The sequence below is a fragment of the Rattus norvegicus genome, chromosome 2 (genome assembly GCF_021556685.1).
Source record: "Rattus norvegicus strain SHRSP/BbbUtx chromosome 2, alternate assembly SHRSP_T2T, whole genome shotgun sequence".
NCBI classification, from domain to species: domain Eukaryota; kingdom Metazoa; phylum Chordata; class Mammalia; order Rodentia; family Muridae; genus Rattus; species Rattus norvegicus.
The window spans coordinates 88,396,907-88,468,995 of NC_141535.1; the positions used below are offsets into that span (position 1 = coordinate 88,396,907).

General features: G+C 39.7%; 2 protein-coding genes and 1 pseudogene across 17 annotated transcripts; 1 reads left to right on the forward strand and 2 right to left on the reverse strand.

Moving 5' to 3' along the window:
- Positions 1-913: 913 nt before the first annotated feature.
- On the reverse strand, positions 914-3,102 carry Slc7a13-ps2 (solute carrier family 7 member 13, pseudogene 2; annotated as a pseudogene).
- A 7,589-nt stretch (positions 3,103-10,691) lies between these two features.
- Positions 10,692-15,832, forward strand: LOC147996152 (uncharacterized). Of its 15 annotated transcripts, none has more exons than XR_015671241.1 (4): positions 10,880-11,089; positions 11,474-12,073; positions 13,065-13,242; positions 14,196-15,832. XR_015671241.1 is itself a non-coding variant. In XM_087636478.1 (3 exons), the coding sequence occupies exons 1-3, from the start codon at positions 10,983-10,985 to the stop codon at positions 14,529-14,531; spliced, it is 555 nt and encodes a 184-aa protein (XP_087492604.1). In that variant the 5' UTR covers positions 10,880-10,982; the 3' UTR covers positions 14,532-15,832. The 15 variants fall into 15 exon arrangements, 1 of the variants encoding a protein (XP_087492604.1); XR_015671245.1 differs by having other exon boundaries at positions 13,116-13,242; XR_015671247.1 differs by having other exon boundaries at positions 11,950-12,073; positions 13,116-13,242.
- A 4,278-nt stretch (positions 15,833-20,110) lies between these two features.
- On the reverse strand, positions 20,111-39,439 carry Slc7a12l1 (solute carrier family 7 (cationic amino acid transporter, y+ system), member 12 like 1). Of its 2 annotated transcripts, XM_087636469.1 has the most exons (4): positions 38,637-39,439; positions 24,289-24,420; positions 21,688-22,049; positions 20,111-20,410 (listed from the first exon to the last, which is right to left on the reverse strand). In XM_087636469.1, the coding sequence occupies exons 1-4, from the start codon at positions 39,301-39,303 to the stop codon at positions 20,162-20,164; spliced, it is 1,410 nt and encodes a 469-aa protein (XP_087492595.1). In that variant the 5' UTR covers positions 39,304-39,439; the 3' UTR covers positions 20,111-20,161. The 2 variants fall into 2 exon arrangements, with proteins under 2 accessions (XP_087492595.1, XP_087492596.1); XM_087636470.1 differs by lacking the exon at positions 24,289-24,420 and having other exon boundaries at positions 38,637-39,415.
- Positions 39,440-72,089: the final 32,650 nt, after the last annotated feature.

A 72,089-nucleotide genomic window follows, 5' to 3' on the forward strand; every position in this document is an offset into this window, starting at 1 on the left:
AGTTGGAGGATCTCCATCCCGAGGGAAAGTTCTCCCTGAGAGCTTTTCAAACTATCTCAGGAACACAGATTCTTTGTGCTCTCAGAAAACACTTTCCAGAAGATTTCACCTCAGTGATGCTGATTTCTTTCTTAGCTCCAGCTAATCAGGATCAATTGTACCAGTAGCCTCCTTCTCCTCTTGAATAAAAAGCCAGAGACACATGGCTGAAGCTGCTGAGTTCTGCTGCTTGCAGGAGTAGGAGAATGGTCCCCTCGTTCTATTACATTATCACTTGCTTCCTCCTTTCTAATTCCTTCACTACCTAAGCTTGGCTGTCCTGGATCTTTCTCTGTAGATTGACCTTTAATTTAGAGATCTGTATTCCTGTCTCTTGGGATTAAAGGTGTGTACCAACACAGCTGGATTTAAATTTTTCTTCATGTAGAACTTGCTCTGTTCTAGGCTGGCCTTGAACTCAGGGATCTGTTTGTCTTTGCCTCCTAGGATTAAAGGTTTGTACTACATTGTCTGGAGCTAACTTAGCTGGGTGGGATCTTGTCCCAAGGAAAGTATGTCCTTAATGTAATTTAATATCCTTGAACACAGGATTCAGCTCCATTTCACTTCCTGGTGTCCCTTTAGTACACGACCTATATATTTGTTTTGTTTTTTGGTTTTTTTTCCATTTTTCAACTTCCCCTTTTTCATTAAAATCTCTTCATAATAGTGAATTTTAGTAACTACACAACAGAAGTTACACCAGGCTGTTTTGAGAATTCCTTTTTCAAAGCAATTAATCTAAATCTCTTCACCTTGACCTCAGGCACACTCTTTGGACAATGGCAAAAAGCAGTCACATCCTTCACTCCCCCCCCCAAATACCACAAAAAGTTTTTCTTCACTGAACCATTTTGGGCCAGGTCCAAACAGTTCAAATTACCTGAATGGCATAATGACAGGTATTTTTATGAATGTATTTAGCTGCTACTTTGATCACGATTGATGATCCTACATATGAATAGTACACTTGGAGAAAGGCATCTGTAATCTTTGAGACATCAGAAAATTTAACATCCAGAACATTCTCAAACATGGTCACATTCTCCTTTTTCCCAATGATTAACAGCACAACCCCAGTTAGAGAAATAAAACAAAGAACACCCAACTTCATCAAACTGGTAACCGTTTGAAATCTAGCCACTGTGAGCATTGAGAATTCCAAATAGCCATAAAAGAGCTAAAGCCAGGCATTTCTTTGGTAGCTCCAGAGCTGGGCATCAGAAGAGAAAGGTTGAATTAGGTAACTAGCTACTAGTAGGCACTGAGCACGAATGCCTAGAAAATGAGCAAAACGTTTAATCCAGAGACTGAGGAAAGCAAGAGATCTTTTGAGTAAATGGTAAGATTCTGCACTCACAGGAAAGGTAGTTGCCAGCTCTGCAAGACAGAAAACCGACATTCTGTTTATCAGGCCCCAGTCTGCTCAAATACTGAGAGAAACAGGATGTTCAGTGAGGAAAATTTCAAAACAGAGACACAAATCCCTGTCTCTGTCGTGGTGAAAGACCACTGGGGTGGGGAAGACCCCCACTCAAATCTCAAGATGATGTAACCCCCCAAAAACTCACGAGAAACCAGTCTTGTTGTAATAAACAAGAGGTGTATTTGAGGAACCAGAGCTCTGGGGACGACACGTATCTCAAACAAAAGACAGAGGAGTCGACCCCAATCCCAATTAGGGGAAGGTATTTATAGGGAAAATTACATAGGTAGTTGGCAACAGTTACACAAAGCAATTTCATTGGTTTGTAACTTGGGCTCAGTCCAACTCTAGGCCACCCTGCTTCTGGGGCAAGCTGACCCTAATTCTCGTTTTTCTCAGGACTGTTGAGTCAGGTCTTATCGAGGCCAGATGGTTTGTGGTGGCTATAGCCAGGCTACATCCCCAAAACATGTTATGTTATTCTTTGCTGTGAGGTGCACTTGTCCTCACAGCAGGGCCAGTGGGGGATAGTTTAAAATCTTTATTCTCTCAGTGGCACTAAGTAAGAGGATATTTCCAAGGAAGAATCCTACTGCTCTCAAGAGTTGAATGTTTCTTAGCCTTTACCTCTTTCAAATCTTAAAAAATTGAGGTTTTTCTTTACTATGGTTCTCTATCAATTCCTGCAAAATCCTGCCAAATAGGGTATTGCCTTGTTTAAGCCATCTATTCCGTATAAGAGAATTTTAAGTCTGGACTTAATTTTGATTTGAAAACAAATTAACTTTTGAATTATTGCAGTTTTATTTCTTCTTTAAAAGACTGCAGCTAACATATTTCCTATTAATAATACTTAAACCATCAAATATACCAATGACCAAGTTACTAGATGCCAATCAGGAGAAGTATTTTCAGTAGTTCTGAAAGACGCCTTTGGAGGCAAAATAGTCTTATTTGTTTGCTGGACTAACAGCAATATATAAAAGGTAATTGGTGGGAAAGAAACAGGAGTTTTCAAGTATGAGAAATGGGAAGGATCAGGTGATGTCTTATCTCAATTACTTCACCTAAACAAGAAAAAAACTTGTGTAAGGAAAACCATAACTTTTTGTATAAGGCAGTACAAAGGGCAGCAAGATATGCTGTAAAAGGTTCATGATGCAGCTGTGTTTCTACATTTCTTTCACTTGTCCCTGTTAGGAACAATGCAATTCATCTTAACTCCCTGAATTTATTTCCTGAAATTCTGAGTGCATTTTTCTACAAACTAAATATTATGACAGCTTCCCTACTTTCCCTCATTTGATATACATGACTGAGTGAAGAACCTTCACCATTCTAATGTGACTTGGTTAGCAGAAGAGTTTCTGCCAAGCAAAACAGAATTGTTCAGCAGTGAAACTCTTGGTCATTTAAGATTGTTTTTCTCTAGAATTTAGAATGCAGTATTGAAGGGGTGAATTAAAATGTGAAAGAAGAACTCTGAGGAGAACAGTTACTGCTATAATATCATTATGTAACCATGAACTATTACTTCATGCATTTATACCTAGACAATGTCTTATAACTGAATTAGATATTGTTTACTTTAAATTCAAATGGCTAAATATTTGAACTTTATCTTGTCCTTTAGCCATCGTTATTAATATGCTGTTATATCATTTCCCAAAAATCAATCCTCATTTCTTATAGTTATTAGTGCACATTACTTATACTCATCAATGGAATTCTGTAGTTGATGTCTATATGCAGGTGAGGGCTGGGACAACATTAAGGCAGGGACAGAGTTTTTGTAAGATGGGAGATAGGAAAAGAGAGAAGAACCAAAATGGAGGCAGAGAGGGATGACCCAGATCTGTGTGGCCTTAAGTGGCCATAGATAGTTATGAATATTTCTTAAGGGATGGATTTTTATAGGAAAATTTTTCTTACCTAGGGAGAAAGTTTATATCATTATTAATTGGTTGTGAGTTTATTATGTGGATGTTTTGTGGATTGAGAATTTAAGATATAAGTCTGGTTGCTAAATTACAAGCTTACTGAGTTTAGATTTTAATGGTTTACAGGGAGTTGTGACTATAACCACAGGGGGCGGATGCTGGGAATATGAGCAGAGTCCACAGCAAGAGAGTTGCAGGAGGGTGGCTGCAGCCTGGCTCAGAGAGTAGTCAGTGGCAGCATGCGCTGGCTAGTTGACATGGGTTGAAATGCTCTGCTCTTTAAGATGAAAATACCCTGCAGATGCCATGTAGCCCAACGGAGCCAGTACTTACATGAGACGGTAGATTCAATTTTTAATATTACTGTAACAGAGTTCAATTGTGATAGTTTGACACATGAATGTACCATGCTGAAAAGCTCTCAGGGAGAACTTTCCCTCGGGATGGAGACCCTCCAACTCCAAAGACCAGACCGAGACACCACAGGATGCAATCAGCAAGAGGATTTGGTTTATTGTCGGGATACACAGGCACAGGCACCTGCGGGCGCTTCAGTCACTCGGGGGACTGGCGTGCCCCACGGAACCAAGGATGGGCTTTTATAGGATTTTGGGGAGCAGAAGCAAGCATACAGAAGCAGATGCATGGTTACAGGGATATAATTGGTGGATTCTAATATGGCAAGGGTTTAGCCCGGGGGCAAGTTTCCTAGCTACCTTCCTGAAACATAATGGCTGACTCGGCCCCCCAAGGGTTCAGCCCGGGGGCAAGTTTCTTAGCTACCTTCTTGGAACATAACAACTGACTCGGCCCCCCACCAGGGTGTGGGACCTCTCCCGGGGCTTTTTTTTCATTGTCAGGTGCTCAACCGAAGTCGTCCTGTTGCCAGGCCTTCAACCAAACACATCCTGCTTGGCAGCCGCTGTGTACTCAGTGTTCTAACCTTTCCCTGAACCAGTCATCTTAAGTACAGCCTTGCAAAATGGCGTTACTGCTGTTAAGCTGGGGTCTTTCATTCCCCCATTTTTTTTTGTTAACTTTGAGTGAAATCTTTCACTCGACTTGGTCAAGAAATTTCTGTCTGGTGGGGGCTTATTTCCCCACTGACTCTAGGCCACAAAAGGGCTAGGAGGAGCCACGTAGGAGTTATAACTTTAAGGTGTTTGGAGTGCGCTGAATTCTCCATGTCTGGGGTGTAGTGTTGTGATTAGTCAATTCCTCAGACCGGACTGCCTTGACGTGTGGTGCGTGGATCTAAGGAGGACGGTGTAGGGTCCTTTCCACCGTGGCTCGAGATTCTTGGTCTGGTATCTGCGCACCCACACGGTGTCTCCAATCTGGAACGGGTGTGGCACCACCGGATGCTCAAGCTTGTCCTGGTAAGCAGCGGCCAAAGGTCTCCAGACGTCTCTCTGCACAATCTGTAGGGCCTGTAAATGGGCCCTCAGAGAAGGGCTGTCAGCAAAATCAGCAATGTTTGAATCAAAGAAATGGACAAATGGGGGTGGTGTTCTATATATTATTTCAAAAGGAGTTAGACCATGGGGGCCCGGGGTATTCCAGGCCCGATATAGAACTAGGGGAAGGAGGGCCACCCAATCCTTTGAGCCAGTTGCAAGCGTAAGTTTGGATAAAGTCTCCTTAATTGTTCTATTTATGTGTTCTACCTGACCTGAACTCTGGGGTCTATAGGCACAATGTAATTTCTAATCAATCCCCAGCAATTTGGCCACCAACTGACTTACTTGGGAGACGAAAGCGGGCCCGTTGTCTGACCCCAACGCTTGAGGCATGTCATACCTGGGAAAGATTTCCTCGAGGAGCTTCTTGGTGACTATTTTTGTAGTCTCGTGTTTTGTGGGGAAGGCTTCGACCCATCCTGAGAAGGTGTCTACAAACACTAGGAGATACTTGTATCCATATATATCTGGTTTAATTTTAGTAAAATCAATTTCTCAATGGATGTCGGGATGGTGTCCCCTAGGACGAACTCCTTGTCCAATCATGGTCCTTCCTGGGTTAACCTGAGCGCATGCTTTGTAACTCTCAGTCACCTTTTGTATCGCTTTGTCCCAATTCAAAAAAAAAAAAACACAGATTTATCTCTTCCCGATCTAGTAAGGTTTTCATCTTCTTAAACCCCAAATGGGTTAATTTATGTAAAAAGGAGATCAATTCAAAAGTCCTTTGTAGACCCACTGTTTTAGTTGAGGGTGGTAGATGGCCCCCATTTTTTTAGGAGCTCTATGTCCTCATGGGCATAAACCCAACTGGTTTGTCCCACTGGTGGGGGCGTGGGTTGGTCTGGGCTATTTAAGGGCAAGATTTGTTTGCTCATGGCCGCTTCTCGCGCCGTGGCATCGGCCAGCCGGTTTCTTCGTGCCTCTGGGTTGTGCCCTTTCTGGTGTCCTGGACAATGTATAATACTCAGTCTTTTGGGCAAGAATAGGGCTTCTAAGAGGGCCAGAATTTTAGCCATATCTTTACCCTCAGATGTGAGCAGCCCCCGCCTCTGGTAGATCTCCCCGTGGATGTGTGCCGTGGCAAAGGCATAACGGCTGTCTGTATATATATATTTAGCCTCTTACCTTTTGTCATCTTGAGCGCCTGAGTCAAGGCGATGAGTTCAGCCCGTTGTGCGGAGGTACCAGCAGGCAGGGCTTTCGCCCAAATCACTTTGTCCTCCGTAGTGACCGCAGCTCTAGCCTTTCGCTCTCCCTCTGCCAAGAAGCTGTTGTCATCCGTGTACCATGTGTGGTCAGCATTCTGAAGAGGCTGGTCCGATAGGTCCGGCCTGGTTCCATGTACTTCTGCGAGGATTTGTAGGCAGTCATGCTGTTCTGTCTCCTCTGGTAGAGGAAGCAAGGTGGCAGGATTGAGGGCGACTATGGGCCCAAACTGAACCCGTTCTGCATCCAGTAACAAGGCTTGGTGTGAGAATTAGAGAGCCAGCGGTCTGGGGGCTGCTTTACCAAGGCCTCCACTGCGTGGGGTGCTAGGATGGTGAGTGGCTGTCCCAAAGTCAATTTTCCAGCATCCTTGATCAGGACAGCAATAGCAGCCACCATCCTTAGGCACGGTGGCCAGCCGGAGGCCACAGGGTCCAATTTCTTAGACAGGTAGGCCACAGGGCGTTTCCAGGGTCCCAACCTTTGTGTTAGGACCCCTTTAGCATACCCCTGTTTCTCATCGATGAACAGTTACTGAGCAAATTGTAAGGGTTTGGAACAGTCGGATGAATATCTTCTATCCTCTTGTTGACCTTTCTCAAGTCTTGTATTGGCCTATAAGCTCCAGTGCCTGGTTTCTTAACAGGCAGAAGAGGCGTATTCCAAGGCGACCGGCAGGGGACTAGGATGCCTTGATCTAGAAGCCTCGTAATGTGAAGCCTTATACCTTGATAAGCTTTATGTGACAGGGGGTATTGTTTTATGGAGACTGGAGTTGTAGTGGCCTTTAACTGTATAATTAAGGGGGGCTGTTGGAACGCCAACCCCATCCCACCAGTCTCTGCCCAAGCCAGTGGAAAATTCGTGACCCAAGTGTCTATTTCTAGGGATTGTGGCTTGTCCTGTCCCGGTTCATATAGTCTATATTCATCCTCTAGTTGTAGGGTTAGAACTTGAAGGGGATTTCCATGGGGGCCAGTTATTTGGGCCCCTCCTTCCTCAAAATGAATTTAGTTTGGTGAGCAGGTCACGGCCCAGCAGAGCGTACGGGCAGTCCGGAACATGTAAGAAGGAATGGGTCACCTTACCGGTAGCCAGCTGAACCCGGTGGTCCGTAGTCCATCGGTATTGTTTCTCACCAGTAGCTCTTTGTACCCAGGCCGTCCGGTCGCTGAGTTGTCCTGAAGCTTGGGTGAGGACTGAATGCTGGGCTCCTGTGTCTACCAGGAAAGTAACCGGCTGCCCCCCAACTTAAGCGTTACCCTGGGCTCAGGGGGGGGCTCCTGGCCCTGACCTCCCTAATCTTTATCTAGAGCCAAGAGGGAGGTTCGTGGTCGAGGCTTTCGGGGTCCGCCAGGCTTCTTGGAGCACTCTCTGGCCAAGTGTCCTTTTTCTTTGTAATAGGCACATTGATCTTTATCCAGCTTTAGCCCCTTTCGAGCTCCCCCCCTATCTCCCTTCCTTTTTTGGCCCTGAACTACGGCGGCCAAGATTCGACTCAATTTTTTGTTTTTTTGTTTTTTTTATCTCTCTCTTATTAAAAATCTTTTCAGCTTCTTTAAGTAAATCCTGTAATGTATAGCCCTGCAAATTTTCTAACCTCTGTAACTTAGTCCTGATATCTGGAGCAGCCTGCCAGATGAAGGACATAGAGACACTCGTCATTTGTCCTGGGTCATCTGGGTCATAGGGAGTGTACATACGGTAGGCCTCCTTAAGTCTCTCTAGAAAGGCAGAGGGAGTTTCCCCTGCTTCCTGTAATACCTGTTTTACCTGAGCCAAATTAGTAGGGCGTCGTATAGCCCCTCGGAGACCCGCTAGAAGCAACTGGCGATAAAGGCGTAGGTGTCCCTTACCTTCAGCTGTATTAAAATCCCAGTTTGGTCCTCAGGCAGCTGGGTGGGATGCCCATCATCTCCCAGAACACGCTTTCTGGCCTCTAGGAACACTCTTTGTTTGTTTTTTTTTTTTTTTTCTGAGGTTAAGAGGGCCTGTAAGAGCTGTTGGCAGTCATCCCAACCAAGTAGGCTGGTGGGTAAGTAAAACAGATTCTATTAGGTCGGTGAGTGCCACCGGATCTTTGGAGAAAGAAGGGTTGTGTTGTTTCCAATTGTAAATGTCAGCTGCTGAAAACGGCCAGTATTGGGTCTGGCCACCGGTTCCCTGTCTAAGTGGGAAAGCCTTGGAGGTTGAATCTGGCATCACCTCCCGCTTATTGCGCAATCTCCCTGCGACAGGGGAGAAACCCTTATCAGACTGTGGCCCGGCAACTGATCTGGCCGGCGGCTCTGCCTCCTCCATTTCAGCCGGGCCTGTCAGAGAGAAGATCTATGAGAGGGGAGTTTGGGTCTGCCGGGAGGACAGGTTTCTTAGAAGGCTCTGATTTCACAAAGGTAGAGAGAGGAAGATGTGGCCGGCGGACCGGGTGGGGCTGAGCGGACAGGCTGGGGGTTGAGGGGAGGCCAATTCGGGTCCACGAAGGGTTCCGCCCGGGGGGGGGTTTAAGGCGAGACTCTCTCAAGTGATAATATAAGAAACCTGGTCAGGATGTCCGTGGACGACCCGATCTTTAACCTGTAAAATAATGATCTTATTAAATGTGCCATTCACTGGCCATCCCGCTCCGAAAGTGGGCCACTCGGATGTGCAGAGAGTCTGCCATTTTCCTTTTTTTTAACCTCGACGGACTGGTTGTGTGTCCGGTCGTGGACGTCTTTCTAATGATCAAGAGTGAGACTTAGGGGCATTGTTAGGGACTGTCCCATGTTAGTTCTAAGGAAGATTAGAACACAGAGAAAACAAACAACACCAACAGTCAAACAAACAACAGACAGGCGTGCTGCACGGCTTTGGTACCAAACTGAAAGCAAAAAGTCAGATGGAGGTGGCAAAGGTCCGGGGCCCTCTGAAAGCCAAAAATACAGACAGAGGTGCCGTTAGTCCGGATCCTTCTCCTCTAACCAGAGTCCCAGATTGGGCCCCGAAAAGTCGGGCCCTTAACACCCTTGGAACGTCTTCCAGGGCTGCGGGGCGAGAAGTCCGAGCTCGTCAGCTCCTTCTTCGTCCCGCCCAAATTCCAAACAACCTGGCTGAGCGCTCACAGAACAGACCTGGCTGAGCGCTCACAGAACAGACCTGGCTGAGTGCTCACAGAACCTGGCTGAGCGCTCACAGAACAGACCTGGCTGAGCGCTCACAGAACAGACCCGGCTGAGCGCTCACAGAACAGACCCGGCTGAGCGCTCACAGAACAGACCCGGCTGAGCGCTCACAGAACAGACCCGGCTGAGCACTCACAGAACAGACAGAATAAGGCAGAACGAGACAAAATCAGACAGACAGACAGACGCCGGCCGGCTTACCTCCCAGTGGGTGGTCGGTGGTCCCTGGGTGGAGGATCTCCTTTCCCGGCCAATACACCAAATGAAAAGCTCTCAGGGAGAACTTTCCCTCGGGATGGAGACCCTCCAAATCCAAAGACCAGACCGAGACACCACAGGATGCAATCAGCAAGAGGATTTGGTTTATTGTCGGGATACACAGGCACAGGCACCTGCGGGCGCTTCAGTCACTCGGGGGACTGGCGTGCCCCACGGAACCAAGGATGGGCTTTTATAGGATTTTGGGGAGCAGAAGCAAGCATACAGAAGCAGATGCATGGTTACAGGGATATAATTGGTGGATTCTAATATGGCAAGGGTTTAGCCCGGGGGCAAGTTTCCTAGCTACCTTCCTGAAACATAACGGCTGACTCGGCCCCCCAAGGGTTCAGCCCGGGGGCAAGTTTCTTAGCTACCTTCTTGGAACATAACGACTGACTCGGCCCCCCACCAGGGTGTGGGACCTCTCCCGGGGCTTTTTTTTCATTGTCAGGTGCTCAACCGAAGTCGTCCTGTTGCCAGGCCTTCAACCAAACACATCCTGCTTGGCAGCCGCTGTGTACTCAGTGTTCTAACCTTTCCCTGAACCAGTCATCTTAAGTACAGCCTTGCAAAATGGCGTTACTGCTGCTAAGCTGGGGTCTTTCAATGCCTTTGTCAACAGAGAGGGCCTCTGTGGTATGCCTTTGAGGTGATTTCTGAGCTCTTTGTAACTTGAGCACAGTGAGAAAGATATGAAATACTAACAGTGAAAATATAATTTTTTGAGAGGTAGGACTAAAAGCATAAAATAACTCCACAGGATGGGGTCAGGTTGAGTGAGCATGATACTCCAAAGTCCCACCTCTTCTGTTCTAGGGACTTTTTATTCATCAAAATATATGGATATGGAGTACTTTTAGAAGGGGTTATCATTTTAGGCTGTGGCAGATGATTCACTGGTTTTGGAGCAGGTTTGTATAATCCTTGAGATGGTCCAGAACTATTCTCTAATGTGTTTTCTTGAGTGTTGAATTCTCAGATTAATGTCTATGTGGCTTATAGTCTTCTGTGTGTGGCTTTATTTTTCTACTTTTGAGAGACCCCGGCTTAGCAACAGTAACGCCATTTTACAAGGCTGTACTTAGATGACTGGTTCAGGGAAGGGTCAAAACACTGAGAACACTGCGGCTGCCAAACAGGATGTTTGTAGTTGAGTGCCTGACAACAAAAGAAAGAAATGTAAAGCCCTGGGAGAGGTCCCACACCCTAGTGGAGGGCCAAGTCAGCCATTATGTTCCAGGAAGGCGGCCAGGGAACTTGCCCTTTGGCTGAACCCTCGCCTCATTAGAATCCACCAATTATGTCCCTGTAACCATGCATCTGCTTCTGTATGCTTGCTTCTGCTCCCCAGAACCCTATAAAAAAACCCGTCCCTGGTTCCGCGGGGCGCGCCAGTCCCTCGAGTAGACTGAAGCGCCCACAAGAGCCTGTGTATCCTGAAAGTAAACCCTCTTGCTGATTGCATCCGGTGGTCTCGGTCTGGTCAATGGGCTTGAGGGTCTCCTTCCTGAGAAAAAGTTCTACTTTTCATTTGGGGTCTCATCTGGAATCCGGAGATCCTCCACCCAGGAGCCACCGACTACCCACCGGGAGGTAAGCCGGCTGGCATCTGTCTTGTCCTGTCTTGTCCTGTAAACGATCGATCAATAGGCTCAGATCTGAGGACTGGTTAGAGGAGAGGGATCCGGACCAACGGCGCCTTTCGAATGGGACCCTTAGTGCCTCCGTTTGGGCGGGCCAGAGAAGGAGCTGATGAGCTCGGACTTCTCCCCCGCAGCCCTGGAAGAAGTTCCAAGGGTGTGTGGAGCCCGATTTTTCGGAGCTCAGCTCGTATTGGAAGGATATGTGGTTTTGGTTGGAGGAGAGGGAACCGGACCCTCGGCGCCTCCGTCTGACTTTTTGTTTTCGGTTTGACACCGAAGCCGCGCGGCGCATCTGTCTGTTACTTGTTTGACTGTTGGAATTGTTTGTCTACAGGTTAAAGATCAGGTCTTCCACAAGGGACCACATGGACACCCTGACCAGGTGCCCTATATTGTCACTTGGGAGAGTCTTGCATTTGCCCCCCCCCGCCCCCCGTATCGTCTACCTACAGGCTGGGCTGAGGAGGTGGAAGCAGAGCTGCCTGCCAGACCAGTTGCCGGGCCGCAGCCTGAGGCGGTTTCTTCCCCTGAGGCTGGGAGGCTCCGGGGCCCGCGTGAGGTGGCGACGGACTCCACCTCCCAGGCTTTCCCGTTTACACAAGGGGCCGGTGGCCAGACCCAATACTGGCCGTTCTCAGCGGCCGACATTTATAACTGGAAACAGCATGACTCCCCCCCCCCCCTTTTTCCAAGGATCTGATGGCCCTTAACGATTTAATAGAATCTGTTTTAATGCTATTTGCCCTGTTCGGCAGATCCGTATCTTCTGGACTCTTGTTTTCTTGCCATCCAATTTGAGATGCTTGTTAGTAACTGTTACAGGTCTTCTTTACCACTGAGGAAAGATAGAATCCTACTAAAGGCCAGAAAAAAAAAGTTCCAGACACGGATGAAAGGCCCTCACTTCTGCCTGTTGGATTCAATACGCCTAAAGGTAGGGAGTGCTCCAGGTCTGCCCCCAGGCTCCAAGGGTGGGTCTCTGAGGGGTTAGAAAATGCCCCACCAATCTGGCTAAGATAAAGAAAAGATATGAAGAGAAAGTTACAGAAATTTAAGTTAGAGAGCTAAAGAGAGATAAAAGACAAGAGAGGAACATATACTGGCCACAGTAGTTAGGGAACCTAAGAAGACAGTACTTGACAACAGAAGAGAATTCCTGGCTAAAAATCAGTGTGCCTAATACAAAGAAAAAGGACACTGGGTCAGGGATTGCCCCAGAAAGAACAAGAGGGGCCACTGGAGAGCCTCTTGGTCCTAGAGTGCTGGCTATGCGCAGAGATAAAAGGGAAGCCCGCCCAGTTATTTTATGGATACAGAGACCCAACACTCTGTGTTCCTATGCCCCAGTGTCAGTATCCAAAGACCTTGGGTACAGGGGACTACTGGCAACAAGCAATACTTATGGACTACCCGAAGAACAGTGGACCTTGGCGTGGGCCAGGTAACCCACTAGTTCATAGTCATCCCTGACTGCCCCATCCCTTGCTCATGAGAAATTTGCTCTCCAAAATGGCTTGTGTGGGCTGAAATGGCTGGGTGAGGCCATGTGTATACATATCTGCAGACTGTGTATGTGGAGCTTAAGACCTGTCTCAGTGCACCAGTACCTGATGCTGGGAGATGTATGGCTTAGTGCCATTCTGCCTGGAACACACCGTTCCTGCCAGCTGGGCACTAACAATTATCACCCAATCCAGGACTTAAACTGTGATAGAGTGGCTGATGTTTTGCCTCTGAATAGAACGTCCCAAAAGATGGGACCACTGGTCAGCTGCCATGGACTAGATTCTCCACCGGTTGGGGGCAATCTGATCACCTTGCTGCCTAATCCTGACCTGGAGCCACCATAACATGAGTATCAAGTACTGACAGCCAATGGGTGGCAAAAAAGACCTCTGCAACTGGCTGATTTATCCCTGCTAAAGGCCGAGGCTACCTTGTCTACCGATGAGAACAGTTCTCTTCCTAAAATTCAGAGATAAGTGCATGCTACAATGAAGGACAACACAAATGTCATCTGGAATGGACAAACCTATACCCCCCAGCACATCAGCGCCACAGATGTCTTACCATCTCTTGGATGCCCTGATGAAGCCAACAACTGTGAGTATTATTCATTGCCCAGGACATCAGGAAGGAAGAGATTCAGTGACATGGGGCAGTAACAAAGCAGATAAAGTGGCTCGGGAAATGGCTATACAGGAGCCTATCCTGGTTACAGGCCTACAAGAGACAGCCACTGGGAACTGGGATTGGACTAAGGGATGGCCTCACTTAGAATGTACAACAGAAGAAAAGGCCCAAATTGCTTAAAAAAAAGACAATGACACACTTGAGGAAAAACTATATTCCTCAGAGAACAAACAAAAGACTCACTTTGCCAAATACAGAAATGGACTCACTTAGATAAGAAGCTTGTCCAAGTAGTTAAGGTGTATATAAAAGACTTTAAGATTCTAGCCAGAGAGACAATAAAAAATATAAGATATGTCAGTAAGTAAATGCTTAGCAAACAAACAGGGCAAAGAGACCTAGAGAGTTTAATAAAAAGTCGAAGTAAACTATGCTGAGAAAAGTATGATCACAAGTATCTCCTAGTGTTTGTAGATACCTTTCCAGGAATAGATAAAAGCTTTCCTCACTAAGCAAGAGACGGCCTCGATAGTCATCCAGAAGATACTAGAAGAAATCTTCCCCTGATTTGGAATGCCCAAGGTAATCTGGTCAGACAATGGCCCTACTTTCATTGCCAAGGTAAGCCAGAGTGTGGCCAAGTATTTAGAGGTCGATTAAAAATTACATTGTATCTACAGACCTCAAAGTTCAAGACAGAGTAAATAGATAAAGCTCTAAAAGAGACCCTGACCAAATTAACCATGGAGACTGGCACAGACTGGGTGATACTCCTTCCCTCTCGCTCTCTTCAGAGCAAGAAATCTCCCTTCTAGATTCAGCCTAACCCCCTTTGAGATCTTATATGGGGCCTCAGCTCCTCTGACTGTATTAGATGATGTTACTGAACCAACATGTTATAGTAATAAGGATTTGTATTCCAGGCTAAAAGACCTACAGGTGATACAGAAAAAAATCTGCTCACAGCTGACAACAGCCTATACCCCGGGGACCCCCGAGACATCTCATCAGTTCCAGGTCGGAGACTGCAGCTACATACAGCGACATGGAGCCCAGACACTCAAGCCTCGCTAGAAAGGACCGTACCTGGTGCTGCTGACCACCCTGACAGCCATCAAGTCTCAGCCCTCACCAGCTGTATACTAGCTGTTGGGGCTGAGAGCTGGGACCTAGAGGGACACTCAGATCTTCAAAGCTCCCTAGACTTGCACATCAGACATCAGAGACGTGACTGGGAAGTTGCTATAATGCTCACTTGAAGAGTGTGCTTTAGAAACAAGAATTTCATGTTTGCCCTGGGTTCCATCGAGATAGATATAGACATAGGCTTGATTTCTATTACAAATGATATAACATTACATATGTTAGTACTCCTAACACTTCTTGAGACTGTGCCTCAGGGATCACAATCTATATAAGTTTAGAAGTTCTAAAAGACAGTTATGACCTTGGTGTATAGGTTCAGATAGTGTCCAGATTAGAATCTTGATGCTAAAGACTTAATAAGACAAAAAAAAAAAGAGTTGAGAATTACTTAAGGCTATCTAGGTGCTACAAGGACAGCACAAGGACATCTGCTGTTGCCCTACAATACAAGGCTTATGGAGAATTCAGACCTGCCATTGACTCAGATATAAAAAGAGTAAAAAAGACTTTTTAGATGACCTCCAAGAATACCTAACCTCCCTCTCAGAGGTAGTCCTTCAGAATAAGAAAAGATTAGACCTGATATTCCTTAAAGAAAGAGTCTGTGTGCTACACTTAAAGAAGCTATACAGATCAGACAGGAATAATAAGAGATAATATGGCTAAGCTCCGAGAACGCTTAGCCCAGAGATAAAAGTTGTTTGATTCCCAACAAGGGTGGTTTGAGGGGTGGTTTAACTGATCCCCTTGGTTTGCTACCCTCCTGTCTACCCTGATGGGACCCCTACTTATTCTCCTAATTCTCCTATTTGGACCCTGTATCCTTAACAGGCTGGTACAGTTCATGAGGGATAGACTTTCAGTCATTCAGACTCTCGTACTGACACAACAGTACCATAGGCTGAGACAACAAGAAACAAAGATCTCTTAACCAAGTTAAGTGAAAGATTTCACTCAAAGTTAGCAGAAAAAAAATGAGGAAATGAGAGACCCTAGCTTAGCAACAGTAACACCATTTTACAAGGCTGTACTTAGATGACTGGTTCAGGGAAGGGTCAAAACACTGAGAACACTGCGGCTGCCAAACAGGATGTTTGTAGTTGAGTGCCTGACAACAAAAGAAAGAAATGTAAAGCCCTGGGAGAGGTCCCACACCCTAGTGGAGGGCCAAGTCAGCCATTATGTTCCAGGAAGGCGGCCAGGGAACTTGCCCCTGGGCTGAACCCTCACCTCCTTAGAATCCACCAATTATGTCCCTGTAACCACGCATCTGCTTCTGTATGCTTGCTTCTGCTCCCCAGAACCCTATAAAAAAACCCGTCCCTGGTTCCGCGGGGCGCGCCAGTCCCTCGAGTTGACTGAAGCGCCCACAGGTGCCTGTGTATCCTGAAAGTAAACCCTCTTGCTGATTGTATCTCTCTGAGAACTTTTCACTTTGTCTGTTCTTGAGTGACATGTACTTGAAAATCTTTATAAGAAGCTGAGGCACAGGAAATCTCATCCCCAGTAACTGCTAACAATACAAACACATATTATCTCTATTAGGGATCACGATTTCTCACTTTAAATTATCTAGCTGACACTGTACTTGAATCTTGTTCCAGAATTGATCTGAAAACCTGATATGATAGTAGGAGTTTAATATCATCTTGGTAAGAAGAATGCAATTGATTTAGGATTTTGATTGACAAAATTTGAAGAATAGGACTAGAAAAAACATAAAGACGGACCCTGGGAAGATAAGCAACCAAGACATCTGATATCAAACTATATAACATGAGTCCTGTGATTCAGATAGTTGCTCAATTTTCTGGACATTACCAATTAAATTTTATCTAGAATTTCTGAATAATCATGATTTTTAAACATAAAACATCATTCTTCTTCAAGAAAGAGACACAGTCTTAATGCTCAGTAAATTGTGTTGATGTTTTCCTTAGGAATGGTTTTTAGAGAGCAACACTTTGTCTCAGCAACAGTGAGGGTTGTTTAGGGATTTCCATGGATTCCCTTGGCCAACAGCTCAATTGAAAGCAACTGAATGTTGCCACTCGTGGCTTCACCTGGCATCAAGAGACAGTCAAATTCATGTGAAAGATTTTCCTTTCTTTTATTGTTTCTTAACTCTATCGATCTCCATTACATTCTTATACCTTTTTATATTATACATCCTTGATGGTTCATTTATAGTTTTCTTTTTTCAGTTAAAGTTTATAAATAATTTTATTAATAAAATAAGGTTTCAATATAAACAAAGGAATCCTTATCTTAAACACTGGGACGCCATACTAGCAGTATTTTCTATAAATTTAAATTTGTCAGAAAGTCAAGCCCTTTTATAACATATTTAAAGCCTTGTTTAAAAAATTATTTCTGTTTCTTAATTTGGACTCACCAAATGGCAGGACAAAGTTTTGGAATTTGTACCTTTATTTTGTAATTTTCCCCTCCACTTTAGTTGCCTGATTGTCTCCTCAAGCAATCATATTAATTTCTGAGGCAGACATAGTAGCATGGGTATGTTACTATTTCAATTCTCAGACTAGCAAGGCCTCACAGGACTCTCCATTCAAATTAAAGGTAGCAAATTTGGGTCTCACCGACTTGATCTGGGGGCAACTAGCTGAAACAGTAGGCAAACTCTCTGCCACACAAGACAGAATATCTGAGTTAGGTCTTTGAAATACATTTGAAAGCAGAAGGAAAGAACAAACTCTGCAAAGTTGTTCCCAGACCTCCATAGTTATTACATGCATCACAGAACTGTACTATATACATACTCAGGAATGGTATATATATGGATATTGTGGCAGTTCTAGATATTTTTGAGGGCTCTTTATTATGCTATTTGTAATGGATGTACTCATTTACAATCCAAGTAATGATCTATCAGAGTTATTTATTAATATCTTTACCAACACCAAATTTTAATATCAATTCATTTCCGATAAGAAAGAATATTATATAAAATTGATTAATATTTCCCTAATGGCTAAAGGAGTTGACTTTTTCATATATTGGTGATTTTTACTTTTTTGATGTTTCTGTGTAGACCGTGTGACTATTTTTAAGAGATTCCTCTTTCTCTAAAGAAAATCCAACCACTGCTTGTTGTCAACGTTTATGCATGTATAGGACATCTATGGGAGCCTTGCCAGTCTTTCAAATAGTCACACCTCTGAAAATAAATTATCTCTTTCCTCAGCAGCCACCAACAGCCATGGGTCTTCAAATAGGAGTGGAGTCTTATATGGCCTACCATGTGAGAATTCTAGTTTCTTGATCTTATGCAGAGAACCATTTTTTTCTGAAGCAAAGGCCAAAGAGAGAAATGTCCATGTGATGTCCAGAAGAAATTGTTTTGCAGCAATCCTCTCCATCCTCTGCTCTTATTATCGTTTTTCATCCTCTTTTATGATGTTCTCTCAGTGTGATGTGTGTGTATGTGTGTGTATGTGTGTGTGTGTGTGTGTGTGTGTACATATGTGTGTAGGTATGTTATGTTTGTCCTGTCTATGGCTGTATGCTCAATAGTCACTTATTCTCTGCACTGCAACCAACTGTGAATCTTTGTTGGAATTGTGACCTACTGCAATAAGAAACTTCATAGATAACCCTTGATAGAGGTGTAGATTTATGGGTATAAAATGGTTTAATGGTATGTTTAGTAATATATCTACTTTACAAAATAATGGAAGTAGGTTCTTTCCCAAAGTTTATGTGCTCCCCAGTCAAAGACTCTTGGCAAGGTTTACAGCATCAAGTATGAGTTGCTTTCTTAAGACCAGACCTTTAATCTATTCAGAAAGAAGTTCATTACCCCAAAAATAGCCATTTCACCACTGAACCAATGTGCAGTCATTACTGTAAATTGCAGGGCTCATTGTAGCGCAAGAATGTTGAAAACTTCTCCCATAGTCCATATCTTACATTGTATGTTGTAGCACCCTATAAATTAGTTAATTCTCACTCATAATTATTCCTGTCTGAAAGAAATACAGGGATGTAAATGAAGACGTGCATGAGGAAAAGAAAGTCCAGCAACAGCCCCAAAGTGGGTTCCAGCTCAAGGGGAGGCCCAAAGACCTGACACCATTACTGAAGATATGGGGCAGTCACAAAAAGAGACCTACCATGACCGCTCTCCAAAAGACCCAACAAGCAGTTGAAAGAGTCAGATACAGATAAGTACATCCAACCAATGAACCTAAGTTGCTGACCCCTGTCGCTGAATTAGGGAAAAGCTGGAGGAAACTGAGAAGGAGAGCAACCCTGTAGGAGGACCAGCAATCTCAATTAATCTGGACCCCAAGATCTCTCAGACATGAGATCACTAACCAGGCAGCATACAGCAGCTGAGATGAGGCCTCCAACACAAATACAGCAGAGGACTACTGGGTCTAGGTTCAGTCAGAGAAGATGCACCTAACTCTCAAGAGACTGGAGGCCCTAGTAAGTTTAGAGGTCAGCTGGGGTTAGTGGGGTGGGGTGAGTTGTGAAGACTGGGAGGGGGAGGAGGTATGGTGTGTGGAACAGTTAGGGGGTGGACCAAAATGGGAATAAAATCTGCAGTGTAAAAATGAAGAAAGAAAAAAAAAAGAAAAAAGGTTCATTTATTTTATATATGTGAGTACATGTTTCTCTCCTCAGACACACCAGAAGAAGGTATTGGATCCATTACAGTTGGTTGTGAGCTATCATGAGGCTGCTGGGAATTGAACTCAGGACCACTGGAAGAGTTCTTAATCACTGTGAAATTGTATATCATGAATACTTAACATATCAAAGTACAACAGTGAGGCATCACAATAAAAATTATATAAACTAAGAAAAATTAAAGTAGGTGATCAGATTAGTTTGTGTGTTTGTGTTGAAGTTTAGCATCATTTGTATAATTGTTAGTACCAGGAAGTTAACATGATCAGGTGAATAGTGAGAATATAATCAAAACATTTGAAAGTGGACCACAGATGGATACTGAAAATAGTCGGACACTAAATATTTTTAATGTAATAAAAGGGAAAAATCAAAGAACTATGAGGTTCAAAATTAGAATAACAAGAAATTCCGTGTAATAAGGATATATAAGATAAGAGTGGAAGAAGAATGGAAGTTATTTAAGCTAAAGGCATAATTATAATACTATTATAAAAATGTGGTTCATAATAGTTCTTAGTACTTTAGCTACTTAAAAGTATTGATCCTTTTATAATAAATATAAATATTTATGAAATTTTATTATATTAAAAAATAAATTTTAACATGTCCATGCCCTAACTTTTGTTTTGAGAGCTTTTGAGCTCAGAAGTTGCATTGGGACTACATTGTTTTATGCTGTGCATGAGATAGAAATTTTGTGTTTGAGAAAATATGTATTTTTTTTCCTTTTTTCGGAGCTGGGGACCGAACCCAGGGCCTTGCGCTTCCTAGGCAAGCGCTCTACCACTGAGCTAAATCCCCAACCCCTGAGAAAATATGTATTTTTAAAAATAAAAGATTTCAGGAGCTGGAGAGATGTGTCAGCGGTGAAGAGCACTGACTGCTTTTCCAGAGGTCCTGAAGTTCAATTTCCAGCAACCACATGGTGGCTCACAACCATCTATAATGGGGATCCGATGCCCTCTTCTGGTGTGTCTGAAGATAGCAACAGTGTACTCACATAATAATATATAAACAAATCTTTTAAAAAAGATTTCAATTACAATACTTTATTTTATGAAGCAAATATTTAGTAGACTAAATTTTATTCAGAACAAAGGTTTTTGTCTTGTTCGTCAGATGGCAAAACATTAAATAGCAATTGCAAATAACACGTTATTGTTTTAAAATGATCAGCATGTTGATAAAGGTAAACTTGAAGCCAGTATACCACAAATCCACTTAAAAGAAATAAACCTTCATAGATATGCTCGATATTAGGAGACTGAATTATTGGTGCCAAAATGAAAAATGAAGACAGAGCTAAAGATCCAAATACCAATGGCAAGCACACCTGAAAGTAGAAAGAATCTTAAGATTAGTGGTGATTTCATTTTCTATGTTTGACATCCAGATACCATTACTAATATTCAAAAATAAAAGGGCAAGGATGAATACAATCTCTTACAGTATCTTACAGTAACGATACTTACTTGGCAACTGACAAGCTGTGAAACCATAGAATTAAATCTAGCTATTCATGCTATTCCCAGGGATTCTTTCACCTTTACATGGTTTACAATTTACTCATTGAAATCAATGGTTTTGCTAAATGAAAAAAAAAACGTGACACACACACGGAAATACATCATTTACACTAACCAATGTTAGTTCAATAGTTGCTTACTTTACTGACTTGAGAAATAGACTCAGCTGTGTCACCACTGAGTATTCATTCATAATACAATTTTAAATCAGAGAATCTTCATAAAACCCCTACAAATTCAAAAACCTGAATTCATAAATAAGTGTGTTGTTATCTTTATTATTCACTCCTGAAATATTAGCTAAATGAATCCGATGTTTTGCCTATTGTCTTTTGTTTAGCTAAAGTAAGTGCCTTTCATGGAAACTAATTTTTTACTCTCCCAGTTTGTAATCTTGGATTAATTAATGAATCTGCCACTCTGATTTCAATAAGAGTACTCAGTGCATATAATAATGATTGCCAAGAAGCATGGGATTATAGTTTACTATGCACATCATTTTTACATAATGCAGTGTCTGGAATAGCTGGAATGGGTCACATTTATTCCATGGTTAAGCCATAAAGCAAAGACTATGGAACCTCATAGAATATTTGGCTTTCATTGCAAACAGAATAAGTGAATAAAGCAAATGAGTAAATGAAAAGGAAAGGAGGGAAATTAAGGCAAGTATAGAAAAGAATAAATTTAATTCTAATTTAATTTTATTCTTATAAAATTTGATATTTTGCTGAGGACATGAGAAAAAATAAGCCTATATAATTTATGTGTGATGGTTATCAGAGTCCTCTCTTCCCTTATGTTAATACTTTATTGCTCAAATAAAATCACTGGCTAGTTTCTAAATTATGATAATAATATTTATGTATTCCTGCTACAGATAAGTTTTGAGTTTTTATTTTTTAAAACATAAACCAAAAATGGTCCATATTACAAATTTGGAAAAGAGAGACTGAGATCAGATTTGTTATACATTAAGCTTGTAATTGATTGGAAGCATATACACATATGAAACAACATTTCTGCTAATTCAATATTACTCATGTAAGGAAGATAGAAACATAATGTTATCATTTTGATTTACCTTATAAGGTCTAGGAAGAGCTGGCTTCTGGTACCTCAGTTTAAGTATAGCTATCATATATAGCACATCATTGAAAATGCTCATTATTCCTAAATATTTTATCAAATAGGTTAAGTTTGAACATATTATTGAAACTGTGGATAAAATGACAACTTGAGTGACTGCTACAACAGGACTCTGATGGTTATTAAGCATTGAGAAGATGAATGGCATCTGTCCTTCTAGGCTTGCAGAGTAGCAAATCCTTGCTGCTGAAAGTATTCCACAGGCAGTGGTGGTCAATGATGAGAGGGAGATCCCCAAAGACATAACCCATTGCATGGAAGGGTATGCTCTGTTTACCCATGTGATAACAACAGAATCTGAAAAAATCAAACAGAATGTAAAGAATAAAAGCCATTTTACTCATTACGAATAGGGCAACACTCCTTCATTCCTTCTTCTGTGAGCAATGTGACCTTTTGCCTCCCTACAAAAGAAGAAATCTCTTCACTTAGTTTGTGAATGTAATTTGGCCTTATAGTCTTTTTAAGAAAGATAAATTAGAAATTGCTATTTTTCCATGTTGGGCAATTCCACAATAACCTGTAGAATTATGCTTGCTCTGCAGATGGGTGAGCTGCATAACATATGTATGACAATAGCTAATTTGGTAGAGAAGAGGCAAGACAAAACATGCTAGGTCTGGAATCATTCCAATTTATACCACAATCTACAATGAATTATTGTTGTAAGATTCAATTATTTTCTTCTTTGGGTTACCTGACAAGAAGTCACTGTCTATAGATGTGCTCAACATGGCTTACAATTGGAAAAAATACTGGCTATCATTTTGGGGACAATATTGCTACAGAAACATACAGCAGTTTGTCATATTAAGTCTGCAGTCAGGAAATAGAGAATACACAGGGCATGTGGATAGATTTAAAATCCTCAAGGATCATTTCTTGTGACCTACTTTCTCTGATAAGACTTCACCCCTACAGTTTCCACAGTGTTTCCAAGCTGGAGACCAAGCATCCAACTTCACATGCCTATGAGAGATATTTTATAGCCAAACCATAGTATTCAACAACTGCCCTGTAAAGTCATTTGTGCCATTTACATTTATTAGAATATAAAACATCTTGTCCTTTCCTTCATCCCTTTGCATAGTTGCATAGTTGTCCATGAGTCCATTTTCACTTCATATCTCCAACATAAATACTGCACTAATTCAAACTTCATACTTAGAATATCATTTTGGAATTTCTTTTTCAAAAGCAAAAACTAACTTTCAGGTTAGAACCAAAGTCTGTGTGCATCTCTAAGGCAGCTGCTTTACATGTTGAAGGAATCTACAAGCATGAATAACCTGATAGAAAACAGAAGTCCTTATCTGGATTTATCCTAAATTGTTAATATGCAGGCATATGAAGTATAAACACAGTTGACTTGTGCTAAGAAATGTCTGAAGGAATTACTGAATCAAATCTATGTGTGAAACAGTCTTGAAAACTCCTGTCAAATAAATCAAGAACGGAAAGATTCTTCAATAGATATCAAGATCATGATTTTTAAATGATTTATTTATTATGTCTACCACATTCTGCCTTTATGTATGCTTGTAGGCCAGAAGAGGGCACCAGAAGATATTACAGATGGTTATGAGCTGCCATGTTTTTGCTGAGAATTGAACTCAGGACTTCTGGAAAAGCAGACAGTGTTCTTAAACCCTGAGCCATCTCTCCAGCCTAAGATTATGTTTTTTAAATATTTATTTATTTATTTTGAATATTTTATATATGTACCAGGTGGAATGCATGTATCAAAGTGTGGGTGTGGAGGTCATAAAATAAATTGTCAGGTCTCTTCTACAATGTGGATTCTAGGTATTCAACTCACGTCATCAGGCTTGGCAGCAAATGAGCAATATCAATGGGCCTAAATATTACAGCCTTTACTAATCTAAATATTTGACATTAGGAGTATCAGTAATTAATTATGTTGTAAAATGCACAATAGAGTTCAAAATTATTTCAAATCATGTACATGTCAGCTAAAGTTTAGTTAAAATCAAACAGCATAGTTATATTTTTATGCCACAGTAATATTTTTTAAACCTGTCTGATGAAATTCTAGTTTTATTCCTTTCTCTCTCTTTTTTTAACCACAATGCTTTTAGACTTAGCATTTTCTTGTGCTTACTTGAAAAAAAAACAAACAAACATATTGAGCTTTGTTTCTGTTGGTCATTTGATCTATAATTCAGAGTTATTATTCAGAGGGATCATTTCTTTCAGAATTTGAGCCAAGTCCTTCCACTATATCTTAAGATTTTAACTGCATTTCAAACTCTTCAAGATGAGATAGTGATGAACATGGTCTCATGAGGCATTTAATGCAAGAAACTTACATCTTAGAAGAAATGGTACTGCACCCAGTCACAGGTTTGTACATGAGGGTGATAGTCTATAGGTGGCATAATGAAATAAGCAGAGGACATAAAGTATGTTCTGGAAATGTTATTTTAGATCCCAGAGTGTCCATGTACAGGACAGTGCATCTTCATTCAGGGAAGAAAGAAGTGACTATTTCACTCTTGTTTCTATCAAACCATACCTGAGGTAGTAATTTCTTTTGGTGTTAAAACTGTCAAATAGGCTACATTAGCCAGTAAATAAGACATAATTGTGATGGAAAGACAAGAAATCACAGCCTTGGGAATTATTTTAGAAGGATTTTTTATCTCACCTGCAAAACAAACATAAGTTTGTTAGAAAACAACATGTTATAAAGCTTGAAATTCTTATAATAAAAGGAATGAAAAACATTCTTTAATTGTCCCAGTTCCTTCAACTTCTTGTAGTGATATTGGTTTCATGCTTCACAATTTTATTCTTAAATGCTGATACATTTTGTGATCCTATGTTAAATACCAAATTACATAGATTTTTCAAAAGTCCCCCATAGATTAAACCTGGACATGAACAACAAAAACAATATAGATCTTACAAACTTGTGAAAAATGAAACAATTTACTACTGAATTGAAAAAAAAATAAGTCAAAATGGAAATCAGTGAGGAGACAAAGTATTTTTTAGAATTGAATGGAAAGGAAAACACAACATATCTAAATGTATGATACACAGTGAAGGAAATTTTAGCAGTATATGGTATATTTAAAAGGGAAGAGAAAGCTCTCATATTACCAACTTAGCAGCACAGCCAAAAGCTTTAGAGCAAAACCAGTAAACCGCCTCCAAAGAGTGGATGAAAAAAGTGATCAAACTCAGGGCTGAAGTCAATAAAATAGAAACAAATAAGGAAACACAGTGAATAAATAAATAAATATATAAGTAAATAAATAAAATAACATAGAGTTGGTTCATTGAGAAAACTGACAGAATTAATAAATCTCTGGCCAAATTAATTAAGAGACAGAGAAGAGTAAAACTAATAAAATTAAATATGAAAACAGAACCTGAAGAAATCACAAAGACATGCTTTAAAAATCAGTACTCCGCCACACTGGAAATCCTAAAAGAAATAGATAAATTTATTGATATATACCACCTACCCCATATAAATCAAGATCAAACAAGCAATTCAAACAGATCCATAATCCCTGGTGAAATAGAAGTTTTAGTTTAAATCTCTATAACCAAATGAATTCACTGAAGACATTTACTAGATCTTCAAAGAATTAGTGTCAATACTCCTCAATTATCCCACAAAATAGAAGTAAAAGAACATTTCCTAATTCTTTTCATGAGTCCATAATAACTCAGACACCCACAACAGAGACTCAAAATGGAAGAAAATGGACCACAATCCCTTATGAATACACATAAAATATACTTCATTGAGAAACAAAGTATTGCACAAAATGCAAGGACACTTTCAAAAGAATATTCACCATAATCAACTTGGCTTCGTCCTAGTGATGCAGAGGCTCATCCAACATACATAAACTGATAAAGGTAGTCCAGCATACAAATAGATTGAAAGAAAGTCCACTTAATCATCTTATGGGATAAACAAAAGATCTCTGACAACATCTAACATCTTTTCATGATAAAGCTCCTTGAGAAACTAGGGATTTAGGAACATCCATGTGAAAAAGACTATTTACAATACAGCCACAGTCACCATCAACCTAAATGAAAAGAAACTCAAAGCATTTTTACTAAAATCAAGAACAAGACAATTTTATCCACTCTCTCCATACCTGTTCAATCTCGTACTTGAGTCTTCGCTAAAACAATAAGACAACTAAAGAAGATCAAGGAGATATGAATTGAAAAGTTAGACGCCAAAGTATCTATTTACAAATGATATGATTTTATATATAAAAGAGCTTAATAACTCCATGAGTAGACCTCAACAGTTGAAAACATTTCAATAAAGCAGCAGGATAAATACATAAAATCAACACACAAAATTTACTAGCCTTCCTGTATATAGATGATAGTCTGAAAGAGAAATTAGGAAAGCTATAGTTTTCACAGTAACCTGAACTGGAAAATTAAATGAATAGATCTAATGAAGTATGTAAAATCTTCTTTTATAAGAACATTAAGACATTGAAGAAAGAAGTTTAAAAAGACATCAGAATATGGAAGTATCTCCTGCATTCATGAATCCCTAAGACCAAAACAGCAAATGACCATCCTACCAAATGCAACCAACAGATTCAATTCAATCTTTATTACATATTACAGTTCCAACACAATTGTTGTCAGATCTTGAAATTCAATTCGTCCATTTAATGTGGAAACACACACACACACACACACACACACACACACACACTCAAAAAACAAATAAGCAAACAAAAAACAGGACAGCTAAAATAATCCTGAGTAATAAAGGAAATTTGGGAGGTACTATTCACAATTTCAAGATGTATCACAGAGCTATCGTAATAAAATGGTGGGTGGGAGGGGGAGCATTCTCATAGAAGCAGGGGGAGCAAGGATGGGAGAGGGGAAAACTGGGAAAAGGGATAACATATGAAACATAAATACATAAAATATCATCTTGAGTGAGGTAACTCAGACCCCCCCCCCAAAAAAAAAAAAACACAGCACTGGAATAAAAACAAATATGTTGAAGAACTGAACTGAATTGAAACCATACATAAATCCACACATTTTTCAATTCCTGACTTTTGACAAAAACAAAACAAAACAAATAGCCTGTAAACCCCCCACCCCACAAAAAAAAAACCCCAGAAATAAACATGAGAAAAAGACGACATCATCCTCAAATGATGCTCATCAAACTGAATAGATTCATGTAAAAGAATGCAAATAGGTAATACTTCTCACCCTAGATAAAAATAATTCCTTATGGATGAAACACATCAACATAGGACTCGATATTTTGAATCTAATAAGAAAAGAATGTAGGTTACAATTGAGAACTTCTTGGCACAGGGAAAGATTTTCTGGAAAGGACACCAATAACACAGAAGAACAACAATTAATATCTGGAACCTTGTGAAACTGTAGAGATTCTGTATGGCAAGAGCCATGATTTGGGGAAAAAGTGACAGGCTATATAATGGACATATCAAATAAAGAGTATATATCAGACATATCTAAAACATATAAATAACTAAAAATACTGGACAGCAAGAAAACAAATAAACTAATTAAAATGAGGTACAGAAACAAGCAGTTATCAAAGGAGAAAACATAAATGAGAAACATATTTAAGACTTTCAAAATTATTTATCAGTGAAATGCTAATCTAAACTACTTTGAGTCTTTGTATTCTACTAGTTAGAATGGCCAAGAACAATAAAACAAGTAACATCTTATTCTTACAAGGACGAAGGGCAAAGATAACACTGATTCATTCCTGATGGCAATGTCAACTTTTACAGTCACTTATAGAAATCCTTGTGGCTGTTCCTTAGGAAGTTGGGAATAGATATACCTCAAGATCTACATAGGCTACTCTTAGGCATTTTGCTAAAAGACTCTACACTCTCCTTAAGAGACCCTGACTCAGGCATATTTATTATTGCTCTACCCATAATAGTCAGAAATTGAAAACAGTCCCAGAAATCCATCAAATGATGAATGAGTAATGAAATTATGTTACACTGAAATAAGGGAAAGTTCCTCAGCTGTTAACAAAAATGAAATTCTGAGATTTTCAGGTAAATGAGACCTGACTGAAGTCATGCTGAGTGATATAACAGAGACCCAAAACATTATGAAAATAAATACTAATTATTATGTTATTGGGTTGAAAATATCTTAATGGTATCAAGAGAAAAAAGAAAAGCCAAATTTTAACAAAATACATGCAGCTATATGTAAATTGTAAGGTAAAATTAAAGTAGCTCATGCAAAGTTATGTCGAATATTAAATAGAAAAATGTAATATATCACAAGGGACACTTTTAATAAGATATATGCATATTACAGAAGAACTTAAATAAAATTTGAAATTTTATTTCTTCAAAAATAAACATCTGGAAGTGAATGAAAAATATCTGTAGAGTTTAGATTTGTGTATTTTTTATTGGTCATCAAAGAAACTTCTCTTGGAAGAGATGAAGATCTTCACAGAATACCACAGCTAATCAAAATGCAGAGTTGTGAAATCCAGTCCTAATGGGAACATTCATAAAACATTTGCACACCCAAGACTCTAGGAACTTTGCAGAAGAGGAGGCAGACTGTAAGAGCCAGAGGAAAAGAAAATTTGTTATGAGATTTTTTTTCCAAGTCATATCAGATACTAAGCCTATAAAATTTTGCCAACATGACTACCCAACCATGTACTGAGCAATGAGGACAGCAACTGATAAACCAAAATGTACTGGAAAAAGCCCATAAATCTTTAACCCTATCCAAAAATTATAGGTAATTGAGGAATGGTGAGAGCCAGAGAGGTGGTCTTCCCCAAGGAAGAACACACTGATTGGTTGTCCAGTGCTAAATGGTCAGTCATGAAAACATACATACATATAACAGAATATGACTCAACAGGTAATATTTAGGAGCATATATGTATATACATATATGCATTAAATAATAACTAGTGAAAAAGAGGCCACAGGTTTGAAGGAGAATGGGTATTGGGTTATGGGAGGGTTGACAGTAAGAAAGAATATGTAAAATGTAAAATTATAAAATAAAGGGAAATATCTGTGGAGTTTATAGTGTGTGCTGAGTAGGGGAAGTTCTGAATTAAATTCTGACTACTAGAAAACTGAGGAGAAATGAAGCTCCAGAAAATGTTAGAAGAATAAGAAGACCAAGGAGTGCAGACATCCTGAGACCGCAGGACAGACTGCCACTTCTGAACACCTCTGCCCACATCCCTGGTCCAAAGGGAAACTGTACAGTGCCTTTGAACACAGGAATATAGGAACAGACAGCCGCCAGTACCCATGGTTCTGGTCTGTGCCTAGGACAGAACTGAACAGGCCAAACAACTCCCTGCACCCAAATTGCGAGGGGGGGGGTTGAGCCCTCAGAAGTGTGGACACTCCTGAGAAGTCAGATGAGACTACCCGCTGCCCACAGTCCAGACACAAGAGGGAATTGCCTAGTGCCAACTGTGCCCCCTGGGTTCAAGGACATAGGAGCAATCAGGGCAGGACCCTTTGATTCCTGCCTGTGCCTAGAGCTGAAAGACAGTCTCCAGGAGCACAGACACACCTGAAATCAGAGCACCTGTTCTCAGAAAAGGCTGAAAGAAAACAGGAAAACAGTTGTACAGGAGTGTGAACACAGAGGTCCACAGCAGGGCCAAGTCACTCTCAGAAACAGCAAGACAAGCAAACACCAGAGACAACCCAAATGCTAGAGGCAAGTGCAGGAATCTAAGCAACAGAAACTAAGACTACATGGCATCATCAGAGCCCAGTTCTCTCACCAAAGGAAGTATGGGATATCGAAACACACCAGAAAAGCAAGATTTAGACTTAAAATCACATTTTTGATAATAATGGAGGACTTTAAGAAAGACATAAAGAACTTTGTTAAAGAAATGCAGGAAAAAACAAGTAAACAAGTAGAAGCCCTTAGAGAGGAAATACAAAAATCTCTGAGAAAATTACCAGAAAACACAAGCAAATGGGTGAACGAATAGAAAATGGAAACAGAAACAATAAAGAAAGCGCTAAGGGAGACAACCCTGGATATAGAAAACCTAAGGAAGAGACAAGGAGCTGTAGATACAAGCATCACCAACAGAATACAAGAGATAGAACAGAGAATCTCAGGGTCAGAAGATACCATAGAAAACATTGACACAACTCTCAAAGATAATGTAAAAGGCAAAAAGCTCCTATACAGAAACATACAGAAAATCCACACCACAATGAGAAGATCAAACCAAAGGATAATAGGTATAGAAGAAAGTGAAGACTCCCAATTTAAAGGGCCAGTAAATATATTCAACAAAATTATAGAAGAAAACTTCCCTAACCTTAAGGAAGAGATGTCCATAAACATACAAGAAGCCTACAGAACTCCAAATAAATTGGACCAAAAGAGAAATTCCTCCCATCACATAATAGTTAAAACACCAAATGAACAAAACAAAGAAAGAATATTAAAAGCAGTAAGGGAAAAAAGTCATGACATATAAAGGCAGACCTATAAGAATTACACCAGAATTTTCACTAGAGATGATGAAAGCCAGAAGATTCTGGAAAGATGTCATACAGATCCTAAAAGAACACAAATGTCAGCTCAAGTAACTGTATCCAGCAAAACTCTCAACAGATTGAGAACGAACATATTCCATGACAAAACCAAATTTACACAATATCTTTCTACAAATCCAGCCCTACAAAGGATAATAGATAGAAAACTCCAACACAAGGAGAGAAACTACACCATACAGAAAGCAAAATGTAATTTCCTTGCAAGGAAACCAAAAGAGAGACACAAAAACATAATTCCACCTCTAACCATAAAAATAACAGGAAGTGACAATCACTATTCCTTAATATCTCTCAACATCAAGAAACTCAATTTCCCAATAAAAAGACATAGATTAACAGACTGTACATGTAAAGAGGACCCAGCACTTTTGTGGCATGCAGGAAACACACCTCAGAAACAAAGACAGACACTACCTCAGATAAAATGGCTGGAAAACAACTTTCCAAGCAAATGGCCTGAAGAGACAAGCTGGAGTTCCATTCTAATATCAAATAAAATTGACTTTCAACCAAAAGTCATTAAAAAAGATAAGGAAGGACACTTCATATCCATCAAAGGAAAAATACACCAAGACGAACTCTCAATCCTAAATATTTATGCTCTAATTGCAAGGGTACCTACACTCATAAAAGAAACCTTACTAAAGCTCAAACCACACATTGCACCTCACACAATAATTTTTGGAGATTTCAATACCCCACTCTCATGAATGGACAGATCATAGAAACAGAAATTAAAGAGAGATGTACAGAAACTAACAGAAATTATTAACCAAATTAATCTAACAGATATTTATAGAACATTCCATTCTAAAACAAAAGGATATACCTTCTTCTCAGCACCTCATGGTACCTTCTCCAGATTGACCATATAATCTGTCACAAAACAGGTCTCAACAGATACAGGAATATAGAAATAATACCATTCATCCTATCAGATCACCACGAACTAAGACTGGTCTTCAATAACAATAATGACAAAAAGCCCACATATACATGGAAGTTGAACAATGCTCTATTCAATGACAATTTGGTCAAGGAATAAATAAGGAATGAAATTAAAGAATTCTTAGAATTTAATGAAAGTGAAGATAAAACATTCCTGAACTTATGGGACACAAAGAAAGTGGTTCTAAGAGGAAAACTCATAGCTCTGAGTGCCTGCAAAAAGAAACAGGAGAGAGCATATTTCAGCAGCTTGACTGCATACCTAAAACTCTAGAACAGAAAGAAATAAACCCAAGCAGAGTAGAAGGCAGAAAATAATCAAACTCAGGGCTGAAATCAACCAAGTAGAAAACAGAAAGGAGTATACAAAGAATGAACAAACCCAGGAGCCGGTTCTTTAAGAAAATCAACAAGATAGATAAACCCTTAGCTAGACTAACCAGAAGTCACAGAGAGTGTATGTAAATTAAGACAATCAGAAATGAAAAGGGAGACATAACAGAATTGGAATAAATTTAAAAAATCATCAGATCCTACTATAAAAGCCTATATTCAAGAAAACTTGAAAATCTGGAGAAAATAGGCAATTTTGTAGACAAATACCAGGTACCAAAGCTAAATCAGGAACAAATAAACCATCTAAACAATCCCATAACTCCTAAAGAAATAGAAGCAGTCATTAAAAGTCTCCCAACCAAAAAGAGCCCAGGACCAGATGGGTTCAGTGCAGAATTCTATTAGACCTTCATAGAAGACTTCATACCAATACTGTCCAAACTATTCCACAAAATTGAAACAGATGGGGCACTACCAAATTCCTTCTATGATGCCACAATTACTCTTTTACCGAAACCACACAAAGACCCAACCAAAAAAAAAAAAAAAGAACTTCAGACCAATTTCCCTTATGAATATTGACTAAAAAATACTCAGTAAAATTCTTGCAAACTGAATCCAAGAACACACCAAAGCAATCATCCATCCTGATCAAGTAGGCTTCATCCCAGGGATGCAGGGATAGTTTAATATACGAAAATCCATCAATGTAACCCACTATATAAACAAACACAAAGATAAGAACCACATGATCATTTCATTATATGCTGAGAAAGGATTTGACAAAATTCATCACCTCTTCATGATAAAAATCCTGGAAAGATCAGGCTTGCAAGGCCCATATCTAAACATAGTGAAAGCCATATACAGCAAACCAGTAGCTAACATCAAACTAAATGGAGAGAAACTTGAAGCAATCCCACTAAAATCAGGAGCTAGACAAGGCTGCCCACTCTCTCCTTACTTATTCAATATAGTACTTGAAGTCCTAGCCAGAGCAATCGGAGGGTGAAAGGAGGTCAAAGGGATACAAATTGATGAGAAGAAATCAAAATATCACTATTTGCAGATGATATGATAGTATAATTATGTGACCCCTAAAGTTCCACCAGAGAGCTACTTAACCTGATGAACAACTTCAGCAAAGTGTCAGGGTATAAAATTAATTCAAACAAATTAGTAGCCTTCTTCTACTCAAAGGATAAACTGACTGAGAAAGAAATTAGGGAAATGACACATTTCACAATAGTCCCAAATAATATAAAATACTTTGGTGTTACTTTAACCAAGCAAATGAAAGATCTATATGACAAGAACTTTAAGTCTCTGAAAAAAGAAATTGAGGAAGTCTCAGAAGATGGAAAGATCTTCCATGTTCATGGGTTGGCAGAATTAATATAGTAAACATGGCCATTTTGCCAAAAGCAAAATGCAATCCCCATCAAAATTCCTGCTCAATTCTTTTAGGGATAGAAAGAGCAATTTGCAAATACATTTGGAATAGCAAACAACTCAGGATAGCAAAAACTATACTCAACATTAAAAGAACTTCTGGGGGAATCATCATCCCTGACTTCAAGCAGTATTACAGAGCAATAGGCACAAAAACTTTATGGCATTAGTACAGAGACAGGCAGATAGATCAGTGGAACAGAATTGAAGACCCAGAAATGAACCCACACACCTATGGTCACTTGATCTTTGACAAAGGAGCTAAAACCATTCAATGGAAGAAAGATAGCATTTTCAACAAATGGTGCTGGTTCAACTGGGGGTCAGCATGCAGAAGAATGGAAATCGATCCATTCTTACCATCATGTACAAAGCTTAAGTCCAAGTTGGTCAAGGATCTCCACGTCAAACCAGACACACTCAAACTAATAGAAGAAAAAGTGGGGAAGCACCTTGGAACACAGGGGCGCTGGGGAAATTTTCCTGAACAAAATACCAATGGCTTATGCTCTAAGATCAAGAACCGACAAATGGGACCTCATAAAACTTCAAATCTTCTGTAAGGCAAAAGACACTGTCATTAGGACACAACAGCTACCAACATGTAGGGCGCCCTCCTGTGGTGAACAACGGTAGTGCGCATGTGCAGGCTTTGCACGTGGCATCAGTGGGCCGGTAATATGCTAATGAGGGAGCAGCACCATGCTAATAAGATAACTCATGCTCCACCAATCCCTAAAGGACAATTAGCATAGCCTCAGCCTGCTGTCTATATAAGGGGAGCGCTTGAGGTCCCCCTGTCCCTGTTCAAGAGAGCTGTACAGTAAACGCTTTGCTGCAAAAGGATCCTGGTGTCTGCGTGCATTCTTGCTGGCGAGACGATAGCGCAGGACACCAACAGATTGAGAAAAGATCTTTACCAATCCTACATCTGAGAGAGGGCTAATATGCAAAATATACAAAGAACTCAAGAAGTGAAACTCCAGAGAGCCAAATAACTCTATTAGAAATGTGGTACAGAGGTAAACAAAACATTCTCAGCTGAGGATTATTGAATGGACAAAAAGTACCTAAAAAGTGTTCAACATCCTTAGTCATGAGGGAAATGCAAATCAAAACAACCCTGAAATTCTACCTCACAGCAGTCAGAATGGCTAAGATGAAAATCTCAGGTGACAGCAGATGCTGTAGAGGATGTGGGGAAAGAGGAACACTCCTCCATTGTTGGGGGGATTGCAAACTGGTACAACCACTCTGGAAATCAGTCTGGAGGTTCCTCAGAAAATTGGACATTCTACTACCTGAGGACCCAGATGTACCTCTCCTGGACATATACCCAAAAGATGCTCCAACATACAAAAAAGACACATGCTCCACTATGTTCATAGATGCCTTTTTTTTCTTTTTTCTTTTTTTTTTTGGAGCTGGGGACCAAACCCAGGGCCTTGCACTTTCTAGGCAAGTGCTCTACCACTGAGCTAAATCCCCAACCCAGATGCCTTATTTATAATAGTCAGAAGCTGGAAAGAACCCAGTTGCATCATACTGAGTGAGCTAACCCAATCACAGAAAGACATACATGGTATGCACTCATTGATAAGTGGCTATTAGCCCAAATGCTTGAATTACCCTAGATGCCTAGAACAAATGAAACTCAAGACAGATGATCAAAATGTGAATGTTTCACTCCTTCTTTAAAAGGGGAACAAGAATACTCTTGGCAGGGAAGAGAGAGGCAAAGATTAAAACAGAGACTGAAGGAACACCCATTCAGAGCCTGCCCCACATGTGGCCCATACATATACAGCCACCCAATTAGACAAGATGGATGAAGCAAAGAAGTCCAGACCGACAGGAGCCGGATGTAGATCGCTCCTGAGAGACACAGCCAGAATACAGCAAATACAGAGGTGAATGCCAGCAGCAAACCACTGAACTGAGAATAGGACCCCAGTTGAAGGAATCAGAGAAAGAACTGGAAGAGCTTGAAGGGGCTCGAGACCCCATATGTACAACAATGCTAAGCAACCAGAGCTTCCAGGGACTAAGCCACTACCTAAAGACTATACATGGACTGACCCTGGACTCTGACCTCATAGGTAGCAATGAATATCCTAGTAAGAGCACCAGTGGAAGGGGAAGCCCTGGGTCCTGCTAAGACTGAACCCCCCAGTCAACTAGACTGGTGGCGGGAGGGCGGCAATGGGGGGAGGGTTGGGAGGGGAACACCCATAAGGAAGGGGAGGGGGGAGGGGGATGTTTGCCCGGATACCGGGAAAGGGAATAACACTCGAAATGTATATAAGAAATACTCAAGTTAATAAAAAAAAAAAGAAGAAAAAAAAAGAAATCAGAAAAAAAAGAAGAAAAAAAAAAAAAAAGAACCCAGTTGCCCTTCAAGAGAGAAATGGATTCAAAAAATGTGGTACATCTACACAATGGAGTACTACTTAGCTATCAAAAACAATGACTTCATGAAATTCATAGGCAAATGGAATGAACTAGAAAATATGCTGATTGAGGTAATCCAATTACAGAAAAACACACTTGGTATGCACTCATTGGTAAGTGGATATTAGCCCAAAAGTTGAAACTACCCAAGATGCAATCCACAGACCACAGGAAGCTCAAGAAGAAGGATGACCAAAACTTGGATGCTCCCACTCCTTCTTAAAAGGGGAAAAATATCCATAGGAGGGTTATGGAAGCACAGTTTAGAACAGTGACCGAAGGAATGGCCATTCAGAGCTTGTCCTACATGTGGCCCATATATATACAGCCATGAAAACTAGATAAGATTGATGAAGCTAAAAAATGCATCCTGAAAGCGACCAGGTATAGATCTCTCCTGAGAGACACATCCAGAGCATATCCAATACAGAGGTCAATGCTAGCAGCAAACCACTGAACTGAGCATAGGACCCCCTTGGGGGGAATTAGAGGAAGTATTGAAAGAGATGAAGGAGCTTGCAACCCCACAAGAACAACTATGCCAGTCAACCAGAGCTTCCAGGAACTAAACCAATTTTGAAAGACTATACATGGACTCACCTAGGGCTCCAACTCCATATGTAGCAGAGAATAGCCTTTTGGGGGCACCAGTGGAAGAGGAAGCCCTTGATCCTACTAAGGTTGGATCTCCAATGCAGTGGAATACGGGGAGGGGCAGTAAGGGAGATGGATGCTGGGGGAATACCCATATGGGGGAGGGTGAAGGAATGGGGGGGCTTATGGACAGGAAACCGGGAAGAGAATTACATTCGAAATGTAAGTAAAGAAATACATTTAATAAAAAATAAATAAATAAAAAAGATTAAGAAGAATGGATATGTATGCACACACATATATACATATGCATATCTGTACCCCTTCACCAATGCTTTTTATGTCTTGTCATATTTTACCACTATTGGAAAGGATTGATTAGTAATCATTGCATAATATATTTTAATTTAATTTAATTTATTAATTTATATGCTATCTTTTTCTTTCTTTCCACTAGTCTATATAAAGTTCCTATTTCATATTCTCCATGTGTGAATTGCTTAAAAATAAAAGGTAGGATCTGAAGTGACATCAAAGCTGTAGCTCAGAATATTTTCAGTTCAGTTTTCCTGAAATAAAAAGGAGAGATAATCCACAAGCATATGGGTTCTGAAAGTATGAGAATGATGGTAAACGTATCCCCATGTCTTGATCAGTGATGTTCTATATTATTTGAAATAGCCCATTTTACCTTGTCTTGCTTCCATATTGTGCCCTGATGTTTTCAGTTTGTTTCTAGGGGTTACTTTTCAAGCAAGAGTTATAGAGAAGCTTCCCAGTTTGTAAGGATCCACTGTGTTCCTAAATCAGCTATACCCTAAAGTAGTATTCCTACAGGACATGAGAGCTTTTATCAAAGGTGCCAAGTCCATCATTCAGAACAGTGGCAGAAAAGACCACTAGAAGAAAAGATACTCTAGAAGATGGTATATGATCTTGGAAATATTTTCATTTTAATGATGAGAAAAATGAAAAGTTCATGGCCATAAAATGAAGTGTGTGTCTTGACTCTCTAGAATAATATTAGACAATAAGCACTCAATTGTATATCCTAAATGAATCATAAGTGATGGATCCTCTGGAGCTCACAAGAAGCACCACAATAATCCAGATGAAGTACAAATATTCTTAAGGAAAGTCAGTAAACATAAGCATAATTAATAGCCTTAGAGAAATGTAATAGCACAGTCTTTATGGAAGAAGACAATGAAGATGAAGTAAACCCATGATTATAATATTAGTAAAAATTAAAATTCAGTATATTTTAGAATGCAGAAATAGTAATTTTTAAGAAAAATTCAATTATTGAGCCAAATAGATATTGTCAGTGTAGCTCAAAGTCTAGTATGAAAGAAGGAATGAAAAAAGAACTACAAGGTATCTTGAAGAGCATTGAACTATTATGACATATAGTTTTGGGAAAGAAAACAAAAAAAGGTGGAAATAAATATTTCCAGCAGCATGAAGACACATGCTTTAATGTTGCAGCATAAAACAGAAGTCAATAACAAATATAAGTACACCTTGCTGAGTCCTTTTAGTGTTGCTTGCATGTATGTGTCCTGGGGCCTGACTTTCACTTGCTATGGGATAACCACCATGGGGACTTAACCCCGGCGAAGGAGGGGCAATGGTATAAAGCTATATTAATTGAAAATAAAGAAAAAGCAAATTAAGTACATACAGCATGACTACCATAGAAAACAAAACCAACCAACCAACAAGCCAACCAAACAAATAAAACTAAAAAACGAACTAGTGAGACAATTCTGAAGATTTGTCCAAATTCTCTCAATTCTATATCAAAGCTGGTTAACTCTGTTATAGAGAATGACCAGTGCATGCAAAAATTGATCTGGTCATCACACTGCTCTTTCTAAATGTAAAACATTCTAAAAGAATTAAAATGCTTGTGACAACTAAGTACAACAGTAAAATGAATGTCTTATATACCTACACATATACAAAATTAAATCTAAAACGGTAAAATACAAATGAGGAAGTATTTTACTGCTCCGAAGAAGACATGAAAACATGAAAATCCCAACATACAAGATCACTGATAATGAACTTCTATCAAATTGTTGACACTGGTTACTTCTTTGTAGGTAATTGTGTATAGGACGTTATAGAGAATGTTCCTCAAATCAAACATATGTAATACATTTTAATTAAGTACATTAACTCACTTACTATCTAATTATTCTTTAAATGAAAATGCCTCAAAATGCAAAGAATTATTGCAGTAAATCTGAGAATACAGTCTATTTTTGAAATATTTTCTAGATATTATATTAGAAATAAAAATTAACAACCTCACTAAATTCTATATAGTCTATTTGATTGATTATAAGTGTTGGTTTAATGATGGTCTTACACAATGGAACATGTGAATTTTTTTTAGAAAAAACATAGCAATCAGATTTAATTTTCACCATAGGCTCTGGAAATGTTTATAATGCTGTTATTTTTAAAATATAAATAGATATACCTGCTATGTTGATCACGATGAATATTCCTCTGTATGCAAAACATCCTTGGAGAATGGCTTCTACAGTTTGCGAGGCATTAGGAAGTTCAGCATCCAAAGCATTCTCAAACCTGGACACATTTTCCTTTTTGCCAATCACTAACAGCACAAGCCCAGTTAGAGAAATGAAACAAAGAATACTCATCTTTATCATACTGCTGATAGTCTGAAGCCAAGCCACTGTTTTCACTCCTCCAGCATTGAGAATTCCAAATGACCACAAAATAGCCACAGACAGGCATTTTATTGGAAGTTCTGGAGCTGGGCACCCAGTATAGAAAGGTTGAATTAGATAAGTAGCTATTAGTAAGGTATGAGCACCCAGGCCTAGACAATAAGAAAAAAGTTGAATCCAGAGACTCAGAAAAGCAGCAAGGGATCCAAGAGATCTCTTCAGGAAATAATAAGATGCTCCACTCACAGGAAAGGTCGTTGCCAGCTCTACCAAAGAGAGAGCATTCAGCATGACCAGCAGGCCACAACCTGCCCAAATACCAAGAGAAACAGGGATGTTCAGTGAGGAGTATTTTAATACTCCTTTAGGAGACACAAAAATCCCTGTCCCTATAATGGTTCCAAGTAAGACCATGGTTACATGGAAGAATCCTACTGTTCTTGAGAGACGCATGGTTTTGCCTTTTTTTCTGAAGTTTATCTTAAAAAATTATACACAAAATTATACAAGTTCCTAAATCGTTGACCTCTACAATCCAATTATGTTTGTTCTCGTATCAAATATCTTGTACCAAATATCATTCTTATATATGTCTAATTATCTTACTAAAATGTAATTAATTATTAACTGATCAGTTTCTCCAAGAAATCCAGATCTCCTCTTAAGACCAATGTTAAAATATTTCTTATATTAAGTTTTAAAAAATAAAATATGCTGCTGACCAAGTAAACAACTAGGAGCTAGGAAATTAGTACTTTAAATTTCTTCTTAGAATTATTCATCTCTAGCAGTGCAAGAAAGTCATTATTTAACTAATAGGTAATTATTTGTAGATTTATACCAAGAGCTGAAATTATAGTTTAACCAGCAAATTTTAAACTGTGAGGTTCAGTGAACTGAGATGGGACTTTCACATTTATTTCCTTGAAGATGCTTTTATGGCTTCAAAATATATTGTTTCCACAGAAGCAAATTAAATGACAAGTGAAATGTGTAATATTTGCCTAATGAATGTTTAGTAATAACACCTGTACATATTGCTACCTAGTAGATTGCACCTAAATCTATGAGCTTAGAACAAAAATATTATCTATTATTTTTAATCTTAAATCTAGGTTCTACTTCTTGGTTAAGGGTGGCTATCACCTAAAATTTGCAGGCAAAAAAGCAGGCACCTACAAATTCTCTTGTAGTTCTATCAAAATATAGAACTTTAATGGGATGGGAGGTTGCTCTTTCACTCTATTTGGATAGCTACTAATTCTTTTCAAAGTAGTACTTGGTTTGAAATTACTAGAAATTATGAGTTCTTTAATTTTTAAAAATATTGGTTCAAAATTTCACATATGTATGCAATGTGTTCTGATCTAATTGATCCTCCAATTCTTTTTATTTATTTATTGTTTTTTATAAAATGGAAAATGAACTCCTCTACTAGAAGTTCTGGAGACAGGAGTACAAGGATACCTGCTCACATCTTTTTTTAAAATTTATTTTTCTTGGATATTATATTATTTACGTTTCACCTGTTATCCCATTTCCCACCTTTCCTATCCCCCTGCCCCCTTCTCCCTCTTTCTATGAGGATGCTTCTACTCCTTCCCACCCATTCCCACCTCAATGCCCTGGCATTCCCCTACATCGGGGCAATGAACCTTCACAGGACCAAGGGCTTTTCCTCCTATTGATGCTGGACAATGCTGTTCTTCGTTACATATGTCGCTGGAGTCATGGGTCCCTTCAAGTGTACTCATTGGTTGGTTGGTATAATCCCTGGGAGCTCTGGTAGAGTCTTGTTGGTTGATATTGTTCTTCCTACGGGGTTTTCGAACCCTTTCATTTCCTTTAGTTTTGTCTCAAACTCCTCCATTGGAGTTCTTTTCTTCATTCTAATGGTTAGGTGCAAGCATCCTCATCTGGATCAGTAAGGCTCTCACAAAACTTCTCAGGAGACACTCATATCTGGCTCCTGTCAGCAAGCACTTCTTGGTATCAGTAGCAGTGACTGGGTTTGGTGGCTGCAAATGGGGTGGATTCCCAGGTGGGACAGTCTCTGGATGACCTTTTCTTCAGTCCCCGATCCACTCTTTGTCCCGGTAATTCCTCCTGTGAGTATTTTGTTCTCCCTTCTATGAAGTAATGAAGCATCCACATTTTGGTTGTCCTTCTTCTTGAGCTTCATATTATCTATGAATTTTTTCTTGGGTATTCCAAACTTTTGGGCTGACATCCACTTAACAGCGAGTACAAACCACGTGTGTTCTTTTGTGACTGAGTTACCTCATTCAGGACAATATTTTTTTTAGTTCCATCCATTAGCCTATGAATTACATGCAGTCACTGTTTTTAATAGCTGAGCAGTACTACATCATGTAAATGTATGCCAGTTTCTGAATCTGGGCTCTTTCTAGCTTCTGGATATTATAAACAAGGCTGCTATGAACATAGTGAAACATGTGTCCTTTTTATAGGTTGGAGCATCTTTTGGGTGTATTCCCAGGAGTGGGATAGCTGGGTCATCATATAGTACTATGTCCAATTTTCTAAGAAACCACCAGACTGATTTCCAACGTGGTTTTACCAGCTTGCAATCCCACCAGCAATGGAGAAGTGTTTCTATTTCTCTACATCTCCACCAGCATCTGTTGTTACCTGAGTTTTTGATCTTAACCATTCTGAATGGTATGAGGTAGTATCTCAGGGTTGTGTTTTGATTTGCATTTCCCTGATGAATAAGGATGTTGAACATTTCTTTGGGTACTTCTCAGCCATTCCATATTCCTCAGTTGAAAATTTTTTGTTTAGCACTGTACCCCCATTTTTAATAGGGTTATTTGATTCTCTGGAGTCTAACTTCTTGAGGTCTTTGTATACATTAGATAGTAGCCTTCTATCGGTTGTAGGATTGATAAAGATCTGTTCCCAATCTGTTGGTTTCCATTTTGTCCTAATGACAGTGCCTTTGCCTTACAGAAGCTTTTCCATTTTAGGACATCCCATTTGTTGATTCTTGATCTTAGAGCATAAGCAATTGGTATTTTGTTCAGGAAAATTTCCCCAGTGCCCATGTGATCGAGACTGTTCCCCACTTTTTCTTCTATTAGTTTGAGTGTATCTGGTTTTATGTGGAGGTCCTTTACCCTCTTGGACTTAAGTACAGTGCTATAAGAATGGATGGATTTGTATTCTTCTATATGTTGACCTCCAGTTGAACCAGAACCATTTGTTGAAAATGCTATCTATTTTCCCACTGGATGGTTTTAGCTCCTTTGTCAAAGATCAAGTGACCATAGGTTTGTGAATGCATTTCTGGGTCTTCAATTCTATTCCATTGATCTACCTGCCTATCTCTGTACCAGTATCTTTATCACTATTATTAATTCTTTCTTGAAAAACCTTTTATTAATCTGGGTGCTTCTTAATGTAACCAAGTTAAGAATCAATATTAACCATCATTAGTCTACTTCTTATTAAAAATATACCATTTAAAGAATAATATTTCACCTAGATCCCCCAAAGCCATGCATATCTTCAAGGGGAAAATGTTCTAAGTTCATCTCCAAGTGTCTTCCACGGTCTGAAGAAGAATGCTAGCCCTGATTGAAGATTAAAGTACAGTTTTTCATGACATTTAAACCTAACGCTTTTCTTTAAAATAAAAAACAAAAACAATATAATCAAGTTATATTCATGCACAAATGGTATAGACATTTTAATTCAGAAAAAAAGAGGAATGCAAACATAGAAAAAAAGGGTAAAGCATTAATACATTAATTTAATGCTAAGCCCTATAGCTATATGATGGCATTCTAGTATGTAGTACTATAAGCATAACTTGAGAGAGCTTGAACAGAAACTTTTCTTTTTTCTCCATCTTTATTAACTTGGGTATTTCTTATTTACTTTTCGATTGTTATTCCCTTTCCTGGTTTCCAGGCCAACATTCCCCTAGCCCCTCCCCCTCTCCTTCTATTTGGGTGTTCACACCCCCATCCTCCCCCCATTACCACCCTCCCCCCAATAATCATGTTCACTGGGGGTTCAGTCTTGGCAGGATCAAGGGCTTCCCCTTCCACTGGTGCTCTTACTAGGCTATTCATTGCTACCTATGAGGTTAGAGCCCAGGGTCAGTCCATGTATAGTCTTTGGGTAGTGGCTTAGTCCCTGGAAGCTCTGGTTGGTTGGCATTGTTGTTCATATGGGGTCTCGAGCCCCTTCAAGTTCTTTCAGTCAGCTCTTTCAGTCCTTTCTCTGATTCCTTCAACAGGGGTCCCATTCTCAGTTCAGTGGTTTGCTGCTGGCATTCACCTATATATTTGCTGTATTCTGGCTGTGTCTCTCAGGAGAGATCTACATCCAATTCCTGTCAGCCTGCACTTCTTTGCTCTATCCATCTTATCTAGTTTGGTGGCTGTATATGTATGGGCCACATGTGGGGCAGGCTCTGAATGGGTGTTCCTTCTGCCTCTGTTCTACACTTTGCCTCTCTATTCCCTCCCAAGGGTATTCTTGTTCCCCTTTCAAAGAAGGAGTGAAGCATTCGCATTTTGGTTATCCTTCTTGAGTTTCATGTGTTCTGTGCATCTAGGGTAATTCGAGCATTTGGGCTAATAGCCACTTATCAAGGAGTGCATACCATGTGTGTTTTTCTGTGAGTGGGTTACCTCACTCAGGAAGTTATTTTCCAGTTCCATCCATTTGCCTATGAATTTCATAAAGGCATTGTTTTTGATAGCTGAGTAATATTTCATTGTGTAGATGTACCACATTTTCTGTATCCATTCCTCTGTTGAAGGGCATCTGGGTTACTTCCAGCTTCTGGATATTATAAATAAAGCTGCTCTGAATATAGTGGAGCATGTGTCTTTGTTATAAGTTGGGGCATTTTGGGGTATATGCCCAAGAGAGGTATAGCTGGGTCCTCAGGTAGTTCAATGTGCAATTTTCTGAGGAACCTCCAGACTGATTTCCAGAATGGTTGTACCAGTCTGCAATCCCACCAACAATGGAGGAGTGTCCCTCTTTCTCCACATCCTTGCCAGCATCTGCTTCACCTGAGTTTTTGATCTTAGCCATTCTCACTGGTGTGAGGTGAAATCTTAGGGTTGTTTTGATTTGCATTTCCCTTATGACTAAAGATGTTGAACATTTCTTTAGGTATTTCTCAGCTATTTGGTATTCCTCAGCTGTGAAACAGAAAGTTTTTATGTCATTTTTAGCAAATATGGTTTCCCTCGATACATTTTTGTCAAATAAAGCATTCCTTAATGGATGTTTCATATTATAAAACATCAAATCCTTAATCTCCAATGATTCATTCTTGTTGATTAGAAAACACCCTCTCTCTTAGGTTGGTTCCACATGTAGTCTGCAACTTTTCTCATCAGGTATCCTAAGATGCTGGCACCGCCAACATCTTCAGATCTTGAAAATAGTCACCTTTAAAGATTCATAGGATGGCTTTTCTGGGCCTTTGTATAGGGACAGTCCAGGCCCACACCTGAGCTCATCAGCTTTCCTTAGCTATGGAGTGAATTTCCACAACCCCTTCCTTGTACTCTTGATTCTAAAGCTACTAAATTCTTCTTATTCTGGGCCTTGAGCATGTCTCCCTTCTCTGTTGTTTGATTGCATCTGCATAATCTTTTAGTTGTTGATGGTTCTACACTTGATCTTAGCCAAAAGGCCGAGAAGCGATAGTTGTTGATGGTTCTTTCCACTGCTTAATTTTTTTGTTTAATTTTTTTTTCACAAGTTGGAAGCTTACCTTGGTCGGGTCTTTCCCTGAAGTCTCCACTGGAGTTTTTCCATTTGTAATCAGGGTTTTCTTCATGCTTTTTATCTTGTTGGGCATGGGGCTAAACCCCATTACATTTTCCAGTACTTGTTTTCCCCTCAAACTGTAAAATTTGTATTTTTCCTTGCTCATTTTCATTATATATCTACAGAAGAGTAACCACAAATAACCATAAAACAGAGTCACTATTAGGCTGTCTTGAAATCTCCTCTGCAAATGCCATTAATCTAAATTCTTTACTATAGCCTTAGATATATTTTTGTTTGTTTGTTTTAGACAAGGGCCGAAATCAGCAATGGTCTTTGCCAAAATATCAGACAAAAGGTCTCTAGGCCACTTACAACCTCTGAAATCACTTGAGCCCAGTCCCCATATTCTACATCACCCTCAGCACCATGCTCTTCCATGTGCCTACTATGGAGGCTCATCAAGCTCAGTTCAATTGGTTTTCTAGTCCAAAGTCTCAATGTCTTCCATATTTCTTCAGATAAAAACATCAAAAGGTTTATCACATCAATACCTGATGCCCAGTACCAAATTCTCTCTTAGTCTGTGCTCTATGGCTATGAAGCAACACCATGACCATGCAACTACTGCAAATGGAAGTATTTAATTGGTCTTCTTTTTTAAGTTTCAGAAGTTTAGTTCACTATCTTCACTGTGTGGAGTATGGTAGTACATAGGCAGAGACAGTGCTAGAGAAGTAGCTGGAAGTCCTAAATCTGAAGGAATCAGAGAAAGAACTGGAAGAGCTTGAAGGGGCTCGAGACCGCATATGAACAACAGTGCCAAGGAACCAGAGCTTCCAGGGACTAAGCCACTACCTAAAGACTATACATGGACTGACCCTGGACTCTGACCTCATAGGCAGCAATGAATATCCTACTAAGATCACCAGTGGAAGGGGAAGCCTTTGGTCCTGCTAAGACTGAACCCCCAGTGAACGTGATTTTTGGGGAGAGGGCGGCAATGGGGGGAGGATGGGGAGGGGAACACTCATAAAGAAGGGGAGGTGGAGGGGCTAGGGGAATGTTGGCCCGGAAACCGGGAAAGGGAATAACACTCGAAATGTAAATAAGAAATTCTCAAGTTAATAAAGAAAAACAAACAAACAAACAAACAAACAAACAAACAAACAATACAGCTAGGTATGTCCTCTCTTTTTAAGCTTGGACTAAGCAATCCAATAAGAGGAACGGGTTCTAAAACCTGGAAACAGAATCTGAAACAGTCCTTATTCCCTCTGTTAAGACTTTCATAAAAAAAAAAAAGACAATAAAATTGTACCATACATGCAGAGGACCTAGATCAATGCCATTCAGATTTTCTGATTGGTGTTTCAGACTCTGTGAGTCCCTATATGCCCATTTTAGTTAATTCTGTGAATTTTCTCATGGTTTCCTTGACTCTTTTGCCTCCTCCAATCATTTATCCTCCTCTTTCGCAGAATTCACCTGCTCTGGCTCTGGGTCCCTGCATCTATTTCCATTAGATACAGAAAAGAATCTTAGTTTTGGCGAAGGCTTGTTTTTAGCACCTCATAAGATGATCACGTGGACTTCTTTTTTTAAAGTTTGTTTGTATGGCAGATTACAATGATAGATTTTTCTATGTTGAACCATTCCTGCATTTCTGGAATGAAGCCTACTTGATTGTAGTGGGGATCTTTTCGATGTTTTCTTGGATTTAGCAGAGTTCATAAAGGGAAATATTCTGTAATTCTTTGAGTCTTTGTATGTTTTGGATGTCAGGGTAACTGTGACCTCATAAAATGAATTTAGCAATGTTTCCTATGTTTCTATTTTGTGGAGTAATTTGCAGATTATTGGTATTAGCTTTTCTTTGAAAGTCCAGTGGAATTCTGCACCTGGATATCTTTTACTTTTGATTGGGAAATATTTAATGATCACTTCTATTTCCTTTGGGGATATAGGCACATTTAAATTATTCATCTGATTTTGATATGTTTGGTGAGCTATATCTATTGAAAAAATTTCCCCCCTCATTTATATTTTATAATTTTGTGGATTAAAGGTTTTTGAAGTGAGACCTAATGATTCTTTGGATTTCCTTTGTTTCTGTTGTTGTATCCCTATTTTCATTTCTCATTTATGAATTTGGATAATTTTTTCTCTCTGCCTTTAGTTTATAGAATGATTTGTTTATCTTGTTAATTTTATCAAAGAACCTACTCTGTGTTTCATTGGTCTTTGCATTTTTCTCATTGTTTCTAATTTATTGATTTCAACCCTGAGCTTGGTTATTTCCTGTCATTTACTCCCCTTGGGTGTGTTTGTATCTTTTAGTTCTAGAGCTTTCAGTTCTGCTCTAAAGTCCTAGTATAAGATCATTATACTTTCTCAATGGAGGCAGTTTGTGCTATAACCTTTCCTCACAATACCTATTTTATTGTGTTCCATAAGTTAGGGTATGTTGTACATTCATTTTTCATTGGATTCTGGGAAGTCTGTACTCTCTTTGTAGAGCAGAGTTTAGGCTTTATGAGTATGTAGGTGTTCAGTTTTTTCTGTTGTTGTGGAAAGTCTGAAGTTCAGCTTTAGTCATGGTAGCCAGATCATTTAATGATCTCCCTTGACATGCAGCATGATGGGTGTGTAAGACATCTTACATCTGGATCTGCTTTCTCATTCTGAAACATTTTGGCTGCAAAAGTCGTCTGTTTGTTCAAATTTCTTTTTCATCTCTTATTAATTCGGATTAGTCTCAATAGCTAATATTTTGCTACATCTTTTTGGTCAAACTACTTAACATAGCTTTACCGGGTATTTCATGTTTGCTCCAAATATATTAAAAGTTACTATTTACTTATTATTATTTCATTATTTAGTTATTACATTACTAATAATTACCAATGTTAATAAATATTTATCAAATGGATAATTCAATCACATGGTTTTAGTTCCCATAATTCTGAATGATTGAGTCAACAAATTCTCTAAAAACACAACTGAATTCTATGGTCCCTCCATACACGGTTTTAACTTTAGGAAACCAGCTCGTAAATACTACTTGCTTTCTTGCCAATGGAGAGAATCCTGCCCATTGCATTCTCTGCAGAGCTACTGGGTGAAAATAGAGTCCACATTGTGTGAAGACTGTTAATCTAGCCCCGTCTATGCACAAACACTCAAAATGAAACAAATTGATGCAATTAACTGAAGGTTAAACCATTAAATGATATTCCCTAAAACATGTGAGGAAATGGGTTGAGAGGCTTAAAGGATCAGTTTAATTTCCTTAATTTTCTGAGTTGCTTTTACAAGTAGACACAACTTCATGGCATCTAACAGACGACTCCAAATTGCGGGTTTAGATGTGTTTGCATTTCATACTGGAAGCTATGGTTGCTTGGCATTCTTGTTCATATGGGGTCTCGAGCCCCTTCAAGCTCTTCCAGTTCTTTCTCTGATTCCTTCAACGGGGGTCCTATTCTCAGTTCAGTGGTTTACTGCTGCCATTCACCTCTGTATTTGCTGTATTCTGGCTGTCTCTCTCAGGAGAGATCTACATCGGGCTCCTGTCTGCCTGCACTTCTTTGCTTCATCCATCTTGTCTAATTGGGTGGCTGTATATGTATGGGCCACATGTGGGGCAGGCTATGAATGGGTGTTCCTTCTGTGTCTGTTTTAATCTTTGTCTCTCTATTCCCTACCAAGGGTATTCTTGTTCCCCTTTTAAAGAAGGAGTGAAGCATTCACATTTTGATCATCCATCTTGAGTTTCATGTGTTCTATGCATCTAGGGTAATTCAAGCATTTGGGCTAATAGCCACTTATCAATGAGTGCATACCATGTGTGTTTTTCTGTGATGGGGTTACCTCACTCAGGATGTTATTTTCCAGTTCCAACCATTTGCCTATGAATTTCATAAAGGCATTGTTTTTGATAGCTGAGTAATATTCCATTGTGTAGATGTACCACATTTTCTGTATCCATTCCTCTGTTGAAGGGCATCTGGGTTCTTTCCAGCTTCTGACTATTATAAATATGGCTGCTATGAACATAGTGGAGCACATGTCTTTTTTATACGTTGGGGCATCTTTTAGGTATATGCGCAAGAGAGGTATAGCTCGATCCTCAGGTAGTTCAATGTTCAACTTTCTGAGGAACCTCCAGACTGATTTCCAGAATGGTTGTACCAGTCTGCAATCCCACCAACAATGGAAGAGTGTTCCTCTTTCTCCACATCCTCGCCAGCATTTGTTGTCACCTGAGTTTTTGATCTTAGCCATACTCAGTGCTGTGAGGTGAAATCTCAGGGTTGTTTTGATTTGCATTTCCCTTATGACTAAAGATGGTGAACATTTCTTTAGGTGTTTCTCAGCCATTAGACATTCCTCAGCTGTGAATTCTTTGTTTAGTTCTGAACCCCATTTTTAATGGGGTTATTTGTCTCCCTGCGGTCTAACTTCTTGAGTTCTTTGTATACTTTGGACATAAGCCCTCTATCTGTTGTAGAATTGGTAAAGATCTTTTCCCAATCTGTTGGTTGTCGCTTTGTACTAACAACAGTATTCTTTGCCTTACAGAAGTTTTGCAGTTATATGAGATCCCATTTGTCGGTTCTTGAACTTACAGCATAAGCCATTGGTGTTTGGTTCAGGAAATTTTCTCCACTGCCCATGTGTTTGAGATGCTTCACCACTTTTTCTTCTATTAGTTTGAATGCATCTGGTTTGAGGTCCTTGATCCACTTGGACTTAAGCTTTGTACAGGGTGATAAGCATGGATCGATTTGCATTCTTCTACATGTTGACCTCCAGTTGAACCAGCACCATTTGCTGAAAATGCTATCTTTTTTCCATTGGATGTTTTTGGCTCCTTTGTCAAAAATCAAATGACCATAGGTGTGTGGGTTCATTTCTGGGTCTTCAATTGTATTCCATTGGTCTATCTGTCTGTCTCTGTACCAATACCATGTAGTTTTTATGACTATTGCTCTGTTATACTCCTTGAATTCAGGGACAGTGATTTCCCCAGAAGTCCTTTTATTGTTGAGGATTATTTTAGCTATCCTGGGTGTTTTGTTATTCCAGATGAATTTGCAAATTGTTCTGTCTAACTCTTTGAAGAATTGGATTGGTATTTTGATGGGGATTGCATTGAATCTCTAGATCGCTTTTGGTAAAATGGCCATTTTTACTATATTAATCCTGCCAATCCATGAGCTTGGGAGATCTTTCCATCTTCTAACGTCTTCTTCAATTTCTTTCTTCAGAGTCTTGAAGTTCTTATTGTACAGATCTTTTACTTGCTTGGTTAAAGTCACACCAATATACTTTATATTATTTGGGACTAATTTCTTTCTCGGCTTGTTTCTCTTTTGTGTAGAGGGAGGCTACTGATTTATTTGAGTTAATTTTATTCCCAGTCCCCATTGCTTATCCAGTTTGTTAATCTATGTCTTTTTATTGGGGAGTTGAGACCATTGATGTTGAGAGATATTACACAATAGTGATTGTTTCTTCCTCTTATATTTGTATCTGGATGTGAGATTATGTTTGTGTGCTTTTCTTGTCTTTGTTTTGTTGGCAAATGATTAGTTTCTTGCTTTTTCTAGGGTTTAGCTTGCCTCCTTATGTTGGGCTTTATCACTTATCATCCTTTATAGCACTGGATTTGTAGAAAGATATTGTGTAAATTTGGTTTTGTCATGGAATATCTTGGTTTCTCCATCTATGTTAATTGAGAGTTTTGCAGGATACAGTTACCTGGGCTGGCATTTTTGTTCTCTTAGGGTCTGTATGACATCTATCCAGGATCTTCTGGCTTTCATAGTCTCTGGTGAGCAGTCTGGTGTGATATTGATAGGTGTGCCTTTATATGTTACTTGACCTTTCTCCCTTACTGATTTTAATATTCTTTCTTTCTTTTGTGCATTTGGTGTTTTGACTATTATGTGATGGGAGGAGTTTGTTTTCTGGTCTAATCTATTTGGAGTTCTGTATATTTATCTCTTTCTTTAGGTTAGGGAAGTTTTCTTCTATGATTTTGTTGAAGATATTTACTGGTCCTTTGAGCTGGGAGTCTTCACTCTCTTCTATACCTATTATCCTTTGGTTTGATCTTCTCATTGTGGTGTGGATTTTCTGTATGTTTTGGACTAGTAGCTTTTTCCATTTTCCATTATCTTTGACAGTTGTGTCGACGATTTCTATGGAATCTTCTGCTCCTGAGATTCTCTCTTCTATCTCTTGTATTCTGTTGGTAATGCTTGTATCTATGGCTTCTTGTCTCTTCCTTTGGTTTTGTACATCCAGGTTTGTTTCTCTATGTGCTTTCTTTTTGCTTCTATTTCCTTTTTTAATTCCTTCACCTCTTTGATTGTGTTTTCCTGGAATTCTTTCAGGGATTTTTGTGATTCCTCTCTATAGGCTTCTACTTGTTTATATATGTTTTCCTCCGTTTCTCTAAGGGAGTTCTTTATATTTTTCTTGAAGCCCTCCAGCATCATGATCAAATGCTCTTTTAAATCTAGACCTTGCTTTTCTGGCATGTTTGGTTATTAAGTATTTACTTTGGTGGGTTAATTGGCCTCTGATCATGCCATGTATTCTTGGTTTCTGTTGTTTGGATTCCTGTGCTTGCCTCTTGCCATCAGGTTGTCTCTGCTGTTACCTTGTACTGCTATTTCTGACAGTGGCTAGACTGTCCTATATGCCTGTGTGTCAGGAGTGCTTTAGACTCGTTTTCCTGTTTTCTTTTAGCCAGTTATGGAAACAGAGTTTTCTGCTTTCGGGCATGTAGTTTTTCCTGTCTACTGATCTTCAGCTGTTCCTGTGGCCCTGTGTCCTGAGTCCACCAGCCAGGTCGCTTGGAGCAGGAAAGTTGGTCTTACCTGTGGTCCAGTGGCTCAAGTTGCTCATGGGGGGCTGCTTTAGAGCTCTCCATGAGGGCAGCAACCAGGAGGGCCTGCGCCACCTTTTCCCTGATCCTCCATGCACTGGGGTCCCAGATGGCATTAGATGTTTTCCTCTGGAGCCTGAAATGTGGGCAGAGTGTAGTCTCTTCTGGCTTTCCAGGCATGTCTGCCCCTCTGAAGGTTTAGCTCTCCCTCCCATGGGATTTGGGTGCACAGAACTGTTGACTCTTTCCCTTCAGGTCTGGCTGGTGTCTTATCAATGTCTTTCAAGTCACCGAGACCACTGTCCTGTAATTGAACAAATAGATGTGTAAAACCATACATAGCAAAATTTAATAAAAATCAGAACCCATTGTAGTTGTTCTTTTTTTTTTTTTTCAGAGCTGGGGTCCGAACCCAGGGCCTTGTGCTTGCTAGGTAAGTGCTCTACCACTGTGCTAAATCCCCAAGCCCCATTGTAGTTGTTCTTGTCCCTTAACCTTTTGAGTCCTTCTGGAAAATAGGAAGTTCATACCAATATTAAATGATGGACCATATGCCTTTGGGTACATCTGGAGACTAGTAATTTGATTTTAAAATGTTGTGACACAGGTTAGCCAAGATAGGTCAGATAATAATCAAAGCACTAGGAATATTGCTATTAAATATTCAATATTTTACAATCTGTTTTCCTACGTGAGATATGCTCATCATGTCTTGATAAATGAATATTCTGATGGAAAACATAAACCAACACATACTTCAACAAACCCATACTATGAAGGTTTGTCAAGTAGACTTGATAGAGCATATACATACTGCCAGTGAAAAATGAAAATATACTCTCACTTATGTTCACAAAGTCATAGGTCTCTTCAAAGAATTTCCATGAAAGTGAGCAATATATGAAGACTTCATGAAGAGTCTTACATGAGGAGGTCTGTGCAAATATCAGGCAGGGAAACAAACCGTGAGTGGGTAAGAATAAAAATGTGGTTCAGATTGACTTTATGAACTTGGATCAAACTTTATAGAGAGTCTGATGCCATGCAGTTTATTCCCAACAAATTTAAACATAAAATAATTTTGAAAAATGTTTCCTGATGTAATATAATACTTGGGGCTTAAGAATAGGTCTCATTTGGGCTACTAGCCACCTCTGGTCCTAGTTGTGGGAGCTTGTGGGGAGTTTCTGGCTATACAGATAATATATGGGTCTTCAAAACTATTATGTATCTCCTGTCCTGATTATAAATGCTTAAGAAGTCCCTGCCTGGAAGAGTAATTTTGATGGCTAGCCATATCCAGTCCTGGCTGATACTGCCTGACCTAACAAATAACACAAGTCACTTTTAATTTCCAGCTATCTGGATGGAAGTACATGTTTTACATCTTAATCCTGTGTGCTTAATGTTACTGGTTTCTCTGGAAATATGTGTACACAAGGACCTTCATCTTGTGTTTCCAATACTTAATCAAAACAGCATTACATAGACAACTAATGAGAACTGACAGTGATAAAGATACTCACTTAATAAACATTCATGTACTGAACTCAAGATAATCAGGTTCAATGGTATCTTATACTTGACTGCTCTGGGATAAAATTGGAGAAAAGATCTTAAATAAACTACATCCTTAAGGGATGAAAAGTAGAACTCTCATAAACACATAAATTTGTTGCATGAAATTTTAGTTGTAGGGGTGGACCCTCCCTATGAGTTGTCCCAGGAAACTACTTATGTGATGTAAATCATAAATGCTATTGCCATTGCTGCTAGTTGCATTCTATAAAGAAAGCACAAACCCCATTGTTTAAAACAAAACAAAAACGTTACATGCAAAGATACACAACATAGAGAAATTTGCCTGAGAATGAACTGAAAGCTTTCCAGCTAATTGCATTGATAATGATGGAATGTACCATCTTTCCTACTGTGTGAGAATTTCCACTAACAATCCTTTTGATCTATGTCCTCTGTATATCATCATAATATGCCAGGCCCACTGTTACAATAGTGTTATAACAATTGTGTATTTACTCAACCACTCTTCAGTTATATTCAATATCATTTTATAAAGAGTATCATACAGCTACAAAGTGGGTGATATAGTTTTTTATCTGTCAAAATGCCCCATCAAAGTTGTTTAGGCCTATGTGCACAAGTCTCTAAGAAAAGTCATACAGCGTGCAGAAACAAGCAAAACAATGCTATCAATTTCTTTGAAGTATATGACCTATTTTTCTTCCTCAAGTAACAACTTTTGCTCTGGATTCAGAAAGCTATTTGGTTTAATCATAGACAATAAGAACCACTAATCTTCATGCTATCCATCAAACTGAATTACCTCCAAAAGTGAAGAAGTTGTTTTCTTAGAGTTACAAGAGAATTTTTTTTTACCTTAGAGAGAAAAGTTATGACACACTAGATGAGCACTTACCATTGTGTCAAAAATTTATAATTTTGGGTTTTAGGAAATGGAAGCTTCACAGCAAGTGTATGTTAACTGCTCCAGGCCAACAAGATGAAGCATAGTATCAATAGATCAGACAAAAATTTTTACATTTTTAAATGGTCAATGAAAGTAAGTAATTTTTACTGTATTAAGAGAGGGCTATATTAAGGGATGATTACCTAGTAGATGCACATATTGAAAAGAGGGGATGTTTCATATATGGTATATCTGCATCTCCAGGAAGCAGAGAGTATACAAAGTTTGTCACAGAGACCATGAGATGAGCAGTATGGGGCATGGAATGATGGTATGGAAGTTTCTGGGAATGAAGACCTTGACACTTAATGGACTAAATAGAGCATTGAAATGACAACACAATCCTATTGCCTGTTTTTGGATCCCTGTCTCCTAACAGGGTTGGCTTGTCTAGCCTCAAGAGAAGAAGATGCCTCTAATCTAACTGCAAGTTGAACTGTCAAGGCTGGTGGATATCAATGAGAGGACTTTCCTTTTCTCAGAAGGATGGAAAGAGGGGTAGACAGGGTTAGGGGAGGTGAGAGGGAGAGACTCTAAGAAGAGGAGGGAGGGGAAGCTGTGGTTGGTATGTCAAGTAAATAAATAACTTAGTCAATTCAAAATGAAAAGAGAACTGTGACAGGAAAAGTTTGAGTTAATCATCTGAATACAGTGAAAGCTAAGTAGTATCCCTGAGATGAAAGTCCACAGAAAGTTTAACCAAGTTCTAAATAACTCAGTGCAAAATATCATCAAATGCTTGTTTTGGTTAGTTTGAATATCAATCTCTGTTATGCACTGTTACATTTATTCTTAGTAGTTAATCAGTAATGCTGCAGAATTTTTTTAATGTTTTAATCCTTAGAAAGGAATTTAGTTTTTGTTGCATTTCTCATTCTCTAACTGTCCAGTTAACAAAGTGTGCTTAATGGGGGCACCATGAAGGAGTTAGAGATAGGACTGAAGGAGCTGAAGCAGTTTGCAAAACAATAGGAAGAAAACAATATCAACCAACCAGACCCCCCCCCCCCAGAGTATGCATGGAGGAACCCATGGCTCCAGTCACATATGTAGCAGAGGATGGCATTGTCCGGTATCAATAGGAGGAGAAACCCATGGATATGTGAAGTCTCATTTCCCCAGTGTAGGAAAATTCAGGGGTGTTGAAGTAGGAGTGGGTGGGAGGGAGTGGGAGCATCTTCATAGAAGGAGGGGGAAAAGAGAGGCAGGATGGGAAAGGGGGGAAGGGAACAGTATTTGATTGTGAATACATAAAATATCCAATAAAAATGTTTTAAAAAGTGTGCTTGCTTCTGGTTTCTGCTTGTGCTCAGAACTGAACTGGTCCCACTGTACCCAAATCCAGTAGGAGAGAGAGGTGGACTCTCAGAAGTAAGGAACATCCTGAGAGCTCAGGGAAGTCCACCATTTCTGCTCACATACCTGGCCCAAAAGTAACCTTACCTAGTGCCCTCTCGATACAGGAATATAGGAGCAGTCAACAGCAGGAAACTTCTGGTTCCTCCCTGTGCCCATGACTGAAAGCCAGTCATTATGAGCACTGACACACCAGAGAGCAGAGGTAAGACTAACTCTTCTGCTCCAAGTGACCTGCCTGGAGGCTTCAGGACACACAAAAGGAGGAACAACTTCTTCTTCCCAGATCTGGCTGAAAGAAAACTGATCTGCAGGAGTGCTGACACACAGGCTTATAGGAGGGTCAATCCACTGTCAGAGACGGAAAGACAAGATAACACCAGAGACAACTTGATGGTGAGAGGCAAGTGCAGGAATCTAAGCACCAGAAAGCAAGACTATTTGGTATCATCAAAGTCCAGTTCTCCCTCAAAAGAAAATGCTGGATATCCAAATACACCTTAAAAGCAAGATTTGGATTTAAAAATCACATCTCATGTTGATGATAGAGGACTTTAAGAAGGACACAAATAACTCCCTTAAAGAAGTATACGACAACACAAGTAAACAAGTAGAAGTCCTTAAAGAGGAAACAAAAAATCCCTTAAAAAATTACAGGAAAACACAACCACTCAGGTGAAGAAATTGAAAAAAACCCAGAATTTAAAAATGGAAATAAAATCAATAAAGAAATCACAGTGGGGGACAACCCTGGAGATAGAAAATCTAGGGAAGAGATCAGGAGTCATAGATACAAGCATCACCAACAGAATACAAGAGATAGAAGAGAATCTCAGGGGTTGAAGATACCATTGAAAACATTGACACAACCATGAAAATAACTGAAAACACAAAAAGCTCCTAAGCAAAATATCCAGGAAATCCAGGACACAATGAGAAGATCAAACCTAAAGATAATAGTTATAGAAGAGAGCAAAGACGCCAAACTTGAAGGGTCAGTAAATATCTTCAACAAAATTACAGAAGAAAACTTCCCTAACTTAAAGAAAGAGATGCCCATAAACATACAAGAAACCTATAGAACTCCAAATAGATTGGACCAGAAAAGAAATTCCTCCTATTACATAATAGTCAAAACATCAAATGCACAAAACAAGAAAGAATATTAAAAGCAGTAAGAGAAAAAGTCAAGAAACATAAAGAAGACCTATCAGAATTACACCAGACTTCTCAACAGATTCTATGAAAGCCAGGAGATCCTGGGAAGTTGTCATATAGACCCCAAGAGAACACAAATGCTAGCCCAGGATACTATAATCAGCAAAACTCTCAACTAACACAGATGGAAAAACCAAGATATTCCATGACAAAACCAAATTTACACAATACCTTTCCACAAATCCAGCCCTGCAAAGGATAATAGATGGAAAACTCCAAAACAAGGAGGGAAACTACACCCTAGAAAAAGCAAGAAAATAATCTCCCTGCAACAAAGTCAAAAGAAGGGAGCCACCCAAACATAATTCTACCTTTAACTGTTGCTATAAAATTATAAAAACTGCTGTCTTTTATTCCCTACTAGATCCAGCATTGTAGTGCCCCAAGATATCTGGTAGATATTTTCATCTCAGTCAGCAAAGCCTCTCATCCACTTTGCTTTATCCCATATCACACTGCTGATGGCTTCGCTCTGAGTCTGCAACAATCTCTCTACCCATCTACTTCCCAAGGCAGGTTTCCACCATGCCAGATACATATAGCCCAATTTCATGGCGGCCTAGTGTCTCCAGCCACCACTGACTCTCTTGAATTTAATTTGCCACATGAAAGAACACACAACATAAAAGCATCTGGTTGAATTGATAAGATATAATTGCCCATGTAGACAAACAAAGCCTTGTACACATCCATTACTTTAGAATATTCATAACAACCTGTAAATGTGCAGAGAGGAATCTTTTTTTATTGGATTTTTTTTTAATTTTTTTTAAATTTTTTTTCGTTTCAAATGCTATTCCCTTTCCTGGTTTCTTGGACATAACCTCCCTATCCCATCCTCCTCCCCTTCTTCTATAGGGGTGTTTCCCTCCTTACTCACCCCATTCCTCTACACTGGGGGGTCCAACCTTGACAGGTCCAAGGGTTTCTCCTTGCATTGGTGCCCAACAAGTCCATCTTCTGCTACATATGCAGTTGGAGCCATGGGTCATATATACTCTTTGGGTAATAGTTTAGTCCCTGGGCGCTCTGGTTGGTTGGCATTGTTGTGCTTATGAGGTTGCAAGCCCCTTCAGTTCTTTCAATTCCTTCAACGAGTGGTCCCATTCTCAGTTCACTGGTTTGCTGCTAGCATTCACCTCTGTATTTGACGTGCTCTAGCTGTGTCTCTCAGGAGATCACAAAAAGCACACATGCTAGGCAGTCACTGATAAGTGAATATTAACCCCAAAGCTTGAATTACCCAAGATACTATCCACAGACCACATGAAGCTCAAGAAGAAGGATGGCAAAATGCGGATGCTTCGCTCCTTCTTAAGAGGGGGAACAAAAACATTCATAAAAGGAGGTATGGGACAAAGTTGGAGCAGGGACTGAAGGAATCGCCATCCCGAACCTGCTTTACCTGGGCATACAACCCATATATATACAGCCCCCAAAACTAGACAACTTGATGAATTCAAGAAGTACATGCTGACATGAGCCAGATATAGCTGTCTCCTGAGAGGCTCTGCTAGAGCATGACAAATACAGAGGAAAATGCTAGCAGCAAACTATTGAACCAAGAATGGGGTCCCCACTTGAGGAGTTAGACAAAGGATTGAAGGAGCTGAGGGGATTGCAACCCCATAAGATCAACAATTCCAACCAACCAGAGCTCCCAGGGACTAAACCACTGCCTAAAGAATACACATGGACAGATCCATGACTCCAGCTGCATATGTGGTGGATGGCTTTGTTGGGCACCAATGGGAAGAGAAGCACTTGGTTCTGCCAAGACTGGACTCCCCACTCCCCAGTGTAGGGGAATGTCAGATTGGGGTGGTAGGAAGGGGAGGTGGTTGGGAAGAAGGAACACCCTTATAGAAGTAGGTGTAAGGGGATGAGATAGGAGGCTTATGGTGCAGGAACCCAGGAAAGGGAATATCACTTGAAATGCACATAGAAAATATCCAATAAAAGTATGCATAAGGTTTAACTACTGACATAAATCGCCAATTAACTTCAATAAATGTTGATAATTCTGATCTTAGGTACTGAGTTAAATTTTTATGTCAGCTAAATATTTACATATAAAAATACTTGCTTGCTTGTTTTTAAACACATTATCTCACAAAATATGATTTTATTTTTATCATAATGAATATGCCAAAAAGAAATTACAAATAACATGAATAAACAATAGTTTCGATACAAGTTTCTAGTCTGGTAGGATAAAAGTATTGGATTAACACTAAAAGTATTGGAAGATATTCATCAGAAACATTCCTTTTAAAATTATGTGCTTTTTATTTAGTATTTACATTTAAAAAGGTAATTTATTGAGACTTGTGAATACTGTAGAGATTTTGATCATATTCATTCTCCCACAGCTCTTCCAAGCACCACACCACCTTGCTTTTCCACTCAAGTTTCTGTCTTCTTGGGATCCAGCACAAAGGGAGGCCCCAAGGCCTGACACTATTACTGATACTATGGTGTGGTCACAAATAGGATTCCAGAATGACTTCCATCTGAAATGCCTAACAAGTACCTGAAAGTGTCTGATGCAGATACTTACATCCAACCAATGGACCGAAGCTTATGACCCTTGTAGTTAAATTAGGGAAAAGCTGGAAGAAACTGAATAGGGCAACCTTATAGGAAGACCAGCAGTCTCAACTAACCTAGGTCCCAGAGATCTCTCAGACATTGAGCCGCAAACCAGTCTGCATACATTAGCTGATAGGAGACCCCCAACACACATACAGCAGAGGACTGCCTGGTCTTGACTTAGTTAGAGAAAATGCACATAACCCTCAAAAGACATGAAGTTCCAGGGATCAGGGAGGTCTGTCGGGGTGGCCATGTGGATTGGTGGGATAAGACATATTCTCGGAGATGGGGGAGGAGGTATGGGATATGGAACAGTAAGATGGAAGACTGGGAGGGGGGGATAAAGACTGGCCTGTAAAAAAATTAAAAATTTAAAGAAACAAATGACCAAAAAACTAAAACCAAAACCAACAACAAACAAAAACCACCACAAGTTCCTGGAGTATGCACAATAGTGAGCTTCACACACCCCTGTTCTACATGTTTCGGCCTATTTCTTGCTCTGCCTGTATTCCCAAAGACCTGTAGGCAGCAGAACAAACACATAGGACCCTGTTCCAGGTCCCCACCAGGTCCCCTTAGGACCAACCTAGCAGTACAATTGTGGCCGATCTCCTGCATCTCATGTTCTCACCCATAACTGTGCCTGCATTCACAGAGTCCTGACTGCAACAGGGAGAATCAGGTAATACCACTCAACCCTATACCCTGACTATGAAGTCCCCTAAAACACAGCCAACAGCTGTAAACTATTCTACATTGCCTGCACTACATTTTCTTACCAACATTCCTGCATTCTCAGAGGTCTGATAGCAGAAGAGACAACAAGATGGCTAGGTCAGTGTAAGAATACAATCACAACAGCCAGGACAATGTGGCACAACTAAAGCCCAGATGTTATCCTACTATAGAAAGGCCTGGTATCCTAAAACTGCAGAAATACAAGAAAATGACCTTAAATTCATTCTTATCCTTATGAAGTCCAATCTTATATCTTTTTTTCTGTCAATTACCATTTACTCATACCAAATATATAGTAAATTTTACGATTAAACTGTTTTGTACAGTTACACAAAAAGTCTTCCCACATGGGAACAAAGTAATACATTACAAAAACCTATTTATATCATTTTTGTTAAATTTAAAACTAAAATGTTAACACATTATTTACAAGTATTATGCATTGAGTAATACTGACTTCAAACTAGGGCAAGGGAACAATGGCATTTAGACTAGGTAGGTGATATTATTCATTCATTTTTATTTTATTTTATATTTTATTTATTTATTTACATTTTAAATGTTATCCCATTTCCCGGTTTCTCCTTCAGAAACTCACTATCTCCCCTTGTTTCTATGAGGGTGCTCTCCTACCCACCTATCACTCCCTCCCACCTCCCCATCCTGACATTCCCTTACACTGGGGCATCCAACCTTGACAGGACCAATGGCCTGAAATACTGAAACTAACAGAGGTTATGAATCAAATGGACCTAGCTGATATCTACAAAACATTTCACCCAAACACAGAAGAATATACCTTCTTCTCAGCATCTCAGGGAAAAATCTTAAAAATTTACCATATACTTGGTTAGAAGTTGCAAGTGGCAACAGATAAAAGAAAATTGAAATAATTCCTTGTACCTTTTCAGCCAATTGTGGATTAAAACTGGATTTTAAGAACAACAGAAATAGCAGAAAGTCTATAGATTCATGGAGACTAAATAACTGTAATCAGTAATCACTGGATCAGGGAAAAAATAAATTGAAGACTTTCTTGAAGTCAATGAAAAATGAAGGCACAAAACATTGAAACTTATGGGACAAAATGAAAGCAGAGCTAAGAGGAAATTTCATAGTGCAAAGTGATTTCATAAAGAAATTGGAGAGATCTCATATCAGCAATTTAGAAGCATACCTGAAAATTCCAGAACAAAAATGCAAACACAGTAAGAAAAGGAGATGGCAGAAAATCATAAAACTCAGAGCTACAGTCAAGAAATTTGAAATGAAGAGAACTATAAAAAAAAAAAAAAACCTCCACAAACCCAATAGCTAGTTCTTTGAAAATATCAGCAAAAAAGACAAATCTTTCGCCAAAATATCCAAAAGGCAGAGAGACAGTATCTATTTTAACAAAATCAAGAAGGAAAAGGTGGGGAAGGGGTATAACAACAGACACTGAGGAAATCCAACAAATCATTAAGTCTTAATTCCAAAGCCTGTACTCTACAAAATTGGAAAGTCTAAGTGAAACAGATGATTTTTTTAAAAAAAAGATGTCACTTACAAATGTTAAATCAAGGTAAACTATTTAAATAGTCCAATAACTCCTGAAGAAATAGAAAGTCATTAAAAGTCTCCCAGGGCAAGATGACATCAGTGCAGAGTTGTACTAGACTTCAAAAAAAATCTAAAAACCAATATTCCTCAAACTATTTCACAAAATAAAAAAGGAGAAAATGTTATCAAAATCTTTCAATGAGATCACAGTCACGTTGTTATTTAAAACACACACAAACACTCAACAACAAAAGAATTTCAGATCAATTCCTCTTATGAACACTGATGCAAAGGTACTCAATAAAATAGAAGTAGATTGAATCACATTAATAACATTGCCTATCATGATCAAGTAAGCTTTATCCCAGAGAGGCAGAGATGTTTCAATATATGAAAAATCCATTAATGCAATCTACTTAGTGTATAAAGAAATTTAAAGAAAAACATGCATGACCATCTTATTGCATTCTGAAAAAGCTTTTGATAAAATCCAACACCCTTTCATGTTAAAAGTCTTGCATAGAATAGGGATACAAGACAATAAAAACAATATACGGCAAGCCAATAGTCAACATCAAATTAAATGGACAGGAATTTTAAGCAGTTCCATTAAAATGAGGGACAAAAAGAGCTGCCCCCTCTCTCAATAACTATACAATATATTTTATGATCTGGCTACAGCAAAAAGACAGCTAAAGGAGATTAAAGGAATAAAAACTGAGAAAGAAAAAGTGAGGGTATCTCTGTTCTCAAATGATATGATAATGTATGAGTGGCCTCAAATATTCAACCAGAGAACAATAGCTGATAAACACCTTCAGCAAAGTGGCTGGATTCAAGTAAAAAAAAGTCAGTACCCCACTTTTATACAAATGGTAAACGGTATAGGAAAGACATAGGGGAACTAACACCCTTCCCAATAGCCACAAGATATATAAAATGACTTGGTGTAACTCTAACCACGAAGGTGAAAAACCTGTATGACAACAACTTCAAGTCTCTGCAAAAGACATTGAGGAAACTATCAGAAGATAGAACCATCTTTTATCATCATTGATCTATATAACTAACATAATAAAAATGGCCATCTTACCAAAAGCAATTTGCGGATTTAATGCAATTCCAAATAAAATCCCAACAGAATTCTTTACAGATATTGAAAGAGCAATTCTCAACTTCATGTGCGAAGATAATCTCAGGACAGTGAAAACATTCCTGTATAAACAATGTCTAAAAATATCAACATCCTTAATTTCAAGCTGTTCTACAAAGCAATAGCAAAAAAAACCCTGCACGGTATTGGAATAACAATACACAGGTTAATCAAAGAAATTGACTTGAAGAGAAGAAATAAACCCACACAACTATAAACACTTGATTTTTGACAAAGAGGGCAAAATCTAACAGTGGAATACAGATAATAAATAAGCTGAGAAAGAAATTAGGGAAACAACCCCCTTCACAATAGCCACAAATAATATAAAATATCTTGGGGTAACTCTATCCAAACAAGTGAAAGATCTGTATGATGACAAGTTTAAAGCCTCTCAAAAAGAAGTTGAAGATCTCAGAAAATGGAGATCAATCTATATATTGATGGCCTACCAAGGGCAATCTACAGATTCAATGCAATCCCCATCAAAATCCCACCACAATTCTTCAAAGGCATAGAAAGAAAAATTCTCAAATTCATCTAAAAAAAAGTCAGAATAGTGAAAACAAGTCCTAATAATAAAAGAATGGCTGACTCACAATTGTTTCTGCTTGAAAGAACTGCATGGATGAAAATGTAGAGGAGCCTGAGGAAAAGGAGGTTCAATGATAGGCCAAAAGGAGAATGCAGCCCAGGAGAGGCCCCAAGACCTGACACTATTACTGAGGCTATGGAGCGCTCACAAAAAGGGACCTATCATGATTGCCCTCCAAAACACCCAACAAGTAACTGTAAGAGTGAGATGCAAATATTTGTACCCAACCAATGGACAGAAACTGCTGACTTGTGGTTGAATTAGGGAAGGGCCAAAGGAAGCTGTAGAGGAAGACAACACAGGAGGAGGACCAGCACTTTCAATTCACTTGGACCCCCAAGATCTCTCAGACACTGAACCATCAACCAATCAGCATACACCAGCTGATATAGGACCCCAACACGTATAGCGGAGGACTACCACATCTGGGTTCAGCCAGAGAAAATGCACCTAACCCTCACTAGACTGGAGGCACCAATGAATTTAGAGGTCTGGTTTTGTGGGTGGATTGGGAATATCTTCGGGGAGACAATGGTTGGAGGGGAGGAGGTATGGGATGTGGAACAGTTGGAGGGTGGACCAGGAGCGGAAAAAAATCTGGAGCATAAAAATAAATAAATAAATAAATACATACATACATACATACATACATACATACATATTAAAAAAATATGTTGAACTCTCGCCCAAACCTCTCTGATCCTGGCCTATAGTTCCCTGCTCCCAAATCCCGGGGAAGAGAGAGCTGAACACCCAGAAGTACAGGCAATCTTGAGATTGCAGGACAGGAGAGACTACCACTTTGCTCATCTTTGCCCACATTCCTGGCCCAAGAAGAAACTGCATAGTGCCTCTGGATACACGAATATAGGACCAGTCAAGTTACAGGAGCCTGGTGGTACAGACTGCACCCTGATCTGAACTGAACCTATCAAACACCTCCTTGCACCCAAACCCCATGGTGTGGGGGGAGCTAGACCATCAGAGGGTCAGACACCGCTGAGATCTCTGCTCACATTCCCAACTCAAGAGGAAATACTTAGCTCCACCTGGGCTCCCTGCACACAGGGACCTAGGAGCAGTAGGGGCAGGACCCTTCTGGTTACTGCCCTCATGGAGAGCTGAAAGCCAGCCTGGAGGAGCAACTAAATACCTGAGACCAGAGGCGACACTAACTTTTCTTCTCTAAGTGACCTGCCTGGTGGACTCAGGACACACAAAGGCAGAACTCCTCTGGGATTGGGCACTTCCAGTTTCTAGCTGGCACCCAACCTCTGTGATCCTGGCCCACAGCATCCTGTTCCCAAATCCTGTGGGAGAGAGAGCTGAATATCCAGAAGTGCAGGCAATCCTGAGACTGCAGGAGAGGACAGACTGCCACTTCTGTCCACCTTTTCCCATATCCCTGGCTGAAGAGGAAACTGCATAGTGCCTCTGGGCACAGGAATATAGGAGCAGTAAAGCTGCAGGAGCACCACGGTACAGACTGAACCAGGATCTGAACTAAGCCAGTCAAAAGGTCCCTGCATTCAAATCCCATATGGAGTTGGGGGAGAGCTAGACCTTCAGAGGGGCAGACACTACAGTGAAACCAAGGGAGACTCCTCTCTGCCCACGTTCCTGTCTCAAGAGGAAAATGCCTTGTACCATCTGAGCCTACTGTGCACAGCGACCTAGGAGAAGTAGAGGCAGGACCCTTCTGGTTCCTGCCCATACAGAGAGCTGAAAGACAGCCGACAGGAACGACTGCATGCCTGAAAGCAGAACACTTTGTTCCCAAAACTGACTGAAAGAAAACAGGAAAAACAGGTCTACAGCAGTGAGGACATACAGGCATACAGGAGGGTTAAGTCACCATCAGAAACAGCAAGACAAGCAAGCACCAGAGACAACCTGATGGGGAGAGGCAAGCACAGAAACCCAAGCAACAGAAACCAAGACTGCTTGTCATCATAAGAGCCCAATTCTCCCACCAAAGCAAACACTGAATATCCAAACATACCAGAAAAGTAAGAGCTAGATTTAAAATCACATTTTATCATGATGGTGGAGGACTTTAAGAAGGTCATAAATAACTCCATTAAGGAAATACAGGACAACACAAGTAAACAACTAGAAGTCCTTAAAGAGGAAACACAAAAATTCCTTAAAGAACTACTGGAAGAAAACAACAAAACAGGAGAAGGAAGTGAACAAAACCATCCAGGAGTTAAAAATGGAAATAGAAACAATAAAGAAAGCACAAAGGGAGACAACCCTGGAGATAGAAAAGCTAAGAAACATTGGCAGGGAACAGAGAGGCAAAGATTAAAACAGAGACAGAAGGAACACCCATTCAGAGCCTGCCCCACATGTGGCCCACACATATACAGCCACCCAATTAAACAAGATGGATGAAGCAAAGAAGTGCAGGCCAACAGGAGCCGGATGTGGATCTCTCCTGAGAGACACAGCCAGAATACAGCAAATACAGAGGCGAATGCCAGCAGCAAACCACTGAACTGAGAATAGGACCCCCGTTGAAGGAATCAGAGAAAGAACTGGAAGAGTTTGAAGGGGCTCGAGACCCCTTATGAAAAACAATGCCAAGCAACCAGAGCTTCAAGGGACTAAGCCACTACCTAAAGACTATACATGGACAGACCCTGGACTCTGACCTCATAGGTAGCAGTGAATATCCTAGTAAGATCACCAGTGGAAGGGGAAGCCCTTGGTCCTGCTAAGACTGAACCCCCAGTGAACTATATTGTTGGGGGGAGGGTGGCAACGGGGGAGGCTGGGGAGGGGGAGGTATTAGGGGGATGTTTGCCCAGAAACCAGGAAAGGGAATAACACTCAAAATGTAAATAAGAAATACTCAAGTTAATAAAAAAAATGAAAAAAAATCAGTGCAAAAAAAGATGAAAAGATAAATATTTTATTTTGTTATAATAGTTACTACAAAATAATAATGAGAGTATAGTAAAATGAGATATTATTTTTCAAAAAAAAAAGAAAAGCTAGGAAAAAGATCAGGAGTCATAGTTGCGAGCATCACCAACAGAATACAAAAGATAGAAGAATCTCAGGAGCAGAAGATACCATAGAAAACATCAAGACAACTGTCAAAGCTAATGTAAAATGGAAAAAAGCTCCTAGCCTAAAACATACAGGAAAGTCAGGACACAATGAGAAGATCAAACCTAAATATAATAGGTATAGAAGAGAAGGATAACTCCCAATTTAAAGGGCCAGTAAATATCTTCAACAAAACCATAGAAGAAAACTTCCTTAACCTAAAGAAAGAGATGCCCATGAACATATAAGAAGCCTACAGAATTCCAAATAGATCGGACCAGAAAAGAAACTCCTCCCATCACATAATAGTCAAAACACAAAATGCACAAAATAAAGAAAGAATATTAAAAGCAGTAAGGGAAAAAGGTCAAGTAACATATAAAGGCAGACCTATCAGAATCACACCAGACTTCTCGCCAGAGACTATGAAAGACAGAAGATCCTGGACAGATGACATACAGACCCTAAGAGCACACAAATGCCATTCCAGGTTACTGTATCCTGCAAAACTCTCAATTAACATAGATGGAGAAACCAAGATATTCCATGACAAAACCAAATTTACACAATATCTTTCTATAAATCCAGCCCTACAAAGGATAATAAAGGGCAAAGCCCAACACAAGGAGGCAAGCCAAACCCTAGAAAAAGCAAGAAACCAATCTTTCTGCAACAAAACCAAAAGAAGAGAACACAAACATAATCTCACCCCCAAATAGAAAATAACAGGAGGCATGAATTGCTATTCCTTAATATCTCTCAACATCAATGGACTCAATTCCCCAGTAAAACATCACAGATTAACAGACTGGATACATAATGAGGACCCAGCATTTTTCTGCCTACAGGAAACACACTTCAGAGACAAAGACAGACACTGTCCAATCAAAAAGTCTGATGAAGCAAGCTGGAGTTGCCATTTTAATATCCAATAAAATCGACTTTCAACCAAAAGTCATCAAAAAAGATAAGGAAGGACACTTCATATTCATCAAAGCAAAACTCCACCAAAATGAACGCTCAATCCTAAATATCTATGCTCCAAATACAAGGGCACCTACATACATGAAAGAAACCTTACTAATACTCAAAGCACACTTTGGAACTCACACAATAGTAGTAGGAAATTTCAACACCCCACTCTCAGTAATGGAAAGATCATGGTAACAGAAATAAACAGAGAAATAGACAGGTTAACAGAAGTTATGAACCAAATGAACTTAACAGTTATTTATAGAACAATCTATACTAAAATGTCGTGCGCCCAACGTCTCGCCAGTAAGAATGATGCGCAGCAACAGGATTCTTCTGCGAACAAGCCTTTACTGTACAGCTCTCTTGAACAGGGACAGGGGACCACAAGCCGCAAAGTCGCTCGCCTTATATACACAACAGTATGCTAATAATCTCTCAGGGATTGGTGGGGCACAGATCACCCTACTACTTGTCCTCCAGGGATTGGCGGAGAATGAATCACCTCACTAGCATGGTACCGCCCACTCATTAGCATATTAACGGCCAACTGACACCAGGTGCAAAAACCGCACATGTGCAGTACCGTTGTTCACCACTGGAGGGCGCCCTACATCTCCCCCTTTTTTGTTTAATAAAATGATTGGTCTAGATCTGGGTGTTATGTCAATCTTGTCATTGCTCCTGTCTTAGGTCGTTCTCATCCAAACTCGTCGCTGGGTTACCCTATCGCCACCGGGCCCCGTGTCTTGGGTTGGTCCGAGCTCGAGGAAAGTTGCCCGTCCCTGGATACAATGACTCCACATGACTGTGACAAAAATGATCTAGGGCGAACTCTTGATCTTTCAAAGAGGCCAGCCATATATTGGGAGAAGCACCCTTTTTAATGGTGGTCATAGCCTGGTAAACAACCACTTTGTGTCTGGCATGCTCTCTTTTTGAATGGCCAATAAGCCAGAGACGTACTCTGCATCCCAGGAGGACAATAGCTCCCCAGGCAAACATGCCCGCCCACTCCTTAAAAAAGGAGAAAGCATTGGTAATCCATGAGGTAAAGTCTTCAATTGTGATGGGGTCCAGCCTAGTGCTGTTGAGGACAGCAATCTGCATCAGCAATTGTCTTGATAGTTGCTCTGCTTTCATGGACCAGTTTCCTTTCAGATAATTCGAGATTTCTTTGCTCTGTTGAGAATGCTGAGAAAAGTTAGCTCGCAAAGGAAATAATGCATAAACCTCTAAGGGCGGAAACGCAAGACAGCTGTGTCATATGATACAGTGCTTCAATTTGTTCTTGAACTAAATCTATCCTTTGATTGGCTAATAGAAGGCCAGATGCCAAATGGGTATTAAATTCTTCTTGTATCTCTAGCGCCACTGCAGTTCTTTCTACAATCTGATTGACAGTCTCAGCCGTCTGTATTTGATTGGTCATAGCGATTGCAGCTGTGGTAGCTGCGGCAACAGACAGCACAATGGCTGAAATTATGGCTGCCGTAATTCCAAAATCTCTTTTGGCTCTCAGCAAATTAAGAATAGGAAAGATATCTGGGTTTGCCTCCACCGGGATTGGCACAAAGGAGGGAATCTTAACCATCACTGTGGTGTCATTGGTGCCATCCCAGCATTCAGCTAAATAGCAGACTACATCAGAGCTATTACAATTTAAAGCACCACTGCTTACATTAGTGTTTATCAGAAAGAAAAAAAAAGGTGATCTAACACATACTGAAGTACTAGTGGCAGTATTATTTGTCAAGAGGTTATTATATTGAATATTGGTCAACCTGGTATCATTTTTTCTGGTAGCTGAAACATTATACAGCATGAAGTTCTCACCCATCAACCTAGCAAAGGGGGTCAGGGATGTATATGCCCCTTGCTCATTGGACAGCACCCATTGAAACCAAGGCCAGAGATTATGCTTGCCAGTCTTATTCTCAAAACAGTAGAATTGCTATGAACTGGCATGGGTACTGGCCAGGATCTGGCAATAGCCCACAGGGTGAGCGAATTAACCTGTATTACCATTCCCAGTAGTAATAGTAGGGTTCGTAGTCTCATCTTCAGGAAGAGCAGAAGGTAATTTTCGAGTCAAGCGCTCAGGTACCCAAATTGGATTTTCTTGATTCTGCGGAAAAACACAAATCGCTCCCCTAGATCTCGAAATCATGGGATCTGGGCCACGCCATTCATCAGTTAAGACATACTTCCACTTTACTTCTTCATTAGTTATAGGTGTAGTAGTAGCATGGCGATCCACAGCAGGGAGGCCATGCGCATCCAGAATTAAGAAATTTAGAGTAAAAAGAGCTAAAAAAAAGTTGTTCTTTTGGTTCTTCAGCTGCTGGCAATTCCCTCTTTTTGTTTTTGTATAAGCTCTTTTAAGGTACGATGTACTCTTTCCACAATTCCTTGACCTTGGGGATTGTATGGTAAGCCTGTAGTATGACCGACCTGCATTGTCTGGCAAAATGCCTGCAGTGTAGGCAGGCTCGTTGTCTGTCTTGAGACTATCAGGCTTTCCCCAGGCTGCCCATGCCTCTAAGCAATGGCTAATGGCATTACGAGCCTTTTCACCAGTCATCAGAGTAACGTGTATAATACCGGAACAGGTATCAACAGAAACATGAGCATATTTTAAATTTCCAAATTGAGATATGTCTGTGACATCCATCTGCCAAAGTTTTAGCGGGATCAGACCACGAGGGTTAATCCCCACATGAGGAGGGTGGTGAAATTGAACACAATTTTGGCAACGTAACACCACATCATGAGCTGCAGCTCTAGAGATTTTAAATTTTTGTTGAAGAGTAAGGGCAGGTACATGAAACTTTTGATGAAATTCTCTAGCGAGATCAACCAGAGCGGCATGAAAAATAAACTCTCTACGAGTACTAGCATCCACCAAGGCGTTATTACTGGTCATGGGACCAGGCAAATTAGTATGGCCTCGAATATGTTGTATGAAAAATTTATTTTTTCTGGCCCAAATCAATTTTTGTAATTCTAAAAGAATTTGACATACAGTACTAGTCGACCGAATTGGCCCTGCAATTTCAAGTGAGCGCACCGCATTAACTACATAAGCAGAGTCAGAAATTAAGTTAAAAGAATCATGAAATCTTTTGAAAACTTCCAATACACTTTTACATTCTGTAATTTGGGGGGTACCTGGGCTGTATTGAATTAATACTGGTTCTTCAGAATCAACCATATAGGCACCTACACCTGTTTTGGAGCCATCTGTATAAATATCTAACACCCCCGGCAAAGGCTCTGAGGCAGTGATCTTAGGAAAGATCACTGGGTGTTCAGTAAAAAATTGTAGCAACGGATCCTTAGGATAATGATTGTCAAACTCTCCATCAAAACTACAGCGTAATATGGCCCAATCATCTATCAAGGCACACAATGTTTCTATCTGAGCAGTTGTGTATGGTACAATAATTTTCTTGGGTAAAATACCAAAATGCTGAATGCAAGATTTAACGCCTAGCACAGCAAGCTGTGCAACAGCAGAAGGGTAATATTCAAGGGTCTTATTAGGAGAAATATGGGGATAAATCCAAAGAAGTGGACCTTGTTGCCATAATACTCCTGTAGGCTGATGAAAGGTTCTTAGTATACACAAAAGCAGATCCTCCTTTTCCTTGTATCTTTTTAGCATTGCCTTTTCTAATCTTTCTTCTACTTTCCTCAAGGATAACCGTGCTTCCTTGGTTAAAACCCGGGGTGAAGTAAGCTGAGAATCCCCTTTCAGGATCTCATCAAGTGGTTGTAAATCTACACTGGGCATTTTAATATAGTGTCGAATCCAATTTATGCTTCCTAGTAATTTTTGAAAGTCATTTAATGTTTCTAAATGATCTTTTCATAATTCAATTTTTTGAGGAGAAATACTATGAGGAGTGATTTTTGTTCCTAAATATTCTCCCATTTGGCCCATTTGAACCTTTTCAGGTGCTATGAACAATTGATTGTTTTCAAGCACCTTAACCACTTTTGCATAGGCCCCTTCTAGGGTGCCACAATCTTCATATCTCTCCCTCTCACACTGAGCAGCCTCTTCCTCGAGATCAGCCTCATCATCCCAAAATCCAGTCTCCAAAACACCGAGTCTATCCTTCATGCTACAAGGTTTGACTGCCAATTCCTACATATGAACACATGATGGTGTGGTCTCCAATACCTCAACAAAGAGACATTGCCTTAAAATCTTTTAGAAGCCTGGTTTCTAGGATAAGATTTCCATAAAAATATCATCCCAATTTAGACCTGTTTCTCTAGATTGGCTCATGCCACATGTTGTCTAGAATGACTCCATCCAAATTTACCAGTTTTATGACAACTTTCTGTTACCAATGTTACATTTGTTTTTAAACCATATCCAATAACTTAAAAGCCAATAGTGCATAACCAAGGCATGTAGAGAATATTTATACATTTAAAACCTATCAGAAACAAAAATGAAGTGGCTACACATACCTTTAATATTTAAATCAATCACCATTTTTACTTTTTCTAGCCATAGTTTTAAGAGAAACACTTTGTCACCTGTTGAGTCCAATAATCACAGTCAAAGATTTTTCTAAGAGAGACAGCCATCAGTTCCATTTCCTTAGAAGCTGTGAAGCTCCTGGTGTCTTTTGGATCGGCTAGTATAAACATTTAGCCAGCCCCCTGGGGAGCTTGCCCAGCCGACCTAGGCTTCTAGCTACAGATGCAGGCTCCAAAAGCCAATTGAAACTTTTTATTTATTTGTTCCTTTCTTGAAAGGAGTTAAAGCTACATCAATGGGTGAATCAACCAGCATTTAAAATTTTAACCTTTTCTTTTAAACATGAAACACAAAACATTC

What these genes read in the sequence shown, in the direction of transcription:
- Slc7a12l1 (XM_087636469.1), bottom strand. Translation starts at nt 39,303, where the DNA reads ATGCGTCTCTCAAGAACAGTAGGATTCTTCCATGTAACCATGGTCTTA. An exon ending in CATCGTGATCAACATAGCAG is followed by an intron (nt 24,421 to 38,636) that starts GTATATCTATTT and finishes TTTGTTTTGCAG; the next exon opens with GTGAGATAAAAAATCCTTCT. An exon ending in AAAAGAAATTACTACCTCAG is followed by an intron (nt 22,050 to 24,288) that starts GTATGGTTTGAT and finishes TGATTTTTTCAG; the next exon opens with ATTCTGTTGTTATCACATGG.
- LOC147996152 (XM_087636478.1), top strand. Translation starts at nt 10,983, where the DNA reads ATGGGCTTGAGGGTCTCCTTCCTGAGAAAAAGTTCTACTTTTCATTTG. An exon ending in CACCGACTACCCACCGGGAG is followed by an intron (nt 11,090 to 11,961) that starts GTAAGCCGGCTG and finishes TAACTGTTACAG; the next exon opens with GTCTTCTTTACCACTGAGGA. An exon ending in TGGATTCAATACGCCTAAAG is followed by an intron (nt 12,074 to 14,195) that starts GTAGGGAGTGCT and finishes TTTGTATTCCAG; the next exon opens with GCTAAAAGACCTACAGGTGA.